Source organism: Salvia splendens, chromosome 19 (assembly GCF_004379255.2).
Source record: "Salvia splendens isolate huo1 chromosome 19, SspV2, whole genome shotgun sequence".
Classification (NCBI taxonomy): Eukaryota; Viridiplantae; Streptophyta; class Magnoliopsida; order Lamiales; family Lamiaceae; genus Salvia; species Salvia splendens.
The window spans coordinates 21720127-21774291 of NC_056050.1; the positions used below are offsets into that span (position 1 = coordinate 21720127).

At 37.5% G+C, this 54165-nt stretch overlaps 6 protein-coding genes and 1 pseudogene across 10 annotated transcripts; 3 read left to right on the plus strand and 4 right to left on the minus strand.

Moving 5' to 3' along the window:
- Positions 1-10246: 10246 nt before the first annotated feature.
- LOC121778390 lies at positions 10247-11093 on the minus strand. The gene is made up of 2 exons (XM_042175737.1): positions 10803-11093; positions 10247-10709 (listed from the first exon to the last, which is right to left on the minus strand). The coding sequence occupies exons 1-2, from the start codon at positions 10892-10894 to the stop codon at positions 10370-10372; spliced, it is 432 nt and encodes a 143-aa protein (XP_042031671.1). The 5' UTR covers positions 10895-11093; the 3' UTR covers positions 10247-10369.
- Positions 11094-16349: 5256 nt separating this feature from the next.
- LOC121779543 (probable protein phosphatase 2C 57) lies at positions 16350-18714 on the plus strand. Of its 2 annotated transcripts, none has more exons than XM_042176887.1 (4): positions 16350-16826; positions 17274-17483; positions 17643-17854; positions 17941-18714. In XM_042176887.1, exons 1-4 carry the CDS (start codon positions 16647-16649, stop codon positions 18503-18505), a joined length of 1167 nt encoding a protein of 388 aa, XP_042032821.1. In that variant the 5' UTR covers positions 16350-16646; the 3' UTR covers positions 18506-18714. The 2 variants fall into 2 exon arrangements, with proteins under 2 accessions (XP_042032821.1, XP_042032822.1); XM_042176888.1 differs by having other exon boundaries at positions 17277-17483.
- A 57-nt stretch (positions 18715-18771) lies between these two features.
- LOC121779542 (pleiotropic drug resistance protein 1-like) lies at positions 18772-24808 on the minus strand. Its single transcript, XM_042176886.1, has 21 exons — positions 24401-24808; positions 24204-24324; positions 24032-24120; positions 23837-23921; positions 23583-23742; positions 23429-23505; positions 23301-23354; positions 23122-23212; positions 22752-23053; positions 22384-22665; positions 21989-22305; positions 21755-21915; positions 21585-21688; positions 21349-21505; positions 20730-21274; positions 20361-20651; positions 20067-20284; positions 19760-19987; positions 19512-19683; positions 19175-19429; positions 18772-19098 (listed from the first exon to the last, which is right to left on the minus strand). The coding sequence occupies exons 1-21, from the start codon at positions 24721-24723 to the stop codon at positions 18841-18843; spliced, it is 4290 nt and encodes a 1429-aa protein (XP_042032820.1). The 5' UTR covers positions 24724-24808; the 3' UTR covers positions 18772-18840.
- Positions 24809-28376: 3568 nt separating this feature from the next.
- LOC121779160 (rust resistance kinase Lr10-like) lies at positions 28377-29322 on the plus strand. The gene is made up of 2 exons (XM_042176492.1): positions 28377-28514; positions 28663-29322. The coding sequence occupies exons 1-2, from the start codon at positions 28377-28379 to the stop codon at positions 29320-29322; spliced, it is 798 nt and encodes a 265-aa protein (XP_042032426.1).
- A 210-nt stretch (positions 29323-29532) lies between these two features.
- Positions 29533-31343, minus strand: LOC121779161 (annotated as a pseudogene).
- A 5125-nt stretch (positions 31344-36468) lies between these two features.
- LOC121779610 (3-ketoacyl-CoA synthase 11-like) lies at positions 36469-38745 on the plus strand. Of its 4 annotated transcripts, none has more exons than XM_042176956.1 (3): positions 36469-36587; positions 36774-36842; positions 36999-38745. In XM_042176956.1, exon 3 carries the CDS (start codon positions 37026-37028, stop codon positions 38559-38561), a length of 1536 nt encoding a protein of 511 aa, XP_042032890.1. In that variant the 5' UTR covers positions 36469-36587; positions 36774-36842; positions 36999-37025; the 3' UTR covers positions 38562-38745. The 4 variants fall into 4 exon arrangements, with proteins under 4 accessions (XP_042032890.1, XP_042032888.1, XP_042032889.1 ...); XM_042176954.1 differs by having other exon boundaries at positions 36774-36820; XM_042176955.1 differs by having other exon boundaries at positions 36486-36693.
- A 40-nt stretch (positions 38746-38785) lies between these two features.
- On the minus strand, positions 38786-40999 carry LOC121779611 (probable histone H2A variant 3). The gene is made up of 2 exons (XM_042176957.1): positions 40740-40999; positions 38786-39343 (listed from the first exon to the last, which is right to left on the minus strand). Exons 1-2 carry the CDS (start codon positions 40848-40850, stop codon positions 39047-39049), a joined length of 408 nt encoding a protein of 135 aa, XP_042032891.1. The 5' UTR covers positions 40851-40999; the 3' UTR covers positions 38786-39046.
- Between the last annotated feature and the right edge of the window lie 13166 nt (positions 41000-54165).

Sequence of the window (54165 nt, forward strand, 5' to 3'; positions counted from 1 at the left end):
TCCGCTACCGCAATGATGAAAGCGTTTGCGATATGCGATCCTTGAACAATCAGTCCCCACCTTGGGATTGTGGGAATATCTCTTTCACTCTAAATATTCAACAAAATATCCGAATCTGTGTGTGTAATCATATGCATATATGATCATTTCGAATAGTTTTCTCCATTAACAAAAAGCTGCTCAAAACACACTCACTCAGTCTCACACAGTTGGAGTTAACTAGACGATATATGTACCTAGTTACCTTAATTGCTTCATATATGTATATTCATTATTTTGTATTTGTGAGTATATATGATAACAATTCCCGCTGTCGTCGGCGAAAACGTTTTCTGTGCCAGAATGACTTGAAATTCGCACAATGCTTGTGAATCGAGGAATTAACATCACGGCTAAGCAATGGCGCCGTACAATAGATTTAGGCTATATATATCCAACATCGTTTATAGGGTGAAAACCAAAATTTTACTTTTTAAGGCTTATTTTTAATTTCTTAGTTTTCGTTTTATTTTTTATAGGTCTCTAGGATTTTCTAGTCGCTTATAAATAACACGTGTCTTTATTTTGAATGCTATTTCTTATTAATAAGATTATTTGAGTTTTAAAAAAACTAGGGTTTCTGAATAATTAACAGTCAGTAATTCTTTATACATTTATGCAATAATATAAGGTTTAATTTGATTCTTATGAAACTTATATTACGCTATGGGATGCATGAATCTTGCATGCAAAATATATAATTAACTGGAACTGAAAAAGTAAATAAAAATCACCCTTCCATGGGATTTGAACTAAATTAAATCGCATGACGACAAATGCTGATGGAGTGATGGTAAAAAAGAGAACACAGGAGAAATAGGAATGTAAATTACTTTTGAAAGCGTTAATATATGCATGTTACGTCTCACAATTGGAAACCTTTTAAACTTATATTAATAATTATAGTAGTTTTTTATTTAACTGGTAATAATTCAAACTTTGATTTATTGAATGAAAGTAACATATTTTATTAATTAAATTGTATTTTGTGATTAATATAATAGCACTACAAGATTGTAAAATGTTGCCAGCTCGAGGACTGCCCCCCCTTCCAGTGTGCACTCACCGACAAGACCATAACACTTAATATTGGACATCATAAACACATTTTGCTCTTTGAAGGGAAACAAAAAAAAAGCAGTTTACTTTATCACTATATTTAGAAATTTACATCTCCCCCTAGTATATACAATATCACATATGACACTCTCCATCGAATTCCACATTTTATTAAATTAAAAAAATCATATCAATAATTTATGAGTAACTCCAAAAATGTCTATGGACTATGGATTTATCTCGCCCATAGTCCTTGGACTTTAAAAATATCCCCAGTAGTCCATGGACTAAGGGTTTATCTCGAAATTGGTCCTTTTGAAGTGTTTTCAGACGAAAATGCCCTTTTGAGGGTTTGGGCAATTTGGACATTTCAAATTTTGACTTTTCAGTGGTGTCAGCTGTGAAGGTGGTGTAATTGATGTATGACTGTATATTTCTCTCTCTTTACACCTTCTCTCCTTTATCTCTATTCCCTTCTTTTTCCTCTGGTTTCCTCCGCAATAGTCGCCGGTAACAAGAAACAAGAAATCAAATGAAATGTTGCAAGGTTTATTTAAGGGGTTCTTATCCGAAGTGTGCGGTTTTTGACTTGGTTGGGCAGAATCGGCGCGAAGGTGGGGTTGGTTGGAGGAGAGGACGAAGTTGATTTCTTTGATTGCACTACGTGATTATTGGGGAAAATTTTGATTGGCGTCAATTTAATTTGATTATGCATTTTCTAAGTTCTATAACAATCAAATTTTATGAAGTTTGAAGTTTCTGATGTTGCAGTGAATGAAAAATTGATTTGAAATTTTATTTGATGCACTATGAAATTAACGTTGTCAGAAGTAGAAGTATGAAAATGGGCATTTAAATATTCATTCGACGGGTCCGACGTGTGATAATACACGAAATCTAGAAATAAAACTAATAGTACCTAGTAATAATATAGTGGCTACTGAGATGGATCATGTTGAAAATCCTACTTAAATTGATGTTGCTGGACATCTACTCGAATGGATCTTGTTTGACATCTTCCACCCATTGTTCTCATTCCATTGCCCATTCGAATGGGTGTTGATTGTTTGACATTGCTGTCATAGTTGAGTTTGAGACAACTGTGACATTGGCAGCAGTTTCTGAGACCAGTGCTGAGAAACGAAACTCAGTTTTCGATGGTGTCGACTTCGCTTCGCTTGCATTTTGGGGTTGCTTTAATCTTGCAAAGATACTTCTCAACTTTTCGTCAGATAATGTTTCACCAACGACTGGATTTGGATTTGTGGTAGTCTCTATTATGTTGTGTTGAGGCGTATGTATTTGGTTGTGCATGTTTTTATATTGGTTGATGGGGTATGATTAAATGAGTTAGTTGGAAGTTGGAAGTTGGAAGATAGATGAATCCAATGTGTCTTAACGCCTGATCTGATACATAAATAATTTCAGATGCAGTATATGAAAATAATATCAAATTGGCTACTGATAGTTAATATCACATGTCATACGAAACTAATATCAAATCTATTGCACAAACTAGTACAATACAGAAAATAATAACAAATTATGTACTAATAGTAATATCAGGTGTAGTAGATGACAAAAAGTGCAACACAAAATAATATCATACGTCGTACTAATAGTCATCTGAGATGTGAGAGGTAGTGGATACCACAAAATAATAGCACATCAAGTAGAAGGTTTATGTACATACGGGGTACTCCTAACTTATGTATGCAATCCTACATAAATGCATACCAAAATCATCAGATGCACTATGAACATATTGAACATCATCTCCAGCTTCATCTTGTAACACTCCCACTCCAACCACTTTATCAACCTACACAACACTCATACCAGCACAACATAATAGACAAATTAGTAAGTATGCAACCATAACATTAATTCTATCCTAAAATTAAATCTCAATATCAATGACTGTACCTCATCAACATGAGACACATCTACATCAGATGAAGTTTGAACTTCAACAGCTTGTTCAACTGCTTTCGTTGGCTGCATAGTCAACAAAAATGCATTTGTTAACCACATCAATCTCCTCCTCAAAACCAACAGTACATAATATTAAAATCAATATGCATGAAAACTAATATCAAAATACATACAAAGTCAGTAATCACAGTACCTCATCAACTTGCGCTTGTGCTACATCAGCTTGTCCAACTGCATGGTCTACGTGTCCATGTAATCCTCCTACCCCATGGGCTTTGTCAACCTACAACACGCATAGCAATAAGTATGCAGTTAACTTATATGGAGAAATAACACATTTAATACCTCTTATACAACATCAACATCATCTTCCTCAGTTGCATCACCAACATTAACATCACCAACATCATCCTACAAGGTAATGTCCACATTTAGATATGGTAGTTATTATAGTTATAACACAAACAAATATAGCACCAAATAGGATACCTGAACCACAACAAATTCATCAATCAGATTTTTTATAACGCTTTCATTTTCCCTTTCTTTCGCCTTCCATTCCTCTCGTGCTTTCACCAAGCTATCAACAAGGTAGTCGTCAAAATCGATGTCACGTTCATACCACCCTATAAAGGTATTTGTGGAATAGGCTTTTTCTTCTTCCTAGTCGGTTTCGGTACAACCAAAGGGGGCTCCTCTATTTCTTCAATCACAACACTACTAGACGATTTCGACTGTAAATTTTTTTAAACAACTCAATTTGGTCCTCATGCTGTCATGCCCGAGCGTCTGCAGGTGTCATCTCAGCCACGTAAACTTGAACGAGCCTCGCGAGACATCGTCTTCTTCGATGAGCGGATCAGGAGGATGCCCAATTTGAGTACCCACGCATCCATCATTAAAATTGGGATGACAATAATAAGACTCGCATATAGCGTGTCTTGGATACCCAACTCTGACCATCATACTTGCCAATTTGAATAGGTCAAACTGCAATATGCTCATGTAGTCGATGTAGTTTAACAATCCCGTAATGTAATCTCAAGCGCGGAGCACACCATGGTGGTGAAGGGCAATTGTAAAACAATCGGGCCTATTCTCTGTTCAAAGTCACGCAAAACAACAAAATCCATTAATTCAAAAATGTCTACCTTTTTCGGATGCATAAAATCGATCAATGTTCACAGAACCCTAACCTCAACATTACATAATTACAAATTCTTCATTTTTTCAAGTACATAACAGAACACTTTTACAGGATAAAATGCGTACCATATTCAAGCTCCGAGTGGAAGATGGAGATATGTCCATGAAGCTTGTGTGATCGTTGCTGCTATGTAAAAGTAAACTCTTAGGTCCAGAGGATTCACTAGAGCACAGGGTCTAGGAGATCATGAACTCTCAGAATTTAGTCGTTGTCACAACAATCCCGCTTCAAAACCTCAACCCTCTATACTATTGGCTGGTATAGGGAAGTCATGATCGAATCCATGAGGACGGAAGGGTTTGGAATGCATGAAGAGAACTTAGGAGGGTTTGGCTGCTGCCACGCAACAAGAGGGTTGAGTTTTAACTTCTAGACCTGGGACATTAAAACTAATCTATTCTATCTACTGGATCCAGAGAACTGAAAGTACTTCAAATGTAATTGCAATCATGATTTGAAATTGAAAATTAACTTTAGATCATTCGCCAAATTTCCTGGGTCAAGCAAAATAAGTTTCCTAAAACAGCTTGACAACAGAGCATAAGAAAAATTAACAGAACAGATTTCCCTAAATAGGTACTAACAAGAAAGCTGCAACTAACAAACTAAAGCGGATCTGATTCTAACTACCGATTACCTTCATCTCTTCAGTAAGCAAACACGAACTAGAACAAAACAGAGCGTAGAACAAAGCATACTTCAAATCGAATGTTAAACAAGACGATTAAGCTAAACATCACCAGATCTAATCTACCAGGTCAAGCAAATCAACAATAGCGGAAAATTCCATGCAGATCCAAAAGTACGTACTCAGATTTAAACATTAACAAAGAAATCTACACTAGATCCATCAGATTCAACACCAACAAAACTCAGATCCATAACCTCAAACTCCCGATTCAACTCCGAATCAAGCCAACAACCAAAAAATCCACTCGGATCTCTCCGATCTCAACTTCAAACATCCAATAGTTGCGAAAAGCATCCAGATCAGTAAATAAACAGTAAAGCCACAGAATCAGAGCGGAAACAGAAAATAGAAACTAGATTAAGCATCAAACTGCAAATGTAGCCTCAAAACAGTAGCCGAACTTCCGGCAAGGAAGTCGGCGAGAATAAGTACGTGCAGAAAGTTAAAATTGTTTCTTCGCCCTTATCAGGACGGTGTTACACTTCCAACTGAGCAAACACACCACGCTACACTACCCAGGATTCCCCGTATGAAACCAAACGCGTGAGCTAAGTGAGTGAAGATGAAGAGTGAGCCGAAACACCTAAGGAATTTTCTAACTAAAAAGAGAGCTGAAACTAACTAAGGATTTTTCTATCTAACTCTCTCCCTTCTTTCTTCTCTTCTTCTCCTATTTATAGCTGTGGCTCCAATCCCTAGGGAAACGGTCTTTGCGATTTGACGTTTGTGCCCCTGAGGATTTCACTCATTTTCTTCACTCTTTTGCTCTTTTCTTCTTTGCCCTGGTGATTTATACGTGTTCCTGGGTCTGGCAGATATTTCACGCACCTGGACTTATAAATACGCGTTAGCACCGTAGGAAAACACAGAATTTAGATCCAAAATAGATGCATGAAACGAGCCTTATCAGTCTACGACGGATTTGCCATGTCTCCTGCTCAAGGTCTATTATCACCCGAGGACGACTAGGGCCAGTACCACCTTTGTTTCTCGTATTTTGACTCGACCCAGCACCATCATTGTTCGGCATATTTCGGCTTGACCCAGCACCATCATCGTTCTTCTTATTTCGTCCCCTTTTTTTCGTCGGCATCACAATCGCTGATTCGTCCCCTTAGAGATTATGGCTGGCGATACAACTTTTGGAGAGTGGGCACCGACTATTTGCTCGGTCAACAGTCACGACAGAGAGGAGTGAGAGTGCGAAAATGCATATGTTAGAAGCAGGTGAGAGGAAAATGAGAGGAAAATGAGAGGGAAATGTGAGGGAAAATGAAGGGTTGGTGTGAGGGAAGGAAGATGAACAGTTGAAAATGGTGGGAAGATGGAAGGGTTTCTCGAAAGTCACTCAAATTTTCCTCTCTATCTCTCTCTACGTGTCAACATCCCATATGTGTATATATGAGAGTACATGCAAATCCGGGTGAGGCTGACATATTGAAAAAGTTAAATTTTTGAAATGTCAATAAAATGCCCAATACTCAGGGACTAAATCTGATATTTTTTTAAAACCTGAAATGATATTAGTTTTTGAAGTATCAGTTATTACTATCAGGTATCCTATTTGATATTATTTTATGCGTACAGTACACTATTGTACTACATCTGATATTAGTTTATGTACTACATCTGATGGCCAGTTTTGATATTATTTTGTGTTGATTTAGCTGTATGGTATAATACATTTGATATTATTTTTGGAACCATCTCTGATAGCCAATTTTGATATTTTTTTGTGTTGTTTTAGCCGTATAGTATACAACATCTGATATATTTCAACAACTCAGTAAGTTTCCAACGAGATATAGTACTCCTTACTAGATACCCTCGTATAACCATTTCATACCCATCGAAGAATACTCATTTCCGCCATGGTTAATTTCATCGGCAAATTAAATTATTCAAATCACAAAAACTGAAACTTGAAACTTCAAAAAAATCATACTTAGAACACATAAATCAAACAAAATCAAATTACATCGATTAAAACACTTCAAATTTTTCCCCAAGATCACGCACTTCAAATTACAATTCTTCTTCGCAAAATGTTTCTCCACCTAATTTTTCCCCCACACACTGCAATCTACTTGTCAAAACCTACTTCATCAAACTCACCAGAATGGCTACAAACGAAACTAACAATGAAAACCCAACAAATAACACCAAAATACAATCTTCACTTTACTTCCACCTTCACACCGCTTTGGATATACTTCTGAATCAACTTCGTCTTCTCCTCCAACTTCGTCTTCACGCCCACTGTTCGCAACCAAGTAATTGCAGCCTTCAAAATCCACACACTTGAGATGACACCACCGAAAATAATTGTAGCCTCCAACCTTGCCCTTTTTCTCGCCAACAAAATACAACATTCCATTTGATGGCTTTCTTGCATCGACAACGATTTTGAGAATCGCTCTTTGCCGGCACATATAATTTTCGTACTCAAACCGGAGCCACCTACAACCATTCCCTCCTTCATCAGCCGAATTTTTAACGGACAGCGAAGACATGAAGACAAGCTCGACGTTGCGGAGGGAAGCAGGAAGAAGAAGAAAAAGAAGAATCGCGTCGAGTTTTTACGGAGGGAATGGTCGACACAAGAGGAAGAAGAAGGGAAGTGAGACAGGAGAGAGAATAAGGTCATATTTAAAAGAGATGCAAGAGAGAGAGAGAGAGAGAAAATAATCATGACAAAACCTACACAAAATCAATGATGTGCTGACTCCGTGAACAATAAGAAATTTGAAATGTCCAAATTGCCCAAACCCTCAAAATGGTATATTCGTCTAAAAACAATGCAAAAGGACCAATTGGGAGATACCCATAGTCCAGGGACTACTGGGGATATTTTTAAAGTCCAGGGACTATGGGCGAGATAAATCCATAGTCTAGTGACCATTTTTGAAGTTCACTCATAATTTATAATCCGAATTAAGTAGGGGTTTTGAGTTGTATTGATCAAGCTTTTCAATATTAGATTCTCGATCTCGGAAATTTTGAAAAAATTAACAAAAGTTCATATCGGCATTTCCTCTAAAATTTGGATCATAAACCAACTAAAATGGATCAATTAAAATAGTTCACAAACGCGCACCATATATGTTCGAGAAAGAACCAAGATGTGAGGCGTCTCCATATTCGTCCCAGCCGGATTCTACACCAGCACGCGTCTCTGAGTGGCACTTGTAATGTTTGTAAGTCCCGGCGGTTATACTCTAGCAATGATGACACACTTAAAGTCCGCATTGACTCTAGTAGGCTCCAACCAATGTACTACTCCTATAAGTAGGGTAGTCACTGCATCCATCCATTCCACACACTGCAAACTGTTGTTATGCTCTCACTATCATTCAGTTCGTTGGAGCTCTGTTGTCAGTGGTGTTGTTACAACAGAGACGAAGTCGTTTATATTTGGAGACGACACTCCAAATTTGAGAGCATTACAGGGAAATATCTCATCTTGCAGAAAGATGACCCATCGAGTCGGCTATTAATATACGGTTCGCAGTTTCTTATTTGTGTTTCGTTTCTGCAATTCAGTTTCATTTTCGTGTACTCATTTTTTCTAATTTTTTATTGGGTTGTATTACGTATGACCAGTTCCTTTTCTATACCCAGTTTCATTTTAAGATTATACTAGGGAAATTGATTATAAAATTTCTAGGTTAAACAATATTGGAACTTTGTACTACTCTCTCCGTCCCACTTTAAGAGTCTCATTTGAGTTCTGCACAGGTTTTAAGAAATTGTAAAGAATAGTTGGTGAAAAAAGATAGTGGAACGTGAATCCTATTTTTATATATTAGTTTTATAATAAAATATGAGTGGAAAAAAGTTAGTGCAATAAAATATGAGTGGAAAAAAGTTAGTGCAATGTGAGGCATATTACCATTTATGGAATATTCCAAGCGGGACTCGTAAAGTGGTATAACAAAAAATGGTAAACTGGGACTCCTAAAGCGGAACGGATGGAGTATTATACATTGAGATTGACGGGTCCAGCATGGCCCCTCCTTCCATATTGCGCTGACACGTACGTCTAAGATTCCTAAGTAATTTACATGAAAATGGATATTAGCTCAGAACTATATTTGGAAATTAATGTATATCATTCGTAATTATACATAAATGTATGATATGTTTACATACTTATATAGGCCTAAGTTGACCAAAATTCATATTGACATTATTAAGGAAACAAGAAAAGTGTGCGATATATACTTGACGAAGATGTGTGTAGTCTAGTCGGGACTCCTACCCGACTATATCTCCAATTATTTTTATTGACGATCCTCAAATTAGTATAAACTTATAGTAATATATATGGAATAAAATGTAATAATTTATGTAATTTTGCTCACTTTTTCTCACTACTTTTATTACTATATATGTAACTTGTGAAAGTCCAAAGTGTCCAAATTTTTATTCTGAAGGTTAAATGGACTCTCCGTGCTCACAAAAAACCTCTCACATTATGGACGAAATGATTTTTTAATCAATTAGTCGTGTGTAAACTAAACTAGAATAAGTGTGATGAATTATGTGAACCTTATTACTAATCGATAAAGTTTGTTTGGGCGAACAACATATATAATTGTGGCAAAGTTTTCATGAAAAAAATGATGTATTTACTAATATACTCCATTGGTCTTACTATAAGTTATACATTTTTCTTTTTCGTATGTCTTACTCTAATTAACATATTTGCTAAAATGGAAAATTCATATTTCTATTTTATTCACTCAACTCACAAAATAAAATTGTACTGTACCCAACTTAGAGTGCACGGAGAGAGTATGTAAAAGTAGAAATACCAACATTTACTATTTTATCATGTATTTTATGATTTATTTTTATGCTACCGTTCACAACCAAGAGTATTCTCGGAATGAAATGATTAATTTTTAACCTCTCAATAAAAATTAGTAGTTAATTTTTATCAGTTTATTTTTGTGATACTTTTTTTTTTGTTAAATAGAATAGTCTGGGATACTTATTGTTGAATGGATAGGTAGTATTATTAGCTGTGTCGGAGTCCATAATGGGCCCATTTATCTAATGGGCTTCTTGTACTTAAGGCCCAACCCTTTCTAAATTTGTCACGTTTTTTGTACTGGATGATGTACTGCACTCTGCTACTAATCGTCCATACTTGGATATGTTCCATGATATTTATATTATTAAAAAAATGGTTATTTTGTTTATGCTAATTGGTTAATTCATTTTTTCAATATAGTCAAAGTTATTTTTCTCATTTCTTATAAACCGCAGAAAACATCACACCATCCTATAAAATTAGTCGACAAAAAGAATTAGGGGTGTTGTTTTTTTAACCCTAATCATAAACAAGATAGTTAATTAAAATAATTACTACCAAATTGGTAGTAGTACTATATATTTACGGTATACACCATTTCCTACGCATGGTTAATTAATCACATAGTGAAACAACCCTTGGCGCCAGATTTCACCGCAACCCTAACAGCCGGAGCCGTCTCCGAGAAGCCAGTGGCCTCCCACCGCCGCCGCGCCGACGGCCGCGGCAGATTCTCCGGCACGATCGTTTCAAGCGAATTGAGCTGCCACGGCAAGCAAGCTCTCTTGTCGCTCCATCTCGGAGCCCCGACGGCGATCGCGGACGATTGCATATCCATCGCCATAGCTCTCTCCTGATCCCCAACCACCGCGAAATCGCCGCCTTCGAGGCCGATTATCGCGCACGTTAAGCCAAGGACGCATCGACTCCTCCACAATCGATCCTTGAGAGCCGGAGAGCTGCGTCACAACAATTCGATCAAAAATTGGATAATTGATTATTGATGTTGATCTATGTAGGTAAACAGATCGCAATCTGGTAGCGTTACTCACCGTGAAAGCTGCGGCGCCGCTGAAATTGGGGGAGAAGGTGGTGTCGTGGAAGGAGGGGGGAAATTGAGGGAGCAGTAGCTTGAGGTAACCATTGTTGCTCTGTTTTGTTGAATTGCAGTCCAACTGTTTGTGATTTTGCTCTCCTTTATAGAGAGATGGTCAATTTACGTTTGCTGGGAAAGAAGATCTCTCTCTTGCAGTTTGCTTGCCGTCTAACAACACTGTTTGAACTTTAAAATATAAATAAAAAAAATAGATATTTTGATTTATAAAAAAGTGCATTGAATTTATGCCGAATTGTACTTGTGTTAGAAGGTTATTCGGTGTAGTACATGTTTACAAATTTGACGTGCCAAAAATAGATTTTGTCATGTTGTATAATCGATTCATTCAAACATCTACTACCAATCAAAGGTGTATTTGTGTGTTTACTAGTAGTAGTCCTAGCGTGCAAAATGCAACAATCGTGTTGTTGTGTTGCACGGGCTTTTATTAATAAATTGATAGAAATTTAATGGTCCAGTTATTAATTTTAGTCCAAATTTACTACTAAATTAATAAAATTTGGCTCACATACTCTGGTACAATAATATAAATACATAAGATTTCATTCTAAACTGGTTTCAACTATCCTTTTACACTAAAATAAGATATTGGAGTAATGTTTTTATTTTATTGACTAGTTACATTTATTTGACAGCTCATTTATCACCTAGTTTTTGACATTTCATGTTATCTTCTCTTTTCCCACCTAACTCATTTTCCACACATTCCTAACTCCTCAATTCTTCCAATAAATTCGGACGACAGTTCAACTACATTTTCTTTTATAATAGTACTCTTTCTCATTAGAAATGAAATATTTTCTTTTTAAATTATTCCATTAAAAATAAAATATTTTCCTGTTTTAATTGTCCTATTAAAAAGAAAATATTTCCTAAAACAAAAACAACATCCTTTCTAACTTTATTTTCTCTTTATTAATTATAAAACAACACTATCTAAAAATCACATGCTAAAAAAATGTTTAATCTCTTTAGAGTTATTTATTTTCTACTATCCAAAGAGACTATAATTTTTTCTTTATCCTACTAGACCGGACTTGCGGATTAAAGCCGAAAGTCTCCCAGTGACCGGACTTGCGGATTAAGACCGAAAGTCTTCCAGCGAGTGGTGGGGTACCTTCGACGGAATCGGATTACTCGACCGGACTTGCGGATTAAGGCCGAAAGTCTCCCAGGGGGTGGTGGGGTTTGAACACGTGACAGCTCTGCGCTGCCAACTGCGCTACAACCCACTGGTAAATAGTATATAATCTTTAATTAATGTAGTCTTAAAAAAAACCAAGCTCGGACTTTGCCTGTTTTCATTTTACTAAAAAAAATAACCAAACGTATTTCAGGGCTCTTTATATAGCAGTATTCATTTTTTTTATATATAAAGAGCCCTCTTTAATCAATGTGCAAGGCCATTTTGAATAGCTCTATTCATTTTCTCCTATTAAAAAACCACTAGTCTATAAAACAATGTAGTCTATAAAACAATAAAATCGTGTATTCTGCTTTATTTTTCAAAATCTTGGTAAACAGGAAATCGATTTCCCCCCGACTATTTCCGATTATGTGGATATCGAGAAAGTTATCAAGTGTAATAATTAACCTTTATCAAATAGAAATGATAATAAATTATACTACTAAAAAAATAATGCTATAACCTAATTTGATAATATTATAGCAGTACAAAATTCAATTATGTAGTATATAAATTGAAACTAAAGAAAAACTAAAGAGAATATATCGAAAATGAAAGTGATACATGGAATAAGATATAAAAAGTGGACAACTTAAATATCATGAATTAATATATATTCGCATTTTTTAAAATATTTTTTAATAAATAATCACAGTTGCTTGTAAGTTCAGTTAAGTAAATGCGTGAAACGTGGTGCAATAGTTCCACTCCTTTTAATTTTGAAATCTATGCTTCTTTTACCATTTCCAAGTCTTCCTCTTTTATTATGAGGCTGATCCAACTTCATATTTTCTCAAACAATAAAAACAAATAATTTGTTTTCACTAATGCCCTCCTCACATAAAACTGCAATCTTTAGCTCTGAAATACCATGATGCAAATAAAGAGTGAATAATTTGTCATGGGTAGGCACCATTATGTTTTGGCTTACTATTTTTCATTGCACAGAAGATCTTAAAAGTAAGGTGACACTATCTGTTGGTATATGCAATTCGGAACAAAATGAGACTAGGCAAAATCATTCAAACCATGAACAATTAATATATTTGTTATGATACAAAAAAAAATTCTCAAGCTGAAGGTGCATCAAGCAAAAGAGTCGTTAACAAATCAACGAACAATCAACGACAAAAGAGACACCAAAAAACTATGCAAAATCTCTAACCTAGGAAGAAAAACTTTTACTAATCTATTCATAAAATATTTCAACATTATAGTAACAAAACTATTGATTTCACCATGTGTATTCGTTTCCACAAGGACTAAAAGACCAGATTAAAAACACTACATGCATGCTTTTATATTATAAGTATCAAAATAAAATCATTCTTCCAAATTGTATTTTATTAGTACTACTTATGTAAGAAAATTAACAACAACTTAATGTTATATATACTCCATATATTGGAAGATTTACAAAACACATACATGATATTCTTTTCTTTATTATAATAAAGTGCATGAATACATATTAAACAAACATCTGATGCAGTTACTCTAAAGCGTCTTATCAACTGAGATGTTGTCACATGGTCAATAATTCAACAATGAAGTTAGAAATGCAAAGATTTAGTCGGTGTCCGGTGACAAGGTATCAGTGGAACAAGAGACGATCCAACAGCCGGGCGAGTGTGACCCCAAGAAAGACGATGACGAACGTCATGCAGGGGATGACATAGAAGCAGCTCCACGACCTCTGGCACGTGACGGCGATGGTATCTGCATCATCCAAGGAGGCCTTGTAGCGGAGCGAGATCCTGAGAAGCGCGCAGGAGTTGAGGACGCCACAGGGTCAAGGGGACCCACCTGTGGCTGCACTGGAGGTGCGACGGCGAGTGGTAAAACGATGACGCCTTGGAACACCAAAGTAGTAGTTGGTCAGCTGTAACGCCTCTTTCTCCAGGTGGCCCTTTTTCGCGGCTTCAACATCGCCTTCTTCTTCTATTTTAACTAATCATTGGCTGGAATCTATTCAGTTCGTATTAATATACATATATTTTATAGTATATCTTCACACTTTCATATATACACACATGCTTTATCATAATGGACAGGTCTCTAAAATTATAAACTATTCTCTAATTTTCGTATTTTTTATGGAGTAATTTATTTAAAATATCACTAAATGTATATTTATTGTGTTATTTTCCCCTCCAACCCAAATAAAATATTTTCGATGAAAAATTATTCTATCTACACAACTGTGAAACGTTTATTATATTTTAGAATATTTTTTTAAAGTTTGCAGCAAATAGGATATTAGAAAGTTGTGTTGATTTAGTTGTGTCAAGTGTGAGATAAAAAAAAGTTACGCACGTTAGTTGGATACGGTGATTAACCCGCCGTGGAAAATAACACATGAAATATAAAATTTATAATATATTATAACAATTTTTAAGTTAGTGGAAAAATCTAAATTAAATTAAATCATAATTTTAGTGACCAATATTCTATTATAATATGATAAATTTACAAAAAATTATACATGCTCTACTAAACATTAAGTAAAAGTTACTTCATCCATTCTATAATAGGAGTAGAGGTTACACTTTCCTTTTTCTTTCCCACAAAAAATGTCACATTTCATTTTTATAAAAAAAATTCTCTAACATTAATATAATTTATAAATATACTCCCTCCGTCCCAAGATATTGACTCATTTCTTTTGACACAAGAATTTAGAAGGTGTTGTTTAGTGGTGTAAGTGGAGTTGGTAATAAAGTAGATTTTTACCATAAATAGAAATGACTCAAGTATATTGAGACACCCCAAAGTGGTATACGAGTCTAATATCTTGGCACAGAGAGAGTACTATTTTCTCCCTTCACTTAACATATAAAACAATATCTGTTAAAATCTCGTGTCATTATCTAAGTGTGCCATCTATTATGGGAATGGGTAAGTAATATTTTTAATATGATAAAATCATTATTATTAGTGAATATTTTTATAGTTAAAATTGATTGCGGTAAAAGCCAGTATTGTAAACAATAGTGATTTGCTCTTAGGAATAGGGATGTCTGTCAATCGGGCTGGCCCATCGGGTTGCGGGTCAATCGGGTGCGGGCTAATCGGGTTGTATTTTTTGGGTTATAAAAGTTCAACCCTAACGCTAAAAGCTAGGGTTTCGGGCTAGCACATCGGGTTAATCAGGTTGCTACCGATAAAATTAGCATGCGATTAATCCAATAAATATTGACGAAAATTAGTTATATTTATAAAATATAAAATATTAATTATGATAAATTTGAGATATATACTTAAACTCAAATACAAACATGATCAAATATTAATATTTGAGATTTGAGCAAAATTAAACATAAATTTAAATATTTTATAGCATGTTTTAAAATATATTTTAGAAATTTAAATATTTTTTAATAAATTAGAAGTTTCTAATTTAATTATTTATTATTATATTCATAAAAAATTAATATATAATTTGTATATTTAATATAAAATTGAAAGTTATTTTTTTAGTTATCTATATTATAAAAATAATCAATGAAAATGTTCAATTAGGAGTCAAACTAACGGGTTGCGGGTTAATCGGGTGCGGGCTAATCGGGTTGTAATTTTATCGGGCTAGAAATTTTCGGTCTTATCCCTATAAATTTGGCGGGCTATTCAGGCTAGTCCACGGGTTGTGGGCTTATTGACATCCCTACTTAGGAATAAAATTGGGATATTAGTATCTAAAACCATGAACTTTGCCCAAAATTTGGTATTTCCCATGAACTTTAAAATTGGTTTAGAATATCACAAACTTTGCACTTTGTTTGTTATTTCCCACAGCATATCTATCACCATATTTGACTAGCTTACGATGCTTTTTTTATTGGGTTTGACACAATTAAATCAATGTCGCTTTCTACGTGACTTTTTATCCTACTTGTTATAAACTTAAAAGTGGTTTAAAAATATCATAAAACATATCACGGTTGCTCACATAAAATAAGATTTTGATGAAAATATCTTATTTGGGTCAATTTGGGAAATACCAAATAAAGTGGAAAGTTTGTGATATTCTATATAAATTTTAAAGTTCGTGGAAAATATCAAATTTTGGACAGAGTTCATGGTTTTAGAGACCAATATCCCGAATAAAATTCAAAGCTCCATTAACTGAATATCATGAAATAAACTTAAAAAAAAGTAGAAACGTCAAATAAACACTGACAAAATTAAATCGAAAGCGTGTTAAAAATGAGAAACGTTAAATAAACATTTGAGACCGCGAGAGAGTTGAAATATAAAACGTGTGGCACCTTGTATAATATTAATGCACACGTCGATCTCCAAAAAAAGGAGCAAAACGACACCGTAGCCTTGATTCGAAGCATCATTTTCGCAGCGGCAGTATTTCTCAAAACCGACTCCAAACGCCAAATTCAACGTCTTTCTCTCTCCTATCTCAGATCTCTTCTTTCTGTATTCGCACAAAACCTGCATTTAACTATTCATTCTCGTTGCCAAACCCTAGCCCCAAATTGAAACATCTTTCAAGATTCACCGCCTGATTTCCCGCTCCATTGGACTCCCCCAACAAAAGCTCGAAACCTTCAATTGGAGGAGTAATGGCTAACATTTGTAATGGAAGGCAGTAGAGTAGTTCTCAACAATGCTGATGGCGACAGAGAAAAATCCATCTCCGGAGACGGACGGCCGCCGATTCCGAACTCTATAGCCGGCCGAGGAGCCTACCTACACTGCCTGGACTCAGGCGGCACGCCGCCTTTGAGCGCCAAGTCCCTTGTTCGCCATCCCTCTTTGGTAATTGCGCTTGAAATTCGTCTATTATCTTGCTTTTTTTCAGCTTCGAGTTGGGCAAATGGGGAAATTGTTAGGGATTTTCAGTAACTCATCAATGTGCAATTCATTAAATCTGAATCTGATTGGTTAGATTGCTCGATAAAATGTAATCCATAAAGAGGGAATAGTAAGGTTTTGAAGTGATTGTGGTCAAATTTCGCTGTGCTAGTGACTCACAATTATATGTTGTCTCTATTTTCTTTCCTCGGCTGGATTCGATTGGAAATTTAACTCAGCAAGTGGCTGCTTGAACTAGATTTGAACATAACATTTTAATCTTTTATCGGTTTAGCTTAAGTCTATGTTTCATGTACTCTGTGTTGGTTTATTGTTTACTGCAATTCTTGAGTAATTGGTTCAGCTTTCATTACATTTGCTTTCTCAATTGGATTTTGACTGGAATGGTAGCAGGTGAGAAGCAGGGCATCAGAAATTTCGTTTGAACCAAGACTTAACCTAGATGATAGTGATGCTGAATATGTGCCTCTTCTCCGGTCGGGAGCATGGGCAGATGTTGGCTCTCGCTCAAACATGGAAGATGTATATGTTTGTGCAGACAACATGATGAATGACTATGGTTTAAGTGGCTCTAGTGAGAGTCCCAGTGCCTTCTATGGGGTTTGTAACTCTTTTTATCTATACTAACTTAATATTTCTATCTCTTACTTTCGGCGTGTGGAATCGTAGCTATTCTTGGATGTGGTAAAGAATCTTGTTTGGGGAGGTAACCAAAATTGTATGGCTAGTATCTGATGAAATATTTTCTGTATTGGTCAGGTTTTTGATGGACATGGAGGGAAACATGCTGCTGACTTTGCGTGCTATAATTTGCCAAGGTTCATTGTTGAGGATGGAGGTTTTCCGCAGGACATTGAGAGGGTACTGTCGTCGGCATTTTTACAGACGGATGCAGCTTTTGCAGAAGCTTGCTCCACGGATGCAGATCTTGCTTCAGGCACCACTGCTTTGGCAGCTCTAGTAATTGGGAGGTCGGTATCTTAGTTGTGGATGGTTCATTGTTGTGAACAAATGAGAAATGCTATTAATGGAATGTCTTCTCCTTGACTCAGTGTAGGTCACTAGTGGTGGCGAATGCTGGAGACTGCAGAGCAGTACTCTGTCGAAGGGGTAAAGCGATAGAGATGTCGAGAGATCATAAACCTGTTTGCTTGAGGGAGAGGCGTCGTATAGAAGCCTCGGGAGGTTATGTATACGACGGCTATCTCAACGGGCAGCTAAATGTTGCTCGTGCATTGGGCGACTGGCACATGGAAGGACTGAAAGATGATGATGGCGGACCACTGACAGCAGAGCCTGAACTCATGACCACGAGGCTCACTGAAGAAGATGAGTTTCTCATCATCGGGTGTGATGGCATGTGGGACGTGTTTCTGAGCCAAAACGCTGTGGATTTTGCTCGTAGAAGACTCCAGGAGCACAACGACCCCTTGATGTGCAGCAAGGATCTCGTGGACGAAGCTTTGAAGAGAAAGAGTGGAGATAATTTATCGGTGGTCGTGGTCTGCTTCCAGCCGGAGCCACCGCCCAATTTGGTGGTCCCTCGTGGAAGAGTGCATCGGAGCATCTCTGCTGAAGGTTTGAAGGAGTTGCAGAGCTTCTTGGATGACTTAGATATTTGAAGATTAGAGATTAGATGGTTGTGGCATCTTCCTCACTTCATCTTTTTCTTTACTATTCTTGCTTGCTTATTTTTGAGAGAGGATGTAGTTTCCAACTGTAACATATGCGACTACTGACATTAGCTTTCCCTTTTTCCACTTTCCTTTTTCCTTGGTTTCTTTCTTATTTTGAACTACTAAATTAAACTAGGACCAACATTTATTAATCATCCCTTTCCTTAGTTACTTTCTTGATTTAGTGTAGACTAAAATGAAGCCAGACAATCTACTTACCAACTTTTTTCACCTCTTTTAGAATACAAAAATGAAGCATAACAAACTTGTTCCTCTGTTTTTCACCTCTTTTGGAAATTAAACGCCCTAATTGAGAAGGCAAAAATGAAGCCAAACAGCACGCCTATTCCGACAATGATAACAGCCACATATCCCACAAAATCATGCTTGAATCCAAAGTAAGTCATCACAAAATCTCCGACCGTTTCATCGGTGTCGAGCACAGCTTCGATGTCTCCGAACTGCGAAGCAACCAATCCGTAGAGTGACCATGAGATCGGGCAGACGTAGTAGTACCATCTCCACCATACCGGCATCCTCTGTAAGAGAAAAAAAACGACGTTAGACAAATTTCACATTTCCGGTGCCAACTGTTGTGTGTGTTAATTTTCTCACCGTCTTAGGGATGATGAATCCGGAGAAGATATTCCAAATGCCGTAGAAGCCGGAGGAGACGATGGCAGCGATGTTGTGGTTGGGCGTGACGGCCACTGCCATCATCCCATAGAGAGTGAAGTAGAGCAAGGTGAAGTACATGAAGAAAAGGTACCAGAAGAATTTTGCCACGGTCCACTCAAACCCAATCATCGCGTACACTATCACGCCATATATCAGCGTCTGCAGCAGCAGGTGCGGGAGCTCCACCACAGCCTGCAGCACAAAAAATCATAGTTGTTATGAATGAAAGTGAGTTGTTAGGAATAACAGTGACAGTTGTGATGAAATTAGGTACCTGTCCGAAGGCGTATGGCAAGGCAGAGTACATCCCTGCTGCTCTCTCTCGGTAGGATACAGTTCTCTCGACTGCAACGACCGGCTGCACGGTTGTGGCGTTCTGGATGCCTAGGAATAGCACAGCGGTGTACATGGATCCCATCGCGTTGAAGATGTCCTGCTGCCTTTCCCTGCACAGATGGATACACACCATTTTATTAATATTTTCAAGAGTGGTGGATGGTGTGTTTGTGTTTGGTTGCTCGCCTTTTGGAGCCGAGGTCCCAGAATATGGCCCCGAACAATACTGCCATGAAGGTGGTGAACAGCAGCCTCACAGCAGTGTAGGGCGGATTCCGCCAGTAAGACCAGTGTTGCTTCCATAGGCAGGCCATGCATTGGGACCAGAACGACTTAGAGTATCGGTTTGGGAAGTGTAGGTCTCTTGAGCCCGGGGCTGGCATGCTCAGTTCCTTGATTAGTGCTTTATTTCTCCTGCATTTGGTTACAGAAGTGTTTAGCTCAGGCATTTGGTTAGAGTAGTGTGCATTGTATTGGTGTTGTTGATCAATACATGTAGAGATCAGAGTTTCTGTATATTTGAGTGAAATCAACACCAAGAGCTGCCTCTTGTGCTGGTGCAGTGATGTCAAGCATCCATGTAGCCGGATTGTATCCGTCTTTGATGCTGCTGACTCCTTGGATCCCCTCGAAGTATTTGATGAGGTGAGACGAGTGGCGGCCTAGAGGGCCTACGTAGATCTCTTCTCCGCCTCGTTTGAGAAGCAGCAGCTGCAGAATATGGCAGAAGTTGGGTTGGATGAGGGAGGGAGGGAGGGGAGAATGAGTGGGTGGTGCTGGTGCATACCTCATCGAAGGCTTCGAAGATGTCAATGCTCGGCTGGTGGATGGTGCAGATGACTGTCCTGCCAGTGTCCACCGTGTTCCTAACTGTTCTCATCACAATTGCAGCTGCTCTTGCATCGAGCCCTGATGTTGGCTCGTCCATAAATATAATGGACGGGTTGGCCACGAGCTCGACCGCAATGGTGAGCCTCTTCCTCTGCTCGGTTGAGAGGCCGTTGACACCTGGCAGCCCTACGAGGGAGTCGCTCAATGAAGTGAGCTCCACTAGCTCCATCACTTCATCAATAAACATCTGCAAACACACACACACATTGCTTCATTTTCTACCCTTTTGGGGAGAATGTTAGTTCAACAAAATGTTGAAGGTCACCTTTCGTGTTGCAGCGTCGACTTCAGGAGGCAGACGGAGCCAAGCAGAAAATTGGAGGGACTCATAGACAGTGAGATGAGGTGAGTGTATGTCTGTCTGCTCACAGTATCCTGCTATCCGTGCAAACGTTTCCTGCTTCTTCAGGTATCCTGATATCTTGATCGTCCCCTCAATGTAGCCTCCGGTTTTCCTTCCTGCCAATACATCCATGAGCGTCGTCTTTCCTGCCCCGCTCACGCCCATAAGCGCTGTCAAAACTCCCGGCCTGAACGCGCCACTCACGCCCTTGAGAAGCTCTAGGCGCTTGTCTTCAACTCTCATCTCCGGTGGCATGTCTACTGCGTACCGGATATCATCAAATGTCATTGAGAGAGGTTGGAAAGGTAGAATCATTCCTCTCTTCCTGTTGTCTCTTGATGAAACAGCCTGCTTTTCTCTTGCTGCATTTTTACCAAAATCTTGAATTTCTATAGGTTGGCCTCTTTTGATAGCATTCCTCTCTGCTAATGTCTCCTCTGATATAACAGCTTGTGGCTTTCCTAATGCTGCATCAAATTATATTTCTCTTAACAGCTTTTCGAGTAAACAAGTTAAATGTGATCCGAGAATGAGCGCTCACGGTTGAGGTAAGTAAGAGCTGCGATGCAGAGCAAGTTGAAGAGAATCATATATCCAATGAGAGCGCCAACGCCTATCCAGTACCAACGCGCTTCTGTGAAGATCCCACGCGACTTGAGAACCGACAGCCCAACAGATTCTGTCGAAGCAGGAGGAATCTGCACACGCTTCATGTTAGTTCGTTCGTTCGTTCGTTATCTAATCAGTGCTAGTCTAAGAAACATAGACACTACTTACATGGCTCCAACTCGTTCCAAGAAACTCGTTCACAGCGATGGCATTCTGTCCATACATCAACGGCGAAAACCAGTAGCCCCATATCCACCATTTCTTGATATTTTCTGATAAAAAGCAGCACCTTTGTGTTACAAGCTGTGGATCATAAGGATATAAAAATCAATGTCTACCTCGAGATATAATGAAACCGCCTAGGACGAGAACTGTGAGCAACGCGCATGATCCAAATGTGTTGGCGACGATGATGTTTCTTCCCAGCGCTCCCATCAAACGGAACAGTGCAGAAGCCATCTGACTTATACAAAACAGCACCAGCATTTGCCTGAAGAATCTGTATTCGAACAAACTCGAAGATTAGCAACTCAATGTATAGTACTTACTAGATAAGCAGTATTAGTTATTACCTTTCCACATCAGAATCATATCCACTTGTGAAATAAGTCAAAACAACCCATATAGCAGCCTCAACAAGTGTGATAGGGATCTTGAGTATCCACGCTGGCAGAGAATACGCCCACGCAGAGAAGAACAGAAGGTCTCGTTGCTTGAAGAACACGGGAAGCTTCATTATACTCATTGCCAAATCTGAGAATCCATTGAACATGTTTGTCAAAAGAGCAAAGAACAGAGCTCCCATGTATATGCCACCATCCGTCACGTTTTTCTTAGGCATCTCCGTCTTTAGAAATAGTGTCGTTGAAATGACAGCCACCATGATTATCTACATTGACACACATTTGAGAAATTAGAGCTGTGATTGAGGCTGAAATCTTTATACATACAAGGTAGCTTATCTTACCTGTGTCAGCTTGAATATGTAGACGAAAGAATTGCGCTTCATGAGCAAGAACTCTCTGTCGAAACAGGCTTTGAGAAGCATCTTCTTGCTAACTCCATATCTATCACTGGTGAGAGCAGTGGGGTGGCTCTTTGCCCTGTTGAAAGGAACAGCAAGCTCATCGCCAAGCTTTATCCCGACGTGGAAAGACTGAAATGCTTCAGAGAATTCCTTCACAGACACATAGCTGTAAGGTTTGTCCTTGGGCAGCCAGTACTGCACTTGATCCTTCTTCGATGTCACCTAATTTTACGCAGAAAAACAAGGTTCAGTCGGCATATTCTCGAATAAAAAAAGTTGGTGATAACAGATACAAATGGCATACATACTTCTTGAAGGAAATCTGCTACTCCTTTCCTCTCAGGGCATCTGAATCCCATGTGCTCGAAGAATTCCAACACGTTCTCGCGTGGGCCTTGATACACAATCTGTCCATCTGATAGGAGGATTATGTCATCAAATAAGTCGTACGTCTCTGGGGCAGGCTGCAGCAGTGAGATCACACCGGTCCCTTGTAGAATGTGGATTGTTTGCCTGATTGAGTTCACAATCTGGAACGTCGTTGAGCTGTCCAAACCAGTCGATATCTCATCCATGAATAAGGCTCTAGCTGGTCCAACCAGCATTTCCCCTAAAGCCCAATTTTCATTTAGATATACTCAAATTGTAGAACACACTTTTTTCTCTAGTAAGATATACCTGTTGTTAGTCTCTTTCTCTGCCCTCCCGAAATCCCTCGAACCATTTCGTCTCCAACCAAAGTGTCAGCACAGACCTCAAGCCCCAAAATCTGTCATTGAGTATATAAAGTTACTCTCACAGCTGCATCTTTGACACAAATATTCTAATAGTGAAAAAATTAGGACTTCATTTCTTACCTTGATGATGTAATCTGTCACCACACTTTCTTCCTGTCCTGGAATTGAACATGCCTGTGCAATAAAAAACCAAACTTTAAAAGCAACAATCGTCGTATCACAACGTTTGTCTCGAGCTTCATTAATACCTTCATGAATACATCAAGATCAGGATCTGGCTTGATGTTTGCTTCCTTCTCCCTTCTCGAAAGCTCAGCCAGCATTTCTGAATTTTCAGACAAACAACGATTTCATCAAACTAATCCTTCTACATTTTATATGTGGAATGAAATTGTTGCACACCTAGACGCGCTCCAACTCCTTGGCATCTCGCGGAGAAAGCCAGTGTTTCTCTAACTGTCATCTCCCCTATATGCAAATCATGCTGGCTGATGTATGCAGACGTCCTTTGTGGCACGAACTCGTTCATCTCATGCCCGTTGTATGTCATCAATCCAGATACCTTTCAGACAGTTACAATCAATATTCAAAAGTTATGTTCCTAGAAACTAAAAAATAAGCAAAACTTGTAAATTGGACTTGTGTTGCTGGCCTACTTTCAGCTCCGGATCAAGCTTTCCTGCCAAAGCCAGAAGCAACGTCGTTTTTCCAGAGCTCGGTGGCCCTAAAAGTAGGGTCATTCTGTAAAACAAGATCACTAAACTCAATCAAAACACAAGTTGCTTTTTCAACCAAGAAAATGAGGTATCACAGAAAATTGAAACTTGGCCTTAAATTCATCAGTTCTATACCTTCCAGGCTTGATAATTCCACTGACATTGTGAAAAATAGGTAAAGTCTTCTTTCTACTTGGAAGAACACGAAAACTACTCAAGAATCCCTACACAAAATCAAGCAAAAAATCATTAAAAAAAACAGATAAATAATTTAGGAAAGCATTAGTACTATATCTGATTCATTTACCTCCAAGATATTAGCAATGAAGTTGAACACTGTAGGCAGAGCTCTCCCACCTACGTACGCCTCTGCATCGACGCTCAAATGCTCGTATCGAACTTCAATGGTTGGAAGATCAAGACCAACCCTAAACCAATCCCAAACAACAACATTCAAAACTGCATGTTCCATTCATTAAATAAAAATATATTTCAAGAATTCACCTCTGAATTCTTTCCTTGAGCTTGAGCAAGAACTTCTCATTCCCTTCCTCTGCAATCTGCAACAACCTCTCCACAAGATTCTTCCTTTCCACTAATCCAAGATTCTTTACATCAACCTCCCTCGATTTCCCTTCATCCTCTGCGAGTATTCCTCTCCTTATACGGAGATTCGTTGGCAGCTTCTCAAGAGCAGCCCATTTTAGTGCCTCTTCATCCTCAACTTCTGCAGAAGACTTTGAGAAAACTTCCACTCCCGTGTTTCTCCATACGTTCGAGCTGCTTAAACGCGCACTGCTAACTCTGAATATGTCGCCGCCTTCCATCACTGCTGCTTGAAGCAGACAGCCACAGCGAAAATTCAGAAGAAATCAGATAGCTTTCATGCAAGAGATGATGAGACTAAGACAGATTTTGTGCTACTATGTTTGTCATGTGTCATGGACTCAATTTTTATAGGTAGCTTTGGTTATTAAACATGAAAATATACTACTCTCTCCGTTCTAAATTATTTGAATCGTATTTCATTTTGGGTTGTATCGAGTTATTTAAATAATTTCCTTTTATGCTAAAAACAAAACATATAATCTACTTCACTTGCCTTATTTTCTCTTATATTTTATTTTCTCTTCTCTGTCCTACTTTATATTTTCTTTCTCACTTTATTTTATCTTCGTTTAATTCTCTAGGTATGGGGAAGTATTTATTTGGCCTATTTGTCTTGCCATGAGATAGGCTTATGGTGAAATTTTGATATTGAAATCCAACTAATTTAGTTGAAATTAATTTACTGATAAAATTCAATAGAAATTAATTTTCCCCAACGATTTTGTGACAATGCCGTTAGTAGGGATTAGAAGATCAGAAAAAGTTCTATGCATGATTTTTAATGCTTGATGTTCTTCTTCCATTTTTCAAAATATATTTTAGCCAAGTCAAACCATAATTTAATAAATTGTGAAGAAAGTATTATACTGTAAAACATAACCGTTAATATATCTTATTTTATTATTATTTGATGGATTTTTTGTCTAAAAATAACCGTTATAATTATTCATTGGAGTATTATTTTAAGGATAATTTTGCTAAAGAAAATATAGAACCTCGTCACCGAATATGAAGATACTGATAGCATGTCCAAGTAACGTAATATAATATGGTGATAGATTGTGCCAATTTACCCTTCTAGAAGGAATATAGTCAAAGTAATTTATTAGCCTTTTAATCATAAATGAATTGGAGACAATTATATATTTTCGAGACAATTGCGTACTAATTAGATTACTTGGAACTGTCGCCATTTTTGTCATGTAACTATTTTATTTATTAGGTTGTCACGAGACGTTTGAACACTTCGCGTGCGATATTTATTTAGTTTGACAGCATTTTACTTGCAAAATATAATATTTTTATAAAATACTAGTACATAAAAATTCAGGCTATATGTCGATGGTAATTCTAAAATTTTAGTTATTAGAATTACAAGAAGGAAAACTCGTGCAAAGGAGTAGTCATAAAATTATGGATAGTAAACACGATTAACCATAACTAATGATAATGTTTAGTAAATCCCATTGAATCCTAAGAACATTTGTCACTCCAAACTCAACTAAATTATCATTAAACTATACGCCTCCTACTAATTAATGTGTATGATATTGACAATACCAACATGAGATGTGACATTTGAAAAATATAAGTATTAGGGTTAAGTTGTAGATGGGATGGCCTAACTAATTCTATCGAAAGTAATACGAATATTGAAATGTGTCATTCATTTTTTTAAAAATGTTTCTTTCTTTTGGGGATTTTATTAGTAATAATTGTTCATAAATATTTTATAAACTAGTTAATATTTGTGGGAATGACTTAATTTTGGTTTGCTAACTACTTAAATCCTACATTATCAATGTTAAGATACTACATCAAATTAGCCATTAGGATGAGTACTATATTACTCCTATTAATAATTAAGATTAACAATGACTTAATATAAATGAAATGCTATTGTGGTGTACAATAACTTAATATAAATGAAATGCTATTATGTTTTTATTAACAGACTACTACTTACATGGTCTGGGATCTGATTACATTGTATTCATTGGTAATGACCTCTAAATTTATGTATTACTACTAACTAGTATTTTAAATTCTACAGCAATTTGTATAAGTCCATCCACTCAATGCAACAAAGTTTTAATGAGATGACTTTGAATTCAACATTGTTAATCATGTCCCCTTATATATTCTGTATGTATATATGCAGTGTTTGTGGTGAGCTGTGTGGCAATTAAAGGTGTGTACTTAATTTATGTCTCAATGGAGAAGATTGATTGATACATGTTCTAATTTTTGTCTTCATGAAAAACTTCTGTTTGTTTAAACCCCCCTTCTGATAATCATATCGGATCTGGAGTTGGAATACTACTCTTGCATTTTTACATCGACAAATGTAAGAATATTTACTTTTATGTGTAAATTGATAATCGTTTCTTGTACGCTTAAATTCACTTTATTTTATTTTGTATCTAGCTGGGTATGTGTAGAGAAAAAATATGTCGAGATCCAGTGGCGTATGCAGAAATTTCGGTTTGGGGGTACGATAAATAATTATAGTTATTTAATGCTTCAAAATCCGATCCATTTTCTTTTGTTTAATTTGTTCTCTTAAATGACTTTTATTATTCAAAATTAAAGTTCTTATATTTGTATATTATAGACAAATTGTTTTCGACTGTGAAATCTTTAAAAATAAAATTTCTTTTTAGTGTATTATTTTACTAAAAAATCATCATTTGGCTTATTTGAGCAATGTTTCAATTATTTTAAAAATATAGAAAATAAAAAAAATAAAATACAATAAAATAGAATACATTAAAACAAAAAGTTAATGCTAAAATTCATTAGAAAAACATAATGCTTTATGAAATAAGGAATTGTTTTAAATATAAAATGTATGAGATGATTTAAAAAAAAAATATATGTACAAAATAAGACGCATTAGAAGAGAAATATGAAATTCTTTAAACATAATTAAAATACTTTACAAGATAATTACTTAATTTGAAAAGAAATAAAATAAATGCATAATCTTTTCTTAGATTGGTACTACTAAATTTATGATACTACATGAGAAGACTTCTGATTGAAAGAGAGTCAGAAAACAACTGAATAAAATCAACAAGAAAAAAGATCTTAATGGGAATCGACTTGGGCTTCTGCGTTGGTAAAGAAAGAATGTACCACTGGTACTAGGAAAGTAACTATGTAATTCACTGAGTGTATAATGGTAATATCTCATTTTGAGGGGGTACAGCTGTACCCCCTTGTTCCTTAGTGGATACGCCAGTGTCGAGATCCCAACTGAAGTTAATGAATTCGTGTTCCCTGTGCGCTCTTTATTTATGTTTTATGTTGAATTACCATTTCAATATTTTATTTTCATTTGTTTTCGAAAGGTATATGAAGAGTCGATCGATTTTGTAAGACAACAATCGTTCAACAAAAATATTTTATTTCTTTATTTTTAATTATAATCGAAAATTATGTTATGGATAACAAAAATAGACCTAATAATATATTACAAATTCATTGAGAACATAAGTTTGCCCCTTTAGAGTGTATATAGATCCGTCCATGGGTGGAACAGATATCCATATCAGTTTTTTCTTTTTTTTACTACTTCATTCAAGTTACTATAATATTGTTTTAGCACAAGTTTTTTGGCCTTATTACTAAATGTATTTGTCTTGTTTTTCCATTTGATATCAGCGCTCATCACTGGAATCATTATTTGGGCACCAAGGAAATCATTTGTCCTTTGCTAGTCTGTTTTTTTATCTGCAAATTTCAGAAAAGGCGTTTGTCCTCTTTCGAGGGAGTAGAGTCATTCCTACAAAGTGACAACTAACTCGCTCCAATTAGGTATTCCTATTCAGACGTAAAGAAGATGACTAAAATTTTTAAAGATAAACTAATGCAAGGGGGCATCAATTCTGTTTATAAGGGAAAGTTTCGAAGTGGCCATCTTGTAGCAATCAAATCACTTGAAAAATCCGCAGCAAGCGGGCAAGACTTCATCAATGAAATAGCAACTATTGGAAGGATCCATCATGTAGATGTTGTCCAACTTGTTGGATATTGCGCTGAAAGATCAAAGTGTGCCCTCATTTGTTATTATATGCCAAATGGTTCTCTTGACAAGTACATCTTAAATAAAGAAAAAACATCTTCATTGAGTATTTGGAACTTTGAAATTTAAGATTGAAGTTGAAGTTGCTCGAGGGGTTGAGTATTTGCACTATGGTTGTGACATCCAGATCTTGCATTTTGACTTCAAACCGCACAATATACTTCTTAATGATAAGTTCGTCCCAAAAATATCAGATTTCGGGCTAGCAAAATTATGCGCCACAAACAAGGAGGCAGTTACTTTGACAGCTGCTAGAGGAACTATAGGGTATGTTGCTCCTGAACTTATCAATAGAAGTATTGGTAGAGTGTCTTACAAGGCCGATGTGTATAGTTTCGGGATGTTATTGATGGAAATGGTAAACTTAAACAAAGATTTGACGCGAAACAATGATGAATCTAGTAAGTATTTCCCACACTGGATATACGACCACTTGAACAAAGATAAGGACATTGACATTGGAAATGATAATGAAACTGACGATAAAAACATTGGTCGGAAGATGACTATGGTTGCATTATGGTGCATACAAATGAGTTCAGACAATCGTCCATCAATGAATAAGGTGCTAAAGATGTTAGAAGTTGATGTCGAACAACTGCACATCCCTAACTATTCAGCGTATATGGCAGGAAATGAGGAAGAAAACTGGGTTACCAATTCAAATGTTTCCATATCATTGCATGATATCAATGATAGCAGCATTATTGAGATTATTAGTATTGCTTGAACTTGTGTTATAATCTATTTTTACTTAGAAAGGAGTTCCACTTTGTTGTGTACTTGTGATTTGTTCATAATCAGATGTAACATGAAGTGAGTTACTATATTAATTAGTTAGTTAGTTATTTCATGATCTTCTGAATTATAGTATTAATGAATTCTCTGTCGATTCCTACACCAGAAAATAAGAGTAGGCATAAAAACTAGCATCCCTCTGTTTGTATCACTGGGAATTACATAAAGATATTAACATGGATTGTTTTAGACATAGAAGAATAGCAGGTTTAATCCTCCAACTGTTTTATATGGCTCAAAATAGAAGGCTTATCTGACAGAAAAGGCATCTTCTTCTGCTGCAGTTCCTCACAATCTTCCCAAGCTGTTCTTGGATCGAGGGGCTGGCGGTCAGGAAGTTGCAGACCTTGCTTGATACGCCCCAATCTTTGCGAAAACAGGACCTGCTCTGTTGTGACAGGCAGACGAGTGGCTTGATATTCTTGAAGAGCTGAAGCTAGATTCCCGACTCCCCACTTCTCAAGACATTTCCCGAGGACTGCAGCATCTAATATCGACATGTTTGTGCTCCTCAGACCTTGAGGAGTAGTCGCATGAGCTGCATCCCCAATCAAAACCACCTTCTGCCAAAAAATTTGGCCCAGCGGTTCACAGTCGTATATCACATTCAAGAAAGGATCCTTTGTTTCTCGTATAACTTTCATCAGTTCGGGTAGCCAAACCTTCTCTGCTGCTTCATGCATTTTGGCGATCATATCACTGCTTACTTTCATGGTTACTGAGTTTCCCTGATTCATTCACCAACAGTTATAGTAGTATCATTTTTTTTACCATACACTTCATCCACAAACACGAAAATGAACAACATGCCACCATCGACAATCCACACAGAGAGAAGAAGAGTATACCTTAAGCTGTGGCTCCGGCTGATTCACGTACCAAATCCAATTGATCCGCTTGTTCAACAGCTCATAAAACACAGACTGAGTTCCTGATCCCAAGTCGAAATATAAGCATTTCCCAAGATCAGGGAAAGCCTTCTTGAGCCCAAGAATGGTGTCCGAATCCTCATTGTTCGAAAAATCAAGGACTCCTCTCCATGCACAATAACCTGAATATCTAACTGAATCTGTAATTTAGTCGAACGAACAAACAACATCTCGAATTTTCAGCTAAATCATCAACAACCGATTCACAAACCTCAATTTAAGCTCGGGAAAGAAACTCTGCCGTATTGAAGAGAGACAGCCATCAGCTGCCACAAGAAGATCACCTACAACCTCAGTCACCTCTCCGGATTGAGAAGCTTTAAGCTTCACTTTAACGCAATCTTCGTCATCGGAAACGCGAAAGGAAAGAAATGTTTGCCCCCAGTGGACTGTCCCTGGAGGCAATGCCTAGTACAGAAGGCTGTACAGATCAGACCAGAGTGCTGCCCTAAAATTGAATTTCTCATCCCTTGTTAGCATCCAATTGATTTTCTTCTCTCCATCAGTTGCTTCATTCTATAATGTCACAAATTAGCACCAGAAACTAATTAATCTCACACTGAATTGTGATTATTTGCAAATAGTAATTTGAATATCAAGGAACTGAAACCATAATTTAATCTCCGATTGCAATCACAATCAACTAGGAATGTGAACAAATCAAATCACTTCACATCAAACCACACAGAGTAACCGTTCTCCCAAAGCTATAGTTATCCTATTCAATTTCAATAATAGAGCTATAATTCGGTGGTTTACTTACTTGATCAATGGTGAGCGGCAATGTGGTGAGGTCGAGCATATGAGGTTGATCGAGCCATGATTTGATGAGTTTCTGCGACAAAGGGTCGAGGCCGAGGCCGGCACCGGTGGCGCAACCCGTCGCTGGGGAGCTTGTTTTCTCAAGCACCACTACTCCCCAGCCGGCGGTGATCAGCGCGTGCGCGCACGACAACCCTGCGATGGTGCCGCCAACCACCCCTTCATCTTCAAACGACAGCGTTTGAAGTTTCTCGATTTCCATGCCTATATGTCAACGTCATTACTTTGAGTGGCCTACTATTTTTTTCTTAAGACCATCCACAATAGGCGCCCAGCGGGCGCTGGGCGGTCTATTGCAGCCGCCCAGCGGCTGAGTGGAGAGAGAAACCGTGCAGCGCTGGGCGGTTATGTGGCGCTGGGCGGTCGGCTGGGCGGTCCGTTCGGCGCTATTGCAGCGCCCGGATCGCCCAGCGCACCGCCTAGCGCGAAAATTAATTTTTTTTTTCCGAAACACTATATATACAGGCTTTGCTCGTCATTTTCATTCGCACCACTTGTTTTAACGAGTACTCTCTCTATCTTAATTTCTGTTCAAGATCAACAACGGGAAATGGATCTCAACAACGAGCCTAGTTCCGGGAGTAGCGGGTCACAAACTCCGACGATCCCTGTGGGAAGTGGATGGGGTCAGGTGCCCGGGTACTACAACATGTACCCGTGGCAGCAGATGATGCCCGGGGCCCCAATGGGGAGGAGTCCGCCGGGGGGGTTTCCGCCGATACCGGGGTGGGTACCCGGGATGCAGATGATGCCCGGGGGAGCACCGGCGACACAGTGGACTCCGGGGGTCGTACCGGCGACACAGTGGACTCCGGGGGTCGTACCGGCTACACAGGGGACTCCTGGGGGGTCCCCGGCGACGGCGGGGGATGTCTATCGCCCCAGTTTTGATTTTTCGACTGGGTCTTCGCACACATCGACCCAAACACCCTTGGGGTTTGATAGTTTCTCCTTAGATGAGTTGGGGTTTGATACTCTCGGAGCTCCGGAGACTCTAGTTCAAGGGGGGCAGTGCCGGGGCGTGGCGCCCCAAAGAAGAAGGGCAAGAAGAAGGTCGGCGAGTCGTCGCAGCCGGGTGAGGATGAGGTACGGAGGAGGTGGACGGACGACGAGAACGTCGCGCTCAGCAAGGCGTGGGTGAGTGTTTGCGACGATCCTCTCGTTTCGAACGAGCAAAGGATCGTCAACATGTGGGGCAAGATAGCGGCAGCCTACCAGAGATTTTGCCCGGAGGGGAGGCCCCGCAACGGGGAGGATTGCCGGAAGGGCTGGAACCGAATCAGGGCGGCGGTCTCCCGATTTTCGGGTTTGTACACCAACGCACTCCGCATGATGAGTAGTGGCCAAACGGAGGATGACTGCAGGAGAATAGCGGAGAAAACCTTCCCACTTAAGGGTTTATACAAGGACTTCACCTACTGGAACTACTATGTTGTACTGAGCGAGTCCGAGAAGTTCCGAGTAGGTGTCGACTCTGGCTGGCCGAAGAAGCAACGACTGAACTACACCGGCGATTACAGCGGCAGCAGCGGAGGTTCCCACGACCTCCCCGAGACGACGCAGGAGTTCCCCACGCCGCGTTCGGTCGGTGGCCGACCTCGCCCGATTGGGCGCAAGCGCGCTCAGCAGGCGGCGAGAGGGAACGCCGGGGCTTCCCAGGAGGTCCAGTCGGCATCCCCCCTTGGCCAATCCACCCAGGAGCTCAAATTCTTCGCTCGCGCCCAAACGCGCGCTCAGTTGATCAAGACGATGGCCGAATGGCGGGTGGCGACGGATCCCGTGGAGAAGAGCGTGCTTCGAACTTTGCTCATGAGCCTGCAGGACGAGTTGGAGGCTATACGGAGGGAGACCGGTGGCGGCGGCAGCGGTGTAGGCGGCGGAAGCGACGGCGATGGTGGCGGCGGCGATGGTGGCGACGGAGGCGACAGCGACGGAGGCGACGACGACGGAGACGAGGAGTGAATTGTCACTCTTTTTTATTAATGTATTTTTTTTAAAAATTAATGTACTTTTTTAAATTATTGTACTTTTAAAATTTTAATATTATTATTAAACTTTTCCCGTATATGTCTCGTAAATTAAATTCCGTATATTGTGTGATTGTTAATTATGTCATTTTATATAATTATTATTAGTGATGTGGCTATTGATGTGGCTGGGCTATTTATGATGTGGCTAGGCTATGGCTGGGCTATTTATGATGTGGCAGGAGGATTTTTAGTGCTGATGATGTGGCAGTGGCTAGGCTATGGCTGGGCTATTGCTGGGCTATTCCTATTGTGGATGGCCTAAATACTGGAGTAGATATTATTATGAAATTACTGTTGATATCATCCTCCGAGGTGGTGCGATGGTCGTAGCTAGCTATGAATGACACACGAAGAATATAAGTATTGTTATGGATTTATTCTATAAACCAACGTGATTGTTCTAACTATTGAGAAATTTTTTTACTATATTATTATTATGTCTTTTACTTTACTCTCTATTCACTTTAATTATTTATTACTATTATTTTTTTAAACGACCTTACAAAATCGATTGAGAACGACAGCTCAAAATGGACTTCAAAACCATAAGTCGGATCCTTATTTCCTACAACCTCATAGTGTATATATTTTTTAATTTTTTTATTATATACAGAATATAAATTTTATTCCCTCTATCCGCTATTTAAAGATATGATTTTAACTTTACACCGATTTTAAAAAATTGGTTGATTTTATTAAGGAAATAAGTGAAAAATTAGTGGAATATGAGGTCTATTTTTATATTATATAGTATTAATCTTATAGTAAATTGTTAATGTAATAAGTTAGAGGAGTATAGATCCTATTATTAAAAATGGAAAAAATAAATGTGTCTTTAAATACTTACAATCTAAAATGACAAACCATTTCAAGTTTTGGTGGACAGTAAAATTTTAATATACACTTTAATTATATATGTATGCAGTAATTTGGTTTGACTAGTAATCTATTAGCTCAGACCAATTAAACCATGAAGTGATAAGGCCATCCGCATCACGTCTCGATGTTGTCTCTATCTCATCTCGGTGAGACAAGACCGCATCGAGACAGCGATGCGGGCTCCGTCTCGTCCCCAGCCTGTCTCCATCCCGTCCCCTATCTCGCCGCGGAGAGGCGCCCCGCGAGACAGCTCGCCAACCGCGTTGGCCACGTGGCGAGCTGTGGTTCGTCCGTGACTCCCATTCGCCGGCCCGCGAATGAGCGTCGTTTATTTCCGTTGAAAATGTATTTTTTTTTGTTTTTTAAAAAAAAATCAGAAAAAATTCGAAAAATAAAAAAAATCCTAAAATTATACTAGCCGTTTATAGCCGTTTTTAAAAAAATTTATTTTTTTATATTTTTTTAAGCCCCCAATCACTTCTATAAATATCAAACCATTCCCACAAATTAATCCACCAAAAAAAAACTCTATATTCTCACTCAAACACTCTCAAACACTCTACATTCTTCATCTCAAAACATTATTCTTCTCCCAAATTTAATCCATTCATGGATCCATTTGAGCAAATGCGTCAAATAATGGAAGAATCGCTAGAAGAAATTGGTTCGACCCTGAAACCCCGGGAAGCTCTACCGCAAGTAGTCCGCCTCGCAGTGGAGTGCATCCGTCTTTGCAAGAGCGGATGTCTGTTCAGGCAAGGACACGTGATTCTACCGCCCACGCCCAACTCCAGGAGGATCTAATGGGGCACATTTGGGCAAAATTTGTCAACCAGTAGACGCACATGATCGTCATTATACAACTCTTTCTTCTGCTTCTTTGAATTTTAAATTATGTATTTTTTAAATTATGTATTTTTTTATTTTTTTAGGATTTTATTAATGTGGTTTTTTATTTTTTTTAGAATTTTAAGTTGTAATTTTATTTTATTTAATGAAGTGTGTTTTTATTAATTGAATTTGTTGGAAATAAAAATAAAAAATAAAATTGAATGAATAGTTAAGGGATGAGATAGTTAAGAGACGGTTAATTGATGGAGGGATGCAGGTGTTGTCTCTTAGTTAAGAGATGAGGTGAAAAGTACAGTGAGGCCTATGAATAATGAAGAGATGAGACGGTTAAGATACGGATAAGAGACAGAGATACGGATAGTCTAATCTCGTTATAAAATACATGTGACCTTGTTTTTCCTATGTCACTTTTAGCTAAAAAAGAGGGGTTGGATCCCTTGTTGTGCTCTAACCACAACAGTCCGGGCTGCTGTGCACACATAACCATATATTTTATAAATAAAAAATTTAAAAGAAAAATAAAATTTAATATTAAAATATTGTGATGGGTGAGGCATAGCCGCCCCCTCTGTGGTGTGGTTGGAGCACAACAGGGATCCAACTAAAAAAAGAAGGATTTGGATCCCCTGCGGTGCACAGCACTGCTGTGCACCTCACAAAACATTTTTTTAATAATAAAAAAAAAATATTTTTTTAATGTTTTGTGAGGTGCACAGCAGTGCTGTGCACCGCAGGGGATCCAAATCCAAAAAAGAAACCACACAACTACGTCATGTTTGTATGTCTGTTCCGCCTTTCAACTCATGCCGATATATGCGGGGGTTGTGTTTATTACTCATTGGCAATATTGTGTGATTAGTCATGTTGTTATCCTAATTGTTCTTTTAATATTTGATAGTTATATTTTTACTTTTTAGATTATGGTAGTATTAGATTTTTAAATGTTTGGTATTAGAAGTCTCTTTTTTATTAGAAAATCCTATAGTTTCAAATGTTTTTATCAGAAGTCTCATTTTTTTTGCATGAGTTTAAAAAATTATACGACTTTATAAGTGAAAGTAGTAGAAGAAGTTAGTGAAAGCGTAAATTTTACTTTTGTATGCTTCCTCTGTCTCAAGGAAGATGACCCCTTCCTTAGGTGTCACGAGAGATTTTATGCAGCTTTATTTTGTGTGTTAAGTGAAGAGGGTAAAGTAGGAGGGAGAGAGAATAAAGTAGAGATGAAAGGTGTTTCCATTTTTTGTAAGGAGTCATCTTAGTTGGGACAAGAAAATGAGTCATCTTCAATGGAACGGAGGAAGTATTAGTTTTATATATTATAAAATGTGAGTAGAGTGAATTAGTGAAATATAATTAAAGTTTATTTAAAAAAAATAGTATAAATGAAATAAAATTTTACATAGAGATGAAATAAAAATGATAAAATGAAACTTGTAATCGGCAGAAGGGGAAATAATACTAATTCAAATGTCTTAATCAAATAGAGGCAACACAACAATAATATTGTTTGCCGAATAAACTGAAATTAAATTCTATAAATATAAGATACAACTCAGCATGCATATCAAACAACAAATGTTGTCGCCACTCGCAGCTTTTCGTTAGTTATTATTTGACCAAAGCTGCTTCTCTCTCAAAATCTCTCTCTCACTCTCATACAATCGCTTATTTGCAGGAGTAAAAGGGTAGGCTTTTCTACGATGCCCTATCTTCCAGCCTTTCTCGCGATAGCCTGAATCCCGTTTTTTCTAATTTCCCCCTTTTTAAATCTATTATGCACTAGCGTTGCTGGTAAACTCAATTCCTGATGTCGAAATGTAAAATCTTCCGCCTCATTACCTCCGTTTGTTAATTTCGTGTTCATTTTGTAGGTCTCTTCTGAGTTTTTAGCTGTTGTTTGTAGAGAGAGAGCAGACAGGTAATTACTAATTACTGTCGAGGTATTTTTGTTTCTGATCAAAATTATTTGAATAAATCTGCAATTGTATGTTATTTAGATCCGTTTTTTAGGATTCATAGTCTCAAAATCTTATGATGCCAGTTTTTGCGAATAAATTTCAATTTATTGACCTCAAATAAACATTGTATATTGCCAGAGAGAGTTGAAGATTAGATAGTGAAAAATGAGTGATGTGAAAAGGAGAGAGCATTTGATTCCGGCCTCGTCTTCACAAAAGCTTCCTGATTTTAAAAAATCTGTGAAATTGAAGTATGTGAAGCTTGGATATCATTACCTCATCACTCATGGAATGTACCTATTTTTGTCTCCTCTGTTGGTTATTGTTGCTGCTCAACTCTCCACATTTTCTCTCCAAGACCTTTCTCTGCTTTGGGACCATCTCCGGTTCAATCTCATATCGGTTATTGTTTGCTCCACCCTCTTGGTCTTCTTGACGACCATGTATTTTGTCACGCGCCCTAGCCCCGTCTATCTTGTGGATTTCTCGTGTTATAAGCCGGATGACGATAGGAAGTGCACCAGGCAGATTTTTATGGAGAGATCAGGCTTGACCGGCTCTTTCACTGATCAGAATCTTCAGTTCCAGAGGAAGATTCTTGAGAGGTCGGGTCTCGGTGAGGACACTTACCTCCCCGAGGCTGTGCTGAGGGTTCCACCGAATCCTTGTATGGCTGAGGCAAGAAAAGAAGCTGAGATGGTCATGTTTGGTGCGATTGATGAGTTGCTTGCCAAGACCTGTTTGAAGCCCAAGGATATTGGGATTTTGATTGTGAATTGTAGCCTTTTCAATCCTACTCCCTCTCTCTCTGCAATGATTATCAACCATTACAAGCTGAGGGGGAACATCGTTAGTTATAATCTTGGTGGGATGGGTTGCAGCGCTGGTTTGATATCGATAGATCTTGCTAAAGACCTGCTGCAAGTGCACCCGAATACGTATGCTCTGGTTGTCAGCATGGAGAACATCACGCTCAACTGGTATTTCGGGAATGAGAGGTCCATGCTCGTTTCCAACTGCCTATTCCGTATGGGAGGCGCTGCCATTTTGCTGTCGAATAAAAGATCCGACTACTGGAAATCCAAGTACCGGCTGGTGCATACTGTCAGAACCCACAAAGGTTCGGACGACAAATGTTTCTCCTGTGTCACGCAGATGGAGGATCCTAGTGGGGAAGTGGGAGTTTCTCTGTCCAAGGAGTTGATGGCTGTGGCTGGTGATGCCTTAAAGACCAATATCACAACGTTGGGCCCTCTTGTGCTACCAATGTCCGAACAATTGCTCTTCTTTGCTACATTGGCAGGGAGAAAGTTGTTGAAGATGAAGCTGAAGCCATACATCCCGGATTTCAAACTGGCCTTTGAACATTTCTGCATCCATGCCGGTGGAAGGGCTGTGCTCGATGAACTGGAGAAGAATCTTCAACTGTCTGATTGGCACATGGAGCCTTCACGAATGACTCTTTATCGGTTTGGAAACACTTCCAGCAGCTCTCTCTGGTACGAACTGGCATATTCAGAAGCCAAGGGAAGGATCAAGAGGGGAGACAGGACATGGCAGATTGCCTTCGGGTCTGGTTTTAAATGTAACAGCGCTGTGTGGAAAGCTCTCAGGACTATCAATCCAGCCAAGGAGAAGAGCCCGTGGATTGATGAAATCGACCAGTTCCCTGTGGAGGTCCCTACGGTCGCTAGTATATGATTCTTATCCCTTCTTCAAACGTTCTGCAAGCTACTATGTATTGGTGAACTAATCTTCTGCAATTGCAAGTCTACTTTATATTTTACCTCGCATTAGAATTGATCTTAGCTAGGGATGTATTTAGACAATTGGAGCCGCATTTCTAGGCTTTTGAAATTATTTCAAAAACTATTTAATTCTTCAATGCATGTATTGATTTTGCAAGTAATACAGTTTAAAAGCAATTTCAGTCTGTAACACACTTCACATAATTTAAAGGCCATGTTCATGTTGCATGCTCGTTTATGCAAAATAGGAGTACATTTGCAACGAAGTCTGCGCCAGAACGTCTCTTGAATTCTTGAACAGAATCCAATAAACTGTTTTCGCTTCTAAACAGGTAGACAGCCTAATCCTAGAACATGCCACAAAATAGAACTTCTAAACAGGTAGACAGCCTAATCCTAGAACCTTAAAACCCCCCTCGATGTCTGCTAATTGTTGTCTCATTCCTTGGAAGATTTGTTGATGAGCGACTTGTGTATGTGGGGGATCACGCCACCACCAGCAATGGTTCCTTTGATGAGGGTATCGAGCTCCTCATCACCACGAATGGCCAGCTGCAAATGCCGAGGTGTGATACGCTTCACTTTCAAATCCTTGCTAGCATTCCCAGCCAACTCCAAGACTTCAGCAGTTAGGTACTCCAATATGGCAGCAGAGTAGACAGCAGCAGTGGCACCGACTCTTCCATGAGCAGTCGCTCGCTCCTTCAGGAGCCTATGGATACGACCAACAGGAAACTGCAGGGAAAAATTTATATAATACCACAAGATGATATAATTCATTTCAAGAAATGAGAGAGATAAAAGATGCATGAAATGCTGCAAAGAATCTAGATCCACCAACCAGTTCTAAAACAAGGTGACCACAAAAAAAGAATCTTGATCTTTTAGCACTTTGATGGAATAAAAGTTGCAAATATATGGTTATCTTGTATGACAGATTATTTATATACAAAATAGATCCTGTAGATGCTTTTAGGAGATACGAGATCTACACAGTTGAAACGACATATAAAACACAACATGGGCTGTTTGCATGCCATATCTGCTACTTCTTACCTACTTACAAAAGCATTCATTTCATATTTCTTTATGCATTCACGTTTTCTCATGTATAAGGCTACTTAGGCTAGTCACTCGAAGTAGAAAATTTATAAGTATGTAACTGAGATATATATATTTCGAGCTAAAGGGTTTTACATTAACATTGAACAAATACACATCAGCTGGTTCATAGTTGAGAAACAAGCTCATAATGAAGCATAATGCAGATCAAAACATGTGCATGAAAATCTACCCTTGCAAACAAGGAAGCCAAAACAGCACAAAAAGTAATCACACTTGACAGAAGTAATCACTCAACTGGTTATTCAAGAAAAAAACAAATGCCCAATCTCAATCTCATTAACTACTCCCATTATCCATCCATTTCAGTATGACAATCACAATAGTGCACATCTGCCTGTGCAGAAAATTTTCTGCTCACCGCGTTCTTAAAATTACATCGAAAAGCTTTCTGCAAACCTTCCACTCAAGTTTGTTGTGAAAGATTCATTCTGAGACATCAACACTGTGAGACCTAGCACACTTATTCCACATCCCACTAGTATTTCAAAATTATGAAAGTCCCAAACAATATATACAGGTTTGCTATCTTATAGTAGTTCAAGTTTCTTTATATAATACTCACGCAATATTCCCAAAAAAATAATCTGTTAGAAAATCCCCACCAAAAAATCACTATCTATGGATCTATGGATAATAATAATTGCTCGACCACTTGCATATCTAACAACCAAAATTACAATCAATAACACAGCGCATACTAATCAATTCAGAGAATTTTTCATACATGCTTAATCTGGAGCAGAGTAGCAACTCTAAAATTACACAATTATAGGCATAACACGTATACGTGCAAATCTATACAGAATATTCAATACGGCGAAGTCTAGAAAAGCGTAACCCCTCCATGACCGAGACTAGAGACCAAAGACCGTGGACCGCACAGCTCACAATTAAATAATACAGATAAAAAGCTTAAATTAATATATTAACAAATAGACGCAAAATTCACACGAATTACATGAAAATGATGCAAAAATTCGAAAAAAAGTATAAAAATGAAAAAAACCTGAAGTCCGGCGCGAGAAGAGCGAGAGATAGGTTTCTTCTTGTCCTTGTCTTTATCCTTGGAAGCCGGAGTTTTTCCCGTCAATAAACCCTTTGCTCCTTTCCCCGACATTCTCTACTTAGCGCAGATCTGCGAGTTACACAGAAATTGAATTCAGAATTCGAAGATTCTCTCTCTACAGAAGATTATCGCGACTCGTCTCGACGACGATTTCTCTCTCTACACGAGTGACCTGTTTGGATTGGGTGTGGCGATTTTCGATATTTTTTAAGTTGGTTTCTTACTTTTATCCGTACTCCACAGTCGGGTCAGTCAACTCGTATATGGCCCAATTTTTACTTGGGCCCGTTTTCATGTGCTACTGTTATTTATATAAAAATTAGATATAAGGCCCACTTTTGTAACTGATTTGGGCATACAACCCCATTAATTATGAAATTAATTTACATATCTAGATTTAATTTAATGCAAAATGTAAAAGATAAAATAAAAGTAGTTACAGATGAAAATGACAACCGACTATTACGTACAAGTTTTTAAAAGTGGATATTCAAATATAGAATAAAAGTGGATTTATTCATATAATAAAGCAATTTGTTGCGGATCCTTTTTTAAAAAAAGAACAGGTAAGCATTCATATATTTTGCATTTTAATTGCATTGGTGTTGGTTGAATCAACCATCAATATATTTTTTTAGAAACGGAAGTTTTTCTGATATTATTTAATGTGAAGTCTGAGGAGACATCAATATTTCCTTATTGTCCATTTCTAAAAAATAAAAATTTGGCATTTTAGAAAATTTCTTTCTAATAAGTGAGACCCATTTTTCAATAACACTCTTTTTCTTTTATCTCTCCCTTACTTTATCAATTATGTATTAAAACTCGTGTCGTTTCAAAATTTCTTATTTTTAGGAAACGGAGAGAGTACTATCATTCTTTCTATACATTCCTTTTTTTCCTTTAAGTGGTCATTTGAGTATGAATCATTTAAATTGTAGAGTATATTTTTCAGACTGTATTAAAACTCGTGTATGGGTACAAGCAAAGCAACTCCGATCATACAGAATATATAAATTGTAGAGTATGTTACAAAGGCAATAAAGAAGTATCTTATAGAATATATTATGTATTGAAACACATTGTACGGGCTGAAACAATCACCTAGAGCCTGGTTTGGGACATTTACAGAGGCAATAAAGAAGTATGGGAACAAGCAAAGCAACTCCGATGATACCTTGTTCCTATAGAAAAGGGAGGGAAAGATTATATGCCTAATCATCTATGTAGATGATATGATCCTCACTGGCGATGACGAAGAAGAGATAGGTCAGGTAAGAAAGAACATGTTTGCAGAATATGAAATGAAGGACTTGGGACTACTAAAGTACTTCCTGGGTATAAAAGTCCTAAGATCAAAGAAGGGGATCTTCATCAGTCAGAGGAAATATGTTCTTGCCCTTCTAACTGAAACAAGACTGCTGGACTATAAGCCAACCGACACCCCCATGGTTCAGAACCACGGCCTACAGATAGTTGAAGGAGATGAAGCTACTCACCGTACTAGATTTCAACGTCTGGTTGGGAAACTGATATACTTGTCCCACACCAGACCCGATATAGCTTACGCAATTGGAGTAGTCAGTTAGTTCATGCATGCACCTCAAGTAGCTCACTAGGAAACATCACTGAGGATTGTTCGATATCTAAGGGGACGACAAACCATGGAATTTTGTTCGAGAATCATGGACATTTAGAGATTCAATGGTTTACAGATGCTGACTGGGCAGGAAACCCGAATGACATGAAGTCAAATGCTGGGTATTTCACCTTTGTGAGGGGGGGAACCTTGTCAATGGTGAAGCAAGAAACAGAAAGTAGTAGCCTTGTCGAGGTATTAAGAGTGGATTGACTGAAATCATGTGGCTGAAGAAATTAACGACAGAACTGGACTTAAACTCCCAGAAGTCGTGCAATTTATTTTGTGACAACAAGGTGGCAATCAACATATCTGAGAATTTGGTCCAGCTTGACAACATGAAGCATGTCGAGGTAGATCAGCATTTCATCAAGGACAATATAGAGGCCAAGACGGTAGAACTCCCATTTGTAAGATCTGAAGATCAACTTGCAGACATACTCAGGAAAGTTGTTGATGCGAGAAGCTTCCATGAGGCATTGTGCAAGTTAAGAATGAGTCACATTATTTAACTTGAGGGGGAGTGTTGGAAAGAAATCAAGTAAAGAAGGAAAATATTGATTGTAATCAAGTAAATAAGGGAATTGATATAATTCCTGATTTTGTGACGGGTAAATCTTGTCATGTATAGGGATTCCTTAGCCTATTTAAGAGGCATGTAAATCAAGTTTGTAAACCAAGTTGAATGAATACCAAATCAATCTTTCAATATGTACAAATACAACAATTGTATTGATAACAACAATAACACAACCAATAAATCAACAACTTAATTCAAGCACAAAATAAAAGAAGTATCCTACCAAACACACTAAAAAAATGAGGAATCTAGTCATAATATGTGACGCTTTGAACTAACTCCAAATAAACCAAAAACAAACTAGCACCACTAAATTAAACAACAAATAAGACAAATAACTATAAATGAAGACAACTCCCAGAATATAAGTATGATGAGTAGTGAGATCAAGAACATATGCGTCATAGCAAATTCACTGAGTTCGTCCATCATCTGACTTCATTCCATATGTCATTCATCTGCTCTGGTGAGAATGAAAAATTCAAATTCGGACACCATCATCTAATTCAAGTGACCAGCCTCCAAAATAAACATTTATTCTCTATTTTCGAGTAGGGCACAAATTCTTGAAAAGTGTCACTGTTTCGAATGTCCCAAACAGGCCAAACAATGACATAGAAATAGAAATAAAAATTTTAATATCAAGACTCCAAAATGGGTACCTTTGCGAAGGCAACACGATGTAAGGTCATAAGGGAGCGCGTGGAAATGAGATCTATCATCGATTGCAACGCCAACGATGTAACACTAACAAACACAGTGTAATTAAAATGACAGTTCTCAACTTCTCATCCATCTACTGAAGAAATATTAATTAATCTACCACACTACGATCAACATTCCTCTATAGTTAATAAACAAAAGTGTTGCAAATATATATACTAATATATATATATATATATGTGCTGCAACATATTCCGATTAAAATATTAAAAGCCAGACATGTTTTAGTTGTTTATCATTTGCATTATTTTGAGAATTTATTTCGGAACTAGTCTGTTTTTAGGTAAAAATAATATGAACATGAAGGCATGTCCACACTTAGAAAACTCAAAACAATTTGGAAAATTATAGATAAAGGCGATAGAGAAAAGTACTCAATCACTATCCAACTTTAGTTTTCTACATAAATAAATGATAACTTGGGTAGTAAAAAATGTGTAGTGACAGCTTCCTTTGCAGACCTATATCCAAATCAAGTTCAAAGCCTGCACATAGAAAGGAGATCAACGATAAGCTTACTTAATCTATAAAATCGAATGCTGGAATGAATGAGAAAAATAAATAAAATAAAAATAAATCGTCATTTCATTCCGTTATACCAAGAAGGGCCTAACTAAGTACTTACTATTGACGTTCAAGTAATGGACCGCGGGATTGGCAATGGCAGAGAAGGCAGTATCGGACAAGACAAGGCTGGAGCCATATCGCGAGGGGCGAGAGGCAGAGGTCTGGGCCCGGTCCACGATCTTGATATGGATGGTCTGGCCCGGGAAAAACATATTAATAAAGTAGAATAATACTGTTATGAAATTTCAATCTTACTCATATATTTAAAATTTAAAAGCAAAAAAGTCATTTTTCAATAACTTCAATTATAATTAATGTGTTTAATAGGAGAGAAAGATGAGTGTAATTATTAAATGAAGAGAAAAAGAAAGTTATATTTTAATTGGAGAAAAAAATATGATTTGGTGTATTAATTGTAGAGAATTTAAAAAAAAATAGAAATATAGTCTTATTTGGAACAAACTAAAAAGAAAAATGGCCGTCTTCATTGGAACGAAAGGAGTACTATTAATATGATAAGCAATAGTATGCCTAGAATTCTTATTAATTAAGAGTTGTACGTTGTCTATATGATCTAACTCAATTTTCATGAATTTAACATGTATTTTTAAAAATTATTTTATGAGATCCTTTGAAAATCAAAATCCACATAGTGACATAGTCAACTATAACGGTGTGGCATACTTAATCTCAATGCAAAGTATTGATTGGAGTATTGTTAAGTGGGTTAGTATAATAATTAATAAACATGTAAATACAACCAAAATTTAAGGAATGACTGCAAATAATTAGCGACCGACTTAGGCCTGACATTATTGTAACCGTCGTTCGGCTACCGAAATTTAACGCGTTTATTAATCGGAAATCGTAAATTAGTGCAAAGAAAGGTAGGTTATGGACAAGCAATGTGTATTGTGTTTGGCCTATTATGGAATAGATTTTAATTTTCTGTTTTTTCTAGAAATTGTAATATTAATATTATATAAAAAACAATTTAACCTAAAATTGGTAGGCATCCCGCGCTAAAGGTAAGTTTTTGTAGACTATTTTAAATGCTTATATTTAAGAAGTATTTTATAAGTAAAAAAATTATTGTTAATTTATTACTACTAATACTGATAAATTATTATTCCGATCGATGTACATCTTTGCGTGTTGGCCCTAAATACTATGCTCATTCAGTAGTATATTTGAACTGAAATTGAAAAAATGAATGACCCAACAGTTAATTTGTGCTTTAAATTTGAGCTAGATCGATAAAGGATTGGTCCACAAAGGGGCGTGAAGGGACAACCTCCTCCGTGGGGGCGGAATACTTGCAATGCGTCCCTCCCCCGTGGGACAAAACCAAAGCCATGCGTTACGCATGCTCTTAAACGTTTACAAACTCCTAACTTATAGACGTTGATTATTAAACGTTTGCAAATTCCATTCTTCCTATAACAATTTGAGTGTAGTATTTTATTTGGATTGTATGGTGAATCATTTTCTTATTCAGTAAAAACTAGAGACTTTAATACACAATTTAAATTTTCACTAGTCATCTTCTTTGTACATTTATAATATGTAACTATTCACATCTTGATTAGAATTTAAATTTGCACTAATTATAAGTCCAATTCATTATTTTCTTCTCAAAATCCAAGTCGGATTTAAGTTTTCCAAATACCATTGTTTCATGTTCCAAATAAACCATGAAACAATGTAAAACTATGACGCCCAAATCTTCAAAATGTCGTCTAACCGAGATACAAGACACACCTTTCCCATATTATTGCCAAACGCCGTTTTTCAAATACATTTATTACATGCTTTGGGCCTCAACATAAAAATAGTTCGAAAAGTCTTGAACAAAGATTTTGGACCCCAAACACATATATAGTGCTCATATATTCGTCTATATATTTGGGCCTGCAAGTATTTTAGCACAATTAACTCTCTTCTCTCTCCACTCCTATCTTATAATGTAACTCACATTTTTTCAATTCTCATATTCTCCCTCTTTCTATACCAAAATATTGTCTCCGTCCAATTAAAACCATCTCCTATTTCTTTAGGGTGTTCCACCTAAACTGACTTATTTCATTCTTAGTATAAAAACAAAAACAACATCACGTTTAGTCTTTCACACTTTATTTATTGCAAACATTATTCTTTCTTTATCTCTCCATTTTATTATGTCTTCTATTTTATTCTCTCTTCAACTAATTCAATATCATTCTTTTAAATATTGTGTCCAAAAGAAATACTCTCTACATCCCTTAAATATTGTCACAGTTTGACCGGGCACATGTTTTTAGAAATGTAATGATAAATGGGTTGAAAAAGTTGGTAGGATGTGAATCCCACTTTTAAAGTATTAGTTTTATAATAAAATATGAGTGATAATATGTTATGAGGATTGGGGCAAAACTGCACAATCAGTCAAGCTCGGTGTTAGCCGAGCTTAATCGTGCTCGGTGATTAGCCGAGCTTGCTGGTGCTCGGTATTAGCCGAACTTAGTCGAGTTCGGTGTTGGCCGTTGTTATTAACTGATGCATAGACAAACGTGAGCCGTCGGATGCGATTAGTTAGTTAGCTTAAATGACAGCCGTTGGATTTGTTTTGGTTGTTAGATTAGTGTTAGTCAAATAGAGTGAATAACCGAGCTGTGCAAGCGGAGTGAAAAAAAAAGATTTTTCATCCATCAGTTTGTAATCTTCCACAAGAAATTGAATACAAGATTTCCATTAATTCTCCGAGAGTTGTTCTTAGCTTTATTCATTTTCATATCGAGTGTTTGTTCTTCTTGTTCCGGAATCGATCTTGTTGTGATAGCAAGATTGAGTCGCGTATTTGATACCATTACAAATTGGCGCCGTCTGTGGGAAAACGAAGAAGGACGACGCATTCAACAATGTCTACCACGAAGTTCGACGTTGAGCGGTTCACCGGCGAAAATGATTTCGGCCTGTGGAGATTGAAAATGAAAGCTGTTCTTATGCAGCAAGGAGTCTGGGATTATGTCAAATCCAAGGCGGATGAGGAGGAGATTCAAGGAATGGATGCGGCGAAATCTCAAGAACTGGAATACAAGGCGTATAGCTCGATTGTCTTGTGCCTCAGCGATAGAGTCTTGAGGGAGGTTCAAAAGGAAGATGATGCCGCAGGAGTTTGGGAGAAGTTAGAGAAAATCTATATGGAGAAGTCGATCTCAAATAGATTGCATCTCAAACAAAGGTTATTCAATTTCAAGTTTTCTGACTCCAAGAACTTAGCAGATCAATTAGAAGATTTTCGCAAGTGCATAGATGATCTTGAGAGTGTGGATGATGCCATGAAAGATGAGGATAAAGCTTTGATGTTATTGAATGCTCTGCCTCAGAGTTTTGAGCAATTCAAAGACTCAATACTTCTTGGAAGGGATTCGAAGGTGACTTTAGAGGAGGTATATTCTGCATTAAAGCTGAAGGGAATGCAGAAATCTGTCAGCAAGCAAATCGATCAAGCTGCTGAAAGCCTTAATGTGAAGACTGCATCAAAGAAACAATTCAAATTCAAGAAACCCTCATCTGATAAATGGAGACCACGGGGTGCGAAGGAAGGTGATCAGAAGGAGTCAAGAAGTTGTTTTTGGTGTAAGAAACCAGGACACATCAAGCAAAATTGCTTTGCTTGGAAGAAAAGACAAGCTGAAAATCACAAAGAAGATGGTACAGCAGCTATCACTGAGGAAATTGAAGAGGCAAGAGCTCTCAATGTGGTGGAGGATAGTCCATTATCAAGGCTGTGGATCATGGATTCAGGTTGCAGTTTCCATATGTCCTCCAACCTTGACTGGTTCCAAGATTTAAAGGAATCTGAAGGCTCGGTGTTGCTAGGAGATGATCATGTGTGTGATGTAAGGGGTGTTGGGAACATATGCTTGAGGATGGAAGATGGATCACTGCGAAAGCTTACTGATGTAAGGTACATCCCATCCATCAAGAGAAATTTGATCTCATTGGGACTTCTTGAGAAGATAGGTTATAGATTGACCCTTTATGGTGGAGAAATGCTTGTTACAAAGGATGGCCAGATGATTATGAGAGCTATCAGAAGTAATGTACTCTATTATCTACAAGCTGAGCCTATTGATGGTTCTGCAAATTCAACTCAACAAACCATCAATTGGCATACAAGGCTCGGGCATGTAGGAGTTGCTGGGATGATGCAGTTGGTGAAACAAGGCATAATTCAGATGTCTGAGTCTGATGTACAAAGACACATTGGATCTTGTGAGGAGTGCATACTTGGTAAGAGCAAAAAACTGCCATATGGAGTGGGCAAGCACACATCGAAAGAGCCTCTCCAATATGTTCACAGTGACATATGGGGACCTGCACCAGTGAATAGCCTTGGAGGAGGCAGGTATTTCTTATCCTTTGTTGATGATTTTTCAAGGAAGGTTTGGATAGTAATAATGAAAGACAAGTCAGAAACATTCCAGAGGTTTCAAGAATGGTGTGTAGGTGTTGAGTTGCAGAAAGGAAAGCCATTGAGGTGTCTTAGGACTGACAACGGGCTTGAGTTCTTGTCCCATGAATTTGATGGATTCTGTAAAGATAAGGGGATAAAGAGGCACAGAACAGTCCCTCACAACCCACAACAAAATGGGGTTGCTGAGAGGATCAATAGAACCATTCTTGAAAGGGTGAGGTGCATGTTAATAGCGTCTGGAATGTCTAAACCATTTTGGGGTGAAGCAGCCTCTACTGCTGTTGTTTTGATCAATAAATGTCCTTCAGCTGCCATCGAAAATCAGACCCCAGACAGCAAATGGTATGGATCTTATGGAGATTATTCAAAACTGAGGCCATTTGGGTGTAGAGCTTATGCTCACATAAAGCAAGGTAAATTGGAACCTAGAGCTCTCAGGTGTGTAATGATTGGGTATCAGATGGGAGTCAGTGGGTACAGGCTGTGGTGCTGTGAGGAAGGGAACAAGAAAGTGGTGGTTAGCAGAGATGTGATCTTCAAAGAATCTGAAATGCCTTTCCTCAACAAGGATAATCAGAAAGTTCATTTTGAGGTGGAGAACCAGAGAGTAACTACAGATGTAACTCAGACTGATCTAAATGCTACATCTGATGTCAGTGGTGGTGGAGCTTCTGGAATGCAAGCTGAAATCAGAACACCAGAGAGAGTGATTGCTAGAAACAGAGCAAAGAGGAATATTAAGCTCCCTTCTAGATTTAATGATTATGACATGATGCACTATGCACTGGCAGTGGCTGAACAGATGGATTACCATGAACCTTCATCTTATAAAGAAGCAATCAGAAGCCCTGAAAAGGATCAGTGGTTGTTAGCTATGCAAGAGGAGATTGATAGCTTGTATAAAAACCACACATGGATCTTGGTACTGAGGCCTACTGATCAGAAAACAGTAGGGTGCAAATGGATTTACAAAAAGAAGGTTGAGGCCTTCAACAACAACCATATCAGGTTCAAAGCAAGGTTGGTGGCTAAGGGGTTCACACAGAGGGAGGGTGTGGATTACAATGAAATTTTCTCACCTGTTGTCAAACACAGCTCCATCAGGCTATTACTTGCTATAGTTGCTCAAAGAGATTGGGAATTGCAACAACTTGATGTTAAAACTGCTTTTCTCCATGGTGAACTTGAAGAAAAAATATACATGGAGCAACCACCTGGTTTTGTGAAGCCAGGAGATGAAAAGAAAGTGTGTTTGCTAAAAAGAAGTCTCTATGGTCTCAAACAAAGCTCAAGGCAGTGGTACCTGAGGTTCAATGTGTTCATGCAGAAGATTGGGTTTGAAAAATCTTTATATGATCACTGTGTGTTCATCAAGAGAAGAGGTGGAGTTGCTGTAGCATATCTACTGTTATATGTAGATGATATGCTGATCTATGCAGAGCATAAGGAAGAGGTGGAGTTAGTGAAGGCTGATCTGAAATCTGAATTCGATATGAAAGATCTTGGTGATGCCAAGAAGATTCTTGGGATGGAAATTATCAGAGATAGAGATCACAAGCAGATATGGCTGACTCAAAGGGATTATATCAGTAGTGTGATCAAGAAATTCCAGATGGATCATAGCAAACCAGTGAGCATGCCCCTGAGTTCACAGTTCAAGCTCAGCAGCAATCAAAGCCCTAAAGATGATGAACAGAGAAGAGAAATGGATAAGGTCCCATATGCAAACATAGTGGGGAGTATCATGTACACCATGGTGTGTACAAGGCCAGATATCAGCCAGGCAATAAGTGTTGTGAGCAGGTACATGGCTGATCCGGGTATACAGCATTGGCAAGCTTTAAAATGGATATTAAGGTATCTCAATGGCACTCGGGATTATGGCATACTGTTTGATGGAAGTAAGAATTTTGATACACAGCCTCTATTGGGATATTGTGATTCTGATTTTGCAACTAACATTGACACAAGGAAGTCCCAATCCGGCTATGTTTTCTGCATGTATGGAGCTGCTGTAAGTTGGAGATCGAGTTTGCAATCTGTGGTGGCACTCTCAACAACTGAGGCAGAATATATTTCCATGGCTGAGGCTGTAAAGGAGAGCATGTGGCTGAAAGGAATCTGCTCGGATTTTGGAGTCGATCAAGAAGCTGTGACTGTATTATGTGATTCAAATAGTGCCATATGTCTATCAAAACATCAGACATTCCATGAGAGGAGCAAGCATGTGGGTGTTAAGCTTCATTTTGTGAGGGATGAAGTTGAAAAGGGCTCAGTAAAGATTGAGAAAGTAGCTACTGAGCACAATGCTGCTGATATGCTAACAAAGGTGTTACCCGGACTTAAGTTGAAGTATTGCATGGATTTGGTGAATCTGATTCAGCTGGAGTGATTGTGGAAGATGGATATGCTCTGTGGATTGTCCAGTTGTGTCCCAAGGTGAAGATTTGTTATGAGGATTGGGGCAAAACTGCACAATCAGTCAAGCTCGGTGTTAGCCGAGCTTAATCGTGCTCGGTGATTAGCCGAGCTTGCTGGTGCTCGGTATTAGCCGAACTTAGTCGAGTTCGGTGTTGGCCGTTGTTATTAACTGATGCATAGACAAACGTGAGCCGTCGGATGCGATTAGTTAGTTAGCTTAAATGACAGCCGTTGGATTTGTTTTGGTTGTTAGATTAGTGTTAGTCAAATAGAGTGAATAACCGAGCTGTGCAAGCGGAGTGAAAAAAAAAGATTTTTCATCCATCAGTTTGTAATCTTCCACAAGAAATTGAATACAAGATTTCCATTAATTCTCCGAGAGTTGTTCTTAGCTTTATTCATTTTCATATCGAGTGTTTGTTCTTCTTGTTCCGGAATCGATCTTGTTGTGATAGCAAGATTGAGTCGCGTATTTGATACCATTACATAATAAGTTAGTGGAATCTAAGGTCCAATACCAAAAATGGTAAAAAAAAATGATATGTGACAAATTTTGTGGGATAGACAAAAATGGAAAAAAAGTGACAAAAGTATAATAAAAATGTGGGAGTTTAAATCCGACGAATTAGAACCACGAAATGGCCCATTAAAAACCAAAAAATTGCTTATTGTTGTCCTGATTATTGTGTCTATTTTAGTTTATTTCGTGGAAATTGGTGAAACGTTGAAGAATACTCCTAAGCCCTATATATATTTATTTTGTAGGAATCACAGAACATAAAATTAAATCATTGGTGGCAGTGAATTGTCATTTTAGACCATTATTCTTTCGCGGAAGCTTCTATCTAATGCTATTTTAGGACTTAATTAGATGTAGTATAAGATTTTCGATTAGTTTGACAAATGACATATAGTATTAATATGTAAATCATAAGTTGGAGGAAGGGAAATTGTGTGATTCAGATAATTGATAAAATAGAGTTTGGTGATTCAGTTGCATTAAAATTTGTGTTAATTAGTTTTTAATTTGGGTTTCATGGACATTGATCACATTTCAAAGTCACTTTCAAAATGCCCAATTTTTATAGAGTTATATTGAATCATTGTACTATACAAGTTTCACATAATCCAGTAACATATTGTGACATATAACTGACTATACGATGTACACTGATATAACTATTACCATATTTTCCTAAAATAATAATTATATTTGCTTAAATTAGCAAAATGTTTGCTTCGTTCAAAACTATGCTAATTGCTAAACGACAACATTACTTCCATTTGTGTATAGAGAAGATTAAACCATGGCATGAGTGCTTAATATGGAAGGATCATAATGCATTAGATTTTTTTAGTATGTTACAGTGATATAATTATAATACTAATCTACCAGATTTTGCCTACATACATTCATTTAATTATTGATTTAACCAAGTACTACAATTCATTGAATATTCGTACCGCCTATCAACATTGAATAATTGGTTAATGGGATCCATAATGATATCTGTATAACTTTATTACTGATGAATAATGTAAGCTCACCATCTCAACTAGTGATCACATTTTAAATACTTTGATTATTATATATAGGTGTGTTATTCCACATATGCTTTTGATTTCTTTATCAAATAGTTAGTTCAATGTCTTTATCAAATAGTTAGTTCACAACAAGATTTAATTAGCAAAAGCAAAAGCAAAACCATACACTCAATCTTGTCTGGGGCATATTGTCAACGTCCTAGGTAATTTTTTTTTATTAAAACTCTAATAAAACATAGATCAAAATAACTTTGGTTTTTAATCACAAAATTGAATTTGAGTATGATTTCCTCTCTGTGTCCCCAAAATAGTACTAACTCATTTTGCCGGGACACTCTGATTTAAATACTCATTTATAAAATTACTACTATTATATTCATATTTATGATAAAATTAATATAGTGTAGTATTCTATTATGAAGATTAAATAATCTTTTTAATTCACATAGAGTTATATGAGGCTTTTGTTTTCTCGGCCGCCATGTGGAAAATGGAAATCAATATAAAGTGAATAGTCAGTCAACTGTCAATAGTCAACCCTGAGAGATTTGCTTGGAAAAAGGCGGATAATTACAACGTACATACAAAATATTTCACCAATTTTTCAAATTAGTATAAAAAGATTTAGGTTAGCATATATTATACAAAAAGTTTGATTAGTGTTTTAAATTAATACATTCTTTCAAAATCACTAACATTTTCATCCTATTTTCTCTAAAATTATGCCCTGCGAAATGTAAACTAGAAAATGTTTTGATGGAATGATTACTATTTCGTGAAAATTATATAAATAATATAATGTTTGATGCATTTTAGTAGAAGTATGTAAGAAATGAAATTAGTAGAAAAACTATAGATAAAAGGAATTTACAAAATGAAAAATCAAAGCCAGTCCTTCATTCAGACCTTTCAAGTTAGAAATAGCACAATTCACATACATTTAAACAAAAAGCAAATTAAATAAAGAAATCACATTCCATATATATTGAAAAATAAACTTTATAAAAATATGAGTGAGTCTAGTGATAAAAGAGATAATGTCAAAGATCAAAGATTTCAAAGTTGATTTCATCTAGATATATCCATAATTTTTTTTGTTTAATTACTTACTCATAGAAAGAGCGAGGTAAACTTTTACAAATATAATACTAGCAAAAGATTACCGAAGATCTTCCATCACGGCACATAGAACTAGTTTATCAACGATTTCATCTTCATTCTTTACAACATATATTGAACTACTAACAATGAAGTTCAATATTATGTCATTATTATTATGTGTATATGTTAAGGACCTAATTCCTTAACGTCGATTTCCACACAAAATCAAGAAACGAGGTGTCGTCGTTTGTCGAGCGCCCAACGTTGGGTCGTGACTTGGACGGCAAAAAATTGCAGCTGAGCGCGAGAGGTTCTCGTCGGCAGCGATAGA

Coding starts and splice junctions, on each gene's coding strand:
- LOC121779610 (XM_042176956.1), top strand. CDS start 37,026: ATGAGTGATGTGAAAAGGAGAGAGCATTTGATTCCGGCCTCGTCTTCA.
- LOC121779160 (XM_042176492.1), top strand. CDS start 28,377: ATGCAAGGGGGCATCAATTCTGTTTATAAGGGAAAGTTTCGAAGTGGC. Junction 28,515..28,662: donor CTATTGGAAGGATCCATCAT/GTAGATGTTGTC, acceptor TTGAAATTTAAG/ATTGAAGTTGAAGTTGCTCG.
- LOC121779611 (XM_042176957.1), bottom strand. CDS start 40,850: ATGTCGGGGAAAGGAGCAAAGGGTTTATTGACGGGAAAAACTCCGGCT. Junction 39,344..40,739: donor CTTCTCGCGCCGGACTTCAG/GTTTTTTTCATT, acceptor TTTTCCCTGCAG/TTTCCTGTTGGTCGTATCCA.
- LOC121778390 (XM_042175737.1), bottom strand. CDS start 10,894: ATGGTTACCTCAAGCTACTGCTCCCTCAATTTCCCCCCTCCTTCCACG. Junction 10,710..10,802: donor GCGGCGCCGCAGCTTTCACG/GTGAGTAACGCT, acceptor GTTGTGACGCAG/CTCTCCGGCTCTCAAGGATC.
- LOC121779543 (XM_042176887.1), top strand. CDS start 16,647: ATGGAAGGCAGTAGAGTAGTTCTCAACAATGCTGATGGCGACAGAGAA. Junction 16,827..17,273: donor TTGTTCGCCATCCCTCTTTG/GTAATTGCGCTT, acceptor CTGGAATGGTAG/CAGGTGAGAAGCAGGGCATC. Junction 17,484..17,642: donor GTCCCAGTGCCTTCTATGGG/GTTTGTAACTCT, acceptor TGTATTGGTCAG/GTTTTTGATGGACATGGAGG.
- LOC121779542 (XM_042176886.1), bottom strand. CDS start 24,723: ATGGAAGGCGGCGACATATTCAGAGTTAGCAGTGCGCGTTTAAGCAGC. Junction 23,054..23,121: donor GAGAAAGAGACTAACAACAG/GTATATCTTACT, acceptor ATTGGGCTTTAG/GGGAAATGCTGGTTGGACCA. Junction 21,506..21,584: donor TTGGAACGAGTTGGAGCCAT/GTAAGTAGTGTC, acceptor AAGCGTGTGCAG/ATTCCTCCTGCTTCGACAGA.